Here is a 72,089-nt window from a genome sequence, read left to right as displayed (position 1 = left end):
CTTCCTCCATAAGCTGATGCTATTAAACAGCAAATTTAATTGCTTGAGGTAATTATTTGTTTTTCACAAATGCAAAAGCCAGCTAATCTAATTGCCTTATTTTGTCAGACCCGGCGAACAATAGGGCTGTATCCCACATACTAGCGGCAAGTCATATATTAAATATCAGGCAGATCAGAGTCTATTGTGAAGGTAATGCAAACAAAGGCTGGAGAACGATTATGTGTGGCATTTTGTGTATGTGTATATTTAAAGCGGTCTGATTATCTCTGCAACAACCTGACTCATGAGACAGGAGTTCCTCTTGGACAATCAATGGTCATGCCTCTGTGATTGCTGCTGGGATCGACCTGGGTTCAATAAGCACTCTGCAGAGGCTGATCTTGTCCTTTGTCCTGTCACCTCTTAAACCCTACACATGCCTGATCTCGTCTGATCTTGGAAGCTAAGCAGGGTCAGGCCTGGTTAGTACTTGGATGGGAGACCGCCTGAGAATACCGGGTGCTGTAGGCTTATACCATAGTCTTTCGAGACTGAAGGTTGCCAACCATTTTTTTCTTAATTCCAGTGGAACCTGATGCATCACTATTGTCTGGAGCTATAATAGATCCTGCGGTGAGAAAATGGAACCCTCATCGTTCAGTATTGGTTGAAGCTTTAAAATCAAAGCATTCATACCTAACTGCAGAAAGGAAATGAAAGACCATGGCACAAATAAAGAGAGATGAGACAGCAAAGCTCCCACACCCTGTCTGGCTGTGACGAGCCTCAGCTTGGCCCCTCTTCTCTTAAAATGGCCACGTGTGGAGTGACACTTCAATGGGCTTGCTCTCTTCTTCCCTCCTGTTGTAGTACGTCTAGAAAATGGTAAGCTATTTATTTACATTGATTTACCACCTGGACTGCTTGGCCAGAAACACACACACAGGCAGGCACACCACCATTATTGGGGTTTCCATACATTCTCATTACAAGTCAGCGATTTGATTACACCTGAGCTGTCTCTAGGTTATGTTTCATGATGAGCTCTGAGATTTTCTTAGGGCTCACTCTATCGCCCAGTCCTGTCCACCACTATCCCATAGACTGCAGTGCCACTGAAGGAGCACATGCTGCTTGCTGTGGTGGAGAGGAAAGGTGGAGGAGAAAAACCAAGTGGTTTGGAAGAAGTAAGCAAAAAAAACAAAACTTTTTTATTTCTCCTTAGGAGGCTATATGTCAGTGGGTCTCCTCAAAGCTACACCACCTCTTTTGCTGGTGTAAGTCCAAGGAGGATGTTTGGGACAGGTTCAGGCTGGGCAGGGGGGATAGGATCTTGGTGTGCATTTCTGTCAGCAAGATCCTGACCCTCCCACTCCCAAACTGCCACTGGTTCAGCCCGCTCGCTGCCCCGATCCCCCCGAACCGTCTCCTACACCACCTTTCCTGCTCTAGTGGGCATTTAGGAACCAGTGGTGTGCACATAGAGCCTCCAGCCATTTGCACACACAACAGAAGTGTGGCATTTGTGGCACCACAGTGGGACATAAGAACATAAGAACAGCCCCACTGGATCAGGCCATAGGCCCATCTAGTCCAGCTTCCTGTATCTCACAGCGGCCCACCAAATGCCCCAGGGAGCACACCAGATAACAAGAGACCTCATCCTGGTGCCCTCCCTTGCATCTGACACAGCCCATTTCTAAAATCAGAGGTTGCACATACACATCATGGCTTGTAACCCGTAAGGGGTTTTTCCTCCAGAAACTTGTCCAATCCCCTTTTAAAGGCGTCCAGGCCAGTCACCATCACCACATCCTGTGGCAAAGAGTTCCACAGACCAACCACACGCTGAGTACAGAACTTCTGCCATGAGGTCACTAGATTCATCAGTAAGAGCTCAGCAGGGTTGGGCTGCCCGTGATACAATCCAGCACTTGGTTCAGAATTCACACTCCTTCGAAAGGCCTTGCAGGCAGTCAGTTCACAAGCTGCCCTCACTTTTGCAAGCCCACCACCACATCCGCATCAAAGCAAAGCAACATGTTACAAAAACTCTTTAAAATCTCAAAAACGCTTGGGTGGTTTCCTTCTTCAGACTGACCCTCCTCCATAGGACATCGCTTTTCAGGGGGTTTCTATTCTACTTTTCCTGCAGCAAGTGTTCAAAAGGTTGACAGCTTGAGTGTAAACTCACCCCCCCCCATTTGCTTTAAAGCAAAGGAGTGATTCATGCATGTTGTGCATGAATCACGATGAGCTCATTCAACTTGCAAGGTTCTGAAAAGCCTCCCATCATTACAGCCCCACCATCTTTGAATGCAGTGCATCAGGAGTCACCTTCACCTGAGACACTTGGGCTGCGTTCCACACAAAAACCACCCAGGCGTTGGCTCGCTTCCGTTCTTGTCCTCCTCGCAGCATTGTTTTGCTTTCATCTATAAGCACCAGACTTCTGGGAAATCTGTGAGCCTTGTACATTGCAGTCTGTGTAGAGGCGCTGCTTCGGAAAAAAAGAAATCCTCCCTCTCCCTCCCAGTACAAATGTATTACCTGAGCATTTGCGCACGAAGTTACTGCCTTATAGGGAATCAGATCATCGGTCCATCTAGCTCAGTATTTTAAAGATTATGCTGATCATACTACAGTATTGCTGTTGTTTACTCATGTGTGATACTTATAACCAACTTTTGGCCCAATGTTGACTCCCAAAGCAACCTGCAGTTGAAATCTCCACAAAGGTACAATGTAATGAGGGGATACTTTGCGCTGGGGTGATGCTTGGCGCTACCAAAGCACTCCACTAACTTGGAGCTACCAAAGCAATTTATTTTGTTAACCTTCCAACATACCTCAAAGGTTAGTCACTCTGATCATGGCAGGTGGTATCCTAGCTTCAGAGCTCAAGCCTTTTGTGCTTATCCACCAGTGCAGCAGACCCTGCTCCAGTGCAAGGAATAAAAAGCATGCAATAAAGCCAGTGGCATAGCTAGAAGGTGTGCAGGGCGCAATTCTAACTCGTGCTGGAGCAGGCAGGCCAGTGGGCCTGCACTATATCCAGTGCAATTTTGGGGCCAGAATCAGCGCAAATCAGCTTTCCCCTTGCCCCGTGTTGTGCTGTGCTGGCTTCAGTGGGTCTACTTGGATCTGAGAGGTGGCGCAAATCCAAGTAGAGCAGAGCTGCTCTGTGCTGCTCAGGAATGGAGTCAGGATCTGGCATAACCGCCAGATCCTGGCCCTGCCTCCCCCAGGAACGCTGACTGCCCACCCTCCCCCCACCCCGAAACGCCTCCTCCCCGCCTTCCCCACACCCCCACCAGACCCCTGCATTGGTCAAGCTCAGCCAACACCAACTTACCCTCCTGGGCCTGGACCCAGCACAGGGAGGCCAGCACAACTGTTTGCGCTGATCTCACCACCTCTAAAATTGGTGCAAACGTGCCTTATGGCACATTTGCAACACCCCTGGGTTGCCACAAATGTCTTGTACCGAACTAACCTGGGGGTTAGGATTGTGCCGCAAGTTTTGCAGGTTGTCTCACCGTGGTCTGCAAGTGGTCCCTCCCCCTCCCCTTCTGAGCCATTCTGGGAGGGGGGGGCAAAATGGAGACCACCAGGTGACCACAAAAGTTGGGGGGAAGGCAGATAACAATTGGAAATTGGCTAGTGCGCCATATCCCTAAAGCATTGTACAGTGTTTCCATCTTCTGGAAAAATTCTAGTCATGATTGCGGGTATCTCCAAACATGAAAGATTCAACAAGCTCAAGGGTGGAATTGTAACACCTTGAGTTAAGACTGCTAATTCTTCCCAGATGAAAGACTGCTGTTTTTGCCATGCTTTATCCATTCATTCAAGTGCTCATGTACATCAGTAAAACACCAAAACTGTGTTTATAATCACACATTCACTCACATTACAGTTGCTTTTTTTGCAGTGTTTAATCAGGGTATAGATACACATCAGGGACACAGAGGGAGAGAAAAGGCACAAATGAACAGAAAGAATTGAAATCTTCCGCAAACGGCTTACACAGCTTATACTCAGTGCAAAATTCAGAAATAAAAAATGGTACAATTCTCTTAGAGATTCAGAGCAATCCTGTGCATATTTACTCAGAATCTAGTTCTACTGTATCCAATAGGACTTACTACTACATACCGGGAAACATGTTGAGGGTTGCAGCACTAATGGGTGATGGATATGTGCAACCTCCTGATGTTAGGCTACCTCAGAGTGCCAGGTGTGAGGGAGGGCATCAGGATGCAGGTCTTGTGCTCTGCCTGAGGCATCTGGTGGGCCACTGCAAGATCCAGGAAGCTGGACTAGAGGGGCCTTTGGCCTGATCCAGTGGGGCTCTTCTGATGTTCTTAATGCATGGGGTTCCATCTCTGAATAAGACTAGGTAACTTGGAATTCCAAAACCCATTTGTGCATGAACTTGGGTGTGCACAAACATTGAGACAATATGTAGTGCATAAACTGTCAACTCACACCAATTCACACACTGCAGCTGTTGAGGTATATTTTAATAATAAATGATAATAATAAACTTTATTTATATCCCGCCCTTCTCCCTAAAGGGACCCATATTTTGCATGGTTGATAACGTTTTGTAGCAACAATGTTTTTTTCTAATGTCCCTTCACCCAGATTTTGAAACGGGTGAGAGAAGATGGGCCATGGGAGAATAAATAAATACAGCACACAGAAGGCAGAGTAGAACCTACAGGAACGTGCAGTAGTTTCTGATGGAGGACAAGTAAGGAGGTGTGTGCTTGAACAGTAATTGTTCATATAAGAATGTTGGGTTACAAGCTTATCCCTGTCTTCCTCTGCAAAATGTTGGAGAATGTGGGAATGGGCAGTGGCGTAGCTAAGGGAGGGCAGGGGGGTACATTGCCCCGTGTACCAGGCCTTGAGGGCAACTCAAGGGAGCTTGACACCAGTGGCCAAAATTGTTGAAACCTTGGTATTTATGAATAATACTATCATGTTGTATATCATTTGATAGGTAATTTAATGCAGAATGCAGTGAAACAAACCACATTGAATTATCTGTATTCTATCAAATGTTATAGCCAAATAACCAGAAAAGGAAAACACAATGTAAAACAAGTGGATTTTTTGGTGTGAGGTGGATTTTTTGGTGTGAGTTTTGATCAGGTGTGAGGGAGGGCATCAGGATGCAGGTCTTGTGCTCTGCCTGAGGCATCTGGTGGGCCACTGCAAGATCCAGGAAGCTGGACTAGAGGGGCACTGCAAGATCCAGGAAGCTGGACTAGACTGGATCACAAGTGGATCAAAACTGACCAGTGAGACAGATTGTTCTGAAAATCAATGAGGTATTATTGATATAGTATTATTATATAGCATGGAACCCATAAGGTGTTAGTATGAGTCAGGTCTCATTTCCATGTATCATAGTATAAAAAATGGTGGTTGGCAACCTTCAGTCTCGAAAGACTATGGTATAAGCCTACAGCACCCGGTATTCCCAAGAGGTCTCCCATCCAAGTACTAACCAGACCTGACCCTGCTTAGCTTCCAAGATCTGACAAGATCAGGGATGTGCAGGATAACAGTGTATAGTTACCCCTGCTAACTGGTTAAAGGGGCACTTTTTCAAGTGATGTTCCTCTTATTTTTAGCAGGGGAAGAATAATTGTCTGTCTTCATCCCAGCACAGTGTATTTTCTAGTGGCTGTTTGCTGGTGACGTTTTACATTTTTTAGATTGTGAGTCCTTTTGGGACAGGGAGCCATTTAGTTATCTGATTTTCTCTGTAAACCGCTTTGCAAACTTTTTTGTTGGAATGCAGTATATAAATATTCATCATCATCATCATCATCATAGCTAATACTAGAACTCCTATTCAGTTGTGTGAGTGTCATCAAGTTTGCTATTGGTTTTTTGTTGGTTACTGACATGTGCTTCCCCCCCCCCCCGCCGCCCCCAGCTTTTCAAGGAAAAAAGAGGCAATAAAAACTGTCGTTCACTCAGCACAGAACTGCTCAGAGTTCACCATAACCCAGAAGTAATTGGCAGTGACATCATCACGTCATCACAATTGCTTCTGTATTCTGCTGTATTGGGGGGTGTAAAAAATTTTGTGTCCCGGGCTGCCAGATGTCTTAGCTACAACACTGGGAATGGGGACTTTAAAAAAATGTACTGTCTAGAGAGGCCCAAAGAACCAAAGTGAACAAATCTTTGGCCTTTTCTCTAGAGACTAAGGACTCACAATTTGATTTCATGAATCTGAGTCTCCAGGGGTGCCTGTTAATTCTGCTCAGGATTCAAGATAAAAACAGGAAAATTTCCAATCTCCTATCCAATGGCCCTTGTCTGTGACGTAGCAAGAAAGGGACAGAAGCAATTTGAATGGTTGGTTTTCTACCACTCATCTGACTGGTCCCAGGAGGTCACTGACTGCCTAGGAGGCTCCAGGATGGCCCCCTTCCTTGGTCCAGCACTGCTTTGTCTGTTAATCTCCTCTGACCCTTGTTTTCCACAGCAGATAAGCTGCTTTCCTTATTTAAATGGAGCATAAATGGGTTCTTACAGTCCTCTCAGTACAAACTGTGCATGATGAGCTTACTGTGTTTAAGCACCTGGTTTACTCACAACAGAAACATTGGGAGTTGAAAGGATGTGGTCTTCTTAGTTCAGTAATAATAATTGGAGAAAATAAAACCTAAACCATTCACTGTCAGGGCCTTGGGTTAATAAACTGGTTAATAATTGGTTAATAAACGGTTAAATCTTATTGCCTGGGATTGCACCTAACCTGGTGAACTGAACATGCTCAAATACAATAAGGAGGTGAAACATCAGCCACTCTGATCGACAGGCAGCAGAGGCATAACTGTGGCGGAGCCTGAAGGGCACTCACTCCAGGCGCTACGTCAAGGGGGGTACAAACCCGCTGAGCAGCTGCAGTGAGATCACATCCTCAATGCCATTTTTCAACGCCATTCTTCAAACACTTAGAGGTGCTCCCCCTCCCTTGGCCTGCAGATGTGAAGGGAATGTTCTAGGTGGGTGAGCACTGGTGCACCATGCACAGAGACAATTGCAAGTTCAGATGCTCAAGCTGGCTGAAACAGTCATAGCCACCACCCAAAGATCTCTCTCCTGATCTGTCACAGACAGCTCAGAACCCATCAGCCTATATGTGATGGTTTGATTTTTTGCCCCAATGTGCATGACCTTAAACTTACTGACATTGAAGTGCAGCTGCCATTTTGCTGCCCATTCTGCCAGTCTGGAGAGATCCTTCTGGAGCTCCTCACAATCACAATCACGTCTGGTCTTCACCACTCGGAAAAGTTTGGCGTCGTCTGCAAACGTAGCCACCTCACTGCTCATCCCTGTCTCCAGGTCATTTATGAAGAGGTTGAAGAGCACCGGTCCCAGGACAGATCCTTGGGGCACACCGCTTTTCACCTCTCTCCATTGTGAAAACTGCCCCACTCTCTGCTTCCTGGACCTCAACCAGTTCCTAATCCAGGAGAGGACCTGCCCTCTAATTCCCTGCCTGTGGAGTTTTCTCAGCAGCCTTTGGTGAGGGACCGGGTCGAACGCCTTCTGAAAGTCCAGATAATGTCCATGGGTTCTCCCGCATCCACGTCTGCACCCTCATCCACAAGCAATGGACACTCTTATCGATGTCACAGGAGACATCTGAAATATGTTCCTGAGTTAGGGGAGGAGGACAGGATGAGCAGCTGCAGGAAGGAATGGACAAACCGACTCAGGAAAGAGTCTCCAAAGACAGGACAGAGCCAAACAATAAACGAACTGCTCTAGAGGAACCTGAACCATGGAGATCAAACAGAATATGCAGAGCACCAGAAAGACATATTGTGCTATGTTAATGTTGATGATAATATTTTATATTCTCTTGCATGTTGGCAACCTTCAGTCTCGAAAGACTCTGGTATCGCGCTCTGAAAGGTGGTTCTGGCACAGTGGTTGACCACATGCCACCTTGTAGCAGGTTCGGTCCCTAGAATGTCCAGGGGAAAGGCTGCGTAGGTAAGAACATAAGAACATAAGAACAGCCCCACTGGAGCAGGCCAGAGGCCCATCTAGTCCAGCTTCCTGTATCTCACAGCGGCCCACCAAATGCCCCAGGGAGCACACCAGATAACAAGAGACCTGCAAGGCTTCCTGGGAATTGTAGTTAAGAACATAAGAACAGCCCCTCTGGATAAGGCCATAGGCCCATCTAGTCCAGCTTCCTGTATCTCACAGCGGCCCACCAAATGCCCCAGGGAGCACACCAGATCAAGAGACCTGCATCCTGGTAGGTAGGTAGGTAGTCTTATGTATTTTATAAATAATTCTTTTTGATTTTTCATTCTGGAAAGAACTCAAGATGTAAATGTTTCTCATTAGTTCTGCATTTATTCTGCAACAATGGTGCAGGCTCGGTTTCTTGTTCTCTATTGCCCTCCCCATCCCCAGCAAATGGGTGGCTGATTGCAAGCTACGCTCTGTGGCACTATTAAAAATTAAGAGGGCAGAGAGTTGTTTTCACTGCATTAACAGCAGAAATACACTGTTTGTAAGTTCGCTTTTATTAGTCTCTCCATAATATAAACAAGAATAATATGTGGGATGCTATTAAATCTCTCTTGGTGATGATTATGTTTATTATTGCCATTTATTCAAAATCCATAACCTTCATCTTAAGCAATGAGCAAAGGACTGAGCAGCTGTGGGTAAAGTGAAAGTTTAACCAGGGTTGGTTTGGGGGCAACTGGGCTGAGGTCCACCTGCTGTAGGGTGCGCCTGAGGGTGCGCCTGCTGTAGGGTGCAGAATGGGTCGACCACAGCCGCAGTTGGCACTTTGCACTTCAGCTTGTGCCACAACAGATAATCCTCCATGCGGAGGCACTGCAGGGTTGGTGTGGTGATCAGGGCATCCTGGTTGGAGGCCTGCCTCCAACTGGCTTGAAATCATAAGAACATAAGAACAGCCCCACTGGATCAGGCCATGGCCCATCTAGTCCAGCTTCCTGTATCTCACAGCAGCCCACCAAATGCCCCAGGGAGTACACCAGACAACAAGAAGACCTGCAAGGCCTCCTGGGAATTGTAGTTAAGAACATAAGAACAGCCCCACTGGATAAGGCCATAGGCCCATCTAGTCCAGCTTCCTGTATCTCACAGCGGCCCACCAAATGCCCCAGGGAGCACACCAGATAACAAGAGACCTCATCCTAGTGCCCAACCTTGCATCTGGCATTCTGACATAGCCCATTTCTAAAATCAGGAGGTTGCGCATACAAATCATGGCTTGTACCCCGTAATGGATTTTTCCTCCAGAAACTTGTCCAATCCCCTTTTAAAGGCATCCAGGCCAGATGCCGCCACCACCACATCCTGCAGCAAGGAGTTCCACAGACCGACCACACGCTGAGTAAAGAAATATTTTCTTTTGTCTGTCCTAACGCTCCCAACACTCAATTTTAGTGGATGTCCCCTGGTTCTGGTGTTATCAGGCCACTCCGAGAGCAGTTGGTGGTGATGTGACATCACTGCTAACCTACCGTGTTTTGTACCTGTGAGTCAGGCACCATCAGTCCAGGATCCACTGCTTGTAACTGTGAGTAGGGGGCACGCAGTGGGGGGTATAATGCCTGCCCCCTGGGGCCCTGCAATAGGCTTGGGACAACTGTTTTACTTGCCTAGTGGAAAACTGACCTTCTTATCACTCTTATTCTCACTCAGCTTTGGTGACGGCCACTAACCCGAAGCCAAGTCAGAAACATTTATCACCCTTCCCAGAGATGTAAGTCTGATTTTTAATGGATTTATTCCAAATGGCAAAGCCCTCTAAAGTCCCCTTGTGCTTCCAACAAGCCAGAGTTCCCTTTTGCTGAACATGACTCTTCTCACAATCCCCTTAGACCAGGGGTGTCAAACTTGTTTCATACCGAGGGCCGAATAGCATTCATGATGCTTGCTGGGAGCCGGAAGTGATGTTATTAGGCAGGAAATGATGTCATTAAACAGGTTATAACCAAAAATAAGTACTTTTTCTCACTTAGGAACTCATTAGCTGCAAATGACAGAAGAGAAAATACACAAATCTTGATCATATTTCAAGGTATGGCAGAGCCCAATTTTCATGTGGGTTGCCCTTTCAGCAGTAACTCCTTAGCACTGCTCAGCAACTGAAAGCCTGAGGGCCAGATGAAAAGCTTCCGCGGGCCTTATGTTTGACACCCCTGCCTTAGACTATCCATTAATAGCCAGCAGCGTGAAGTGTGGCAGTCAGAGTCCCATTCACTCTAGGAGGGGCAACAGCTCCTCTTGAGCATGCCTGGTGCATTTAAGGCAAATGGGGATTGTGGTAGCTGCTGATCAACATCACCAGTTGACACTGATTATCACAATCAGTAGGACAAAATGAGAGGATGGACAAATGAGGCTGAGGGCAGTGGGGACTCAGGAAAAAGGGGGAAATGATGGGGAGAATAATGGCACCTAAACAATCTGAAGGTGTTCACAACAAGTGCTGAAAATTGCTGATAACAAGAGGTTTTGTTTGGCGCTCGTTAAATATAAGATGCCAGTAGTTGTAGTTCAAGTAGTTCTAATAAATACCTTCAACATGATTTAGCCAAATCTCAGCACTTTTAAGTGTCAATTCTTTGAGTGGCAGAGATCTAAGCATGGGCTTAATTTTCCCGTTGGAATCAATAAGACCTAAATGGTATTTATTCCCACCATGTTATCAGTGTGCATAGCGTCTAACAGAGCCACGAGAAACTTCCTATCTAAAATCACAACAAGAGAGAAAGAGTGGGGGGCAGAGAATGAAGAATGTGGACTGAATGCTCTCACACCTGCTTGCAACTGGGAATAATGAGATAAGCCAAAGGCCAGGCAGAACAAAAATGTCTTGAAAAAAGAATCATGTGAAAAGAGGGATATGGCATCAGGCACATGTTCAGGGAGGCGATGCCATGCACAGGGCAGTACAAGGGAGAAAGGAGAAAAATATAAGGAAGCAGGGAACCTTCAGGCAATGGAGGATGGTACTGCTGGAGGAGCAGTGAGATCAACTTGACTGGCTCACAACCTCAAGTTTAATATTACCTTTGATTTGCACTCTATTGATGTCATGTATGGACACTGGCATCACTAGAGGGTCCGGGATGCATGAACCGCACTGCGGGATGCAGGAGGGGGTGACACCACTGCTGGTCAAAATGGTGAAAATCTTGGTATTTTCAAATAATACCATCATGTTATGCATCATTTGATCAGTAATTTAACGCAGAATGGAATGAAACAAATTGTGTGGAAGTATCTGTATTCTATCAAAATTTATAGCTAAATAGCCAGAAAAGGAAAACACAACTGCCTTGCATGGCAAAAAGTGGATTTCCATAACTCAGAACTGACCAATGAGAGCCAAATGGTTGTTCTGAGAACCAAAAGATGTTATCGTGACACAGCAGGGAACCAAGAAGCTGTTAGTATGCGTCAACTGTCATTTCTATATATCAGAGCTAGTTCATTGGCAACCTTCAGTCTCGAAAGACTATGGTATCGCGTTCTGAATGGTGCTTCTGGAACAGCGTCTAGTGTGGCTGAAAAGGCCAATTCGGGAGTGACAATCCCTTCCACACCGGGAGCAAGTGCAGTCTGTCCCTGGTCTGTCTCCCTGGCTATGGGCCTTCCTTCTTTGTCTCTTTGCCTCAGACTGTTGGCCAAGTGTCTTCAAACTGGGAAAGGCCATGCTGCACAGCCTGCCTCCAAGCGGGCCGCTCAGAGGCCAGGGTTTCCCACCTGTTGAGGTCCACTCCTAAGGCCTTCAGATCCCTCTTGCAGATGTCCTTGTAGCGCAGCTGTGGTCTACCTGTAGGGCGCTTTCCTTGCACGAGTTCTCCATAGAGGAGATCCTTTGGGATCCGCCCATCATCCATTCTCACGACATGACCTAGATCATGATCTAGACATGATCTAGAGCTAGTACTAGAAACCTTATTCAGTTGTGTGTCAGCCATCAAGTTGGCCACTTTTTTTTGTTGGCTACTGATCTGTTAGTTCACCTGTACTGTTATATATTAAAATAAAGTGAATGGGGGTGACACCAACCCTAGTGATACCACTGTTTTTAGGTTGTGTGTATGATATTGTAATTTATTCTGTATGGTCTGTTACTGGAGGAGGTCTATCATGGCGACAAGAACAAAAGAAGAGCCCCGCTGGATTAGGCCAAGGGCCCATCTAGTCCAGCTTCCTGTATCTCACAGTGGCCCACCAAATGCATCAGGGAGCACACAAGACAACAAGACACAACCTGTGTCCTCCCCTGCATCTGGCATTCTGATATTATTTTGGCCCTTTAAAATAAAAAGTCTATTAACTTAATTGTTAAATGCCCTTAATTAGCTAAAATGGTAAGCCTGGGAATGTTGGATTTTTTAAAAAATGCTTTGCAACACAAACATTGTGCCAAAAAATGATTAACTGAGGAGTCTTGAAAATGGTTGTTTCTAGTAGAGTAAGACAACACAGTGAGAAACACAACAAATATGAGACACAATCTAGCAAGTAGTTTTCTTGTGCAGGCCAAATGGAGAGTGTGAGGAGCACTACTATGTTCTTGTACAGTGTTAATTAATTTCATTGGGGTTTGCTTGGGTTAACTTTCTGTGTATTCTCCCTATCTGAACATAAGAACATAAGAAAAGCCCTGCTGGATCAGGCCAAAGGCCCATCTAGTCCAGCTTCCTGTATCTCACAGTGGCCCACCAAATGCATCAGGGAGCACACCAGACAACAAGACACAACCTGTGTCCTCCCCTGCATCTGGCATTCTGATGTAACCTAAAATTCTAAAATCAGGAGCTTGCACATACCTACCATGACTTGTAACCCATGATGGACTTTTCCTCCGGAAATTTGTCCTATCCTCTTTTAAAGGCATCCAGGCCAGATGCCAGCACCACTTCCTGCGGCAAGGAGTTCCACAGACTAATTACAGACTGGGTAAAAAAATATTTCCTTTTGTCTGTCCTAACTCTTCTGACACTCAATTTTAGTGGATGTCCCCTGGTTCTGGTGTTATGCGAGAGGGAAAAGACCATCTCTCTATCCTTTCTATCCACCCCCTGCATATTTTGTTTGTCTCAATCATGTGGAAGTCCCCCCCAGCGCCTCTTTTCTAGACTGAAGGGTGATGCAATTAGCTCTTGCACTGGGTGGTGCAAACCTAAGTGATGCCTTTGTGTACAGACCTCTGTGTACTGATTTGGATTTTCAAGATAGCCGAGTTCAAGATCTGTTTCACGGAGAAGTCCAGGAATCTAGTTACAGTAGACAAGGGGCTCAGTGAATCTAAATTTGGAAGCATTCAGAGAATTCTGAATTGTCAGTAGTTTGCTTGGTTAAAAAAAAAAATCATTTTTTCCCCTTCTTTTCTTTCTGATTGGTCCACCACTAGCCTTTCTGAATAATGAAACCCACTTCAGATTATAAGTGAAGAGTACATCTTAATTGGCTGGGTAAGGTGGAAAAGTTTGAAACAGACACATTGTGCCAGCTAAGATTTTCTTTAAAAATGCCCATATTTTAAGCCTTGCAGGCCCTCTAATGCTCTTATCTCTAAATTTCATAAGACACAAAAGAGGCATCTTGCCCAGCATGGGAACGTACAGAAAGGATAATTCCAGTGATGAAGCAGCAGCGAGGGAGGCTGCGGTCCAGAAATGTGTGGCAAAGGAGAGCAGAAGTGACCAATCAGAATGGCGCAAGGGGATTTGGGCAGACAACGCATTATTAAACTAATTGGAATCTGTCCAAAAATGATCTGATGTCAAGCCATGTTTTGCAGAAACTGCCTTCGGGCTAACTGATGATTATGTTTCCTGAGCATCTTCATTGCTTCTTCTTGCTTCTAAACCAAACCAACCAAGCAAACTAAAATTGAAAAAAAAAACACAAATGAAAACCAACCTGGGGCGCGGCAGGATTCTGGAGCAGAAGCTTGTAGACCGATGAAGGTGACTCGGCAGAAAGAGCCCGGTGGACATCAGCAGGAGCAAATCTTTCACAGCGTCAAGCTGAAATATTTTGCTATAAATAACCCCCAAAGAGAAACACCTGCATTCTCTCCACACCTCTGCACCGGGCATCTTGCCTTCTGGTAAAGCAATATTCACATCATAAAATCATAGCTGCTTTGGGGATGGATCCTTGTTCCAGGCCTCCCATCCTAGCAAGAAGAGAAAATGCACTAAATGCTTTACAGCCCAATCCTAAAGCCGGGGGTTCCATCAGGTACAGCGGCACCAAAACAGCTACTGCTCCATTCAGTGGCACCACCAAAGCTGCTGGACAAAAGCCCCAAGTTCTGCAATGGGACTTCTTAAGCCTGCACTGGCTATTTTGCTGGGGCAGACTTGAGAGACTCCATGACGGGCCTTCTGGCCTTCCATGGAGTTCAAGATATGGTGGAGCAGCGCTCCACCAGTTGCAACCCCTCCCGCCCCTGTTAGGCATCCTCCACATCTTGTTTTTCCATGTTTTCTCCAAACTGGCTACAATGGAAACTTAAAGAATTTATTTATGCCCCAGGACAGAAAAAGGCGTCACCATTGAAGATGCTTTTAGATCTCCACTGCTGCTCTTAAATGTGTCTGTCTTCATTTTAGCCAGTAATTCTAACCACTGTACTTGGGATACAATGTAGTGAAACCAGTGCGGCTGACATTCAAATAAAGTTGGAATGTCTTTGATAACAAGCACTTGGAGAATGCCCATTACAGGTATGGGTGAAACAATAGGTATATGAGATTTTAATGGACCATGGCCTCAAAACCCAGGTAATTTTAATTTTAAAGATAACTATACTGACCATGAAAGCCTCAGGATGTACGTCAAAGTTTCATTTATTAATGATATTCTTAAGCTATTTCCCCTTAAAGCTCCAAGCAGCAAACACACACCCCAAAATGACACAACCCACTGAAAAGCAGATCGGAACCCTGACAAAAACAACTAACTGTGCAGTGCTGAAATAATATCAACAAAGGCCCAAATCCTAACCAACTTTCTTGCACTAGCATAGCTGTGCCAGTGGGCATGTGCTGCATCCTGCAGTTGGGGGGCACTCACAGAGGCCTTCTCAAAGTAAGGGAATGTTTGTTTCCTTACCTTGGAGCTGCGTTGCCCTTGTGTTGGTGCTGGAAAGTGGGTTAGGATTGCGCCCTATGTGTTACAGATCCCAGACAATCCTACTGTTGAAATTACATTGTGGGAAAAGATGAGATAGAAATTCTGATTTATTGACCACACTGAGAACCTCCCCGGTGTCGTACTGGAAAATGGACTAATAGTATAGACAGAAAGACCCAGGTTGCATAGCTGGGAGAATCTTGGGCAAGTCTAATTCAGCATGATGAGAGACCACTTAGGAAAATGAAATTGCTTGAGTGTCCCTTTCCAAATTGGCTCTCATCTCATTATGATGAACTGCCTGATCTGAGAAGAGCCAGGGGAGGATGGCTGTGATATCACGACACAATAATAAACAATTTCAATTTAATTATGGCTGATAGCAGTCTAATAATAATTGCAGAATACACCGTGATTAAGCAAGGCTTTTCAGCATCTTCTTTTTTTCCTTTATTATTTGTTTGCACAAGAGCCCTGCCCTTTCCTGAAGTTTCACAGCGGCTTATGGTGTTGCTGAGAGCAACGCATGCTGAAAAAGCATTGTAAGACAGAAACAAGTCAACAGAACCTCCCATTGTGTCCAACAGGGGTGTGCATTCATGGGAAGACAAAACAGAAGGGGCCCAATATGTTCCTTTTTTCCTTATAACAAAATGAATACACTGCACTCTGAAAGGATGCTCAGCATGGCTCCTTTTCAGAACCCTATTCCTCCCATCCGTAGTTCCTTCAGAAAGGGGGGGGGTTGATCTTTCCGGTGGCGGCATTAACAGGCCTTCTGAGGTGTAGCTGCCTTCCAGCAGAGCCGGAATCTGAATTCACAGCCTTCAGAATTCCGCACCGTCCCAGCATGTAGCATGTAGGATGTGGGTAAAATCAGGCAGCCGCCATAAAGCGTAGCCCAGTAACTGGCATTCAGAGGGAGCCCTCCCTCTGAACGTGCAACTTCCATATGGCCTTTATGACTAATAGCCACTGATCTTCATTAATTAACAGAGCACACCAAAGATGGAATCGAGAAATGAATGATCAATGTGTAATAAAGGCGGGGGTTCCGTGTGGGTGGCCATCCTCCATGTGAGTATGGGGGTGTTACACGCAGATTCTTATTTCAGTCTGTGGAATGTGGGAGGGTATGAGTTTGATACTCTGAGATAAATTCCCCTTGTGGAACTTTTTCTACCCCTTCTGTTAAGATTGTTCTTTTTGTTGTTGTTTGTTTCCAAAAATTCCCCTGTCCAGCAGGGCCAAGGGAGAATTTTTTTTTAAATGTATTGTATTTTATATTGTTTTAGCTATTGGAAATTATGCTGCAAGCTGCTTTGAGCTGTGGAGAATGGCATAGACACCTTAAACCAGGGTGTGGGTTGTGACCCCATTTTTGTTGGGTCATGGTCCACTGTGACCAGAAAGCCAGTAGGCATCATGACACACAATGCAAACGTTTCTTCCAAGTCATGTCAGTGCATGATCTGTGTCTTTGGTTGCATTGCGCTGTGTTGTTCTGCGCCCCAGAGAGCCTTGCGACTTCCTGGTTGTGGTGGACCCGCAACCAACCAAAAATCAGGTTGAGACCACAGTTTGGGAATGCATTGCATTACATGGTGTGACATGGCCAATGACACAGGTCATGCACAAGAACGACCCAGAAGTAACTTCTGTGTCCTGCCTCATAATAACCTGTGGCCCGGCAGCTGGCAATGGGCTCATGACCCACCAGAGATTATGAGGTAGGTCGTGAAGCCCAAAAGTTTGGGAACGCTGTCTTAAACAAAGAAACTGGTGGGGCACAGGTGGAGCTTGGAAGAATTTGGAAGGCCAGGAGCAGAGCCAGGGGAAAAATATGTTAGAGGGCGGGTCAAAGTCATGACAGATTAAGATGAATTATGGATTGAACCTGACAATATGTGAAACATACTGGCTTTTCAGACCCTGATCATGGCTACTTGAAGGATGTAGTTTTATTAGTTGAAGCAGAAAAATATTGATCCTCTCAGTGCAGGTGTTTGCATGGAAAAACACCAAAAGCAAAAGTGGAAGGGTTGAGACAAAGAGAATGGGGTGGATCATTGGTAACCTTCAGTCTCGAAAGGCTATGGTATCACGCTCTGAATGGTCGTTCTGGAACAGCATCTAGTGTGGCTGAAAAGGCCAATCCAGGAGTGACAATCCCTTCCACACTGGGAGCAAGTGCAGTCTGTCCTTGGTCTGTCTCCCTGGCTATGGGCCTTCCTTCTTTGCCTCTTTGCCTCAGTCTGTTGGCCAAGTGTCTCTTCAAACTGGGAAAGGCCATGTTGCACAGCCTGCCTCCAAGCGGGCTGCTCAGAGGCCAGGGTTTCCCACTTGTTGAGGTCCACTCCTAAGCCCTTCAGATCCCTCTTGCAGATGTCCTTGTATCGCAGCTGTGGTCTACCTGTAGGGCGCTTTCCCTGCACAAGTTCTCCACAGAGGAGATCCTTTGGGATCCGACCATTGCCCATTCTCACGACATGACCAAGCCAATGCAGGTATCTCTTATTTATGTATTCATTCATTTATTTCACATATCCATCTTATAATTTTTACAACATTTTCAACACTAAGGTTAAAAACAGCAATGAGAAAGTTAATAGCATTTAAATAATTTCTCAAATACACAATGAAACAGCAGTAAACAAGTGGTGTATTGTTGTTTGTTTGTTTGTTTGTTTGTTTGTTTGTTTGTTTGTTTGTTTGTTTGTTTGCAGCATAAATTCATTAGATGTTGGAAGATTGGATTTTAGCTTGGCATTTTCAACTCAGTAAACCAGCAGGCTGGAGAAGAGTAGTTCAGAATCAGGACATAGCACAGATGTTTCCCCACCTCACCTTTGAGAGATGAGCAGTTTCATGCACACACTGGAGGTCATTTAGGAATGTGTGCTCCATCAAAAATGTTGCTAGTCTTACTGAAACTGGGTTCTTCCTGCTGGCCATCACATCCATTAACTTTCTCCTGAGCAATAAGAAAAAGATGCACAACTTTCTCCACTACCCCCCTCAAAAATGTCAATCGTTTTCTCAAAACTCTTTGACTTCCTTTCCATTTTCTCTCAGGTTGCATCAGAGCTAGAACACCCCACAGTGAAGTCTCACTGTAGTGAATGCATGATTATGCTAATGTGGGAATGAATTCCCAAGAAGGTTTCCAATTTGGCTTTGGAGAATCACAATATTTTATCCCAAATAACGCATAACAACTTAGTTTATTCTGAACTCAATTCTGACTCAGTTCATGTCACCCCCTCAATACTGTGATGAGAAGCACCACAGGGTCCAGTTGTCCAATCATTCAATGAACCTTCAAACAGAAGCATCACTAGGGTTTACATCACCCAGTGCGAGAGCTCATTGTGTCACCCCTTGATGGACCTCCTCCCATAACAGACCATAAAAAATAAATTACAATATCATCTGTAGGCAACCTTCAGTCTCGAAAGATTATAGTATCGCGCTCTGAAAGGTGGTTCTGGAACAGCATCTAGTGTGGCTGAAAAGGCTGATTCGGGAGTGACAATCCCTTCCACACTGGGAGCAAGTGCAGTCTGTCCCTGGTCTGTCTCCCTGGCTATGGGCCTTCCTTCTTTGCCTCTTAGCCTCAGTCTGTTGGCCAAGTGTCTCTTCAGACTGGGAGAGGCCATGCTGCACAGCCTGCCTCCAAGCAGGCCGCTCAGAGGCCAGGGTTTCCCACCTGTTGAGGTCCATTCCTAAGGCCTTCAGATCCCTCTTGCAGATGTCCTTGTATCACAGCTGTGGTCTACCTGTAGGGCACTTTCCTTGCACAAGTTCTCCATAGAGGAGATCCTTTGGGATCCGGCCATCATCCATTCTCACGACATGACCGAGCCAACGCAGGCATCTCTGTTTCAGCAGTGCATACATGCTAGGGATTCCAGCACATTCCAGGACTGTGTTGTTTGGAACTTTGTCCTGCCAGGTGATGCAGAGAATGCGTTGGAGGCACCGCATGTGGAAAGCGTTCAGTTTCCTCTCCTGTTGTGAGCGAAGAGTCCATGACTCGCTGCAGTACAGAAGTGTACTCAGGACGCAAGCTCTGTAGACCTGGATCTTTGTATGTTCCGTCAGCTTCTTGTTGGACTAGACTCTCTTTGTGAGTCTGGAAAACATGGTAGCTGCTTTACCAATGCGTTTGTTTAGCTCAGTATTGAGAGAAAGAGTGTTGGAGATCGTTGAGCCAAGGTACACAAAGTCATGGACAACCTCCAGTTCATGTGCAGAGATTGTAATGCAGGGAGGTGAGTCCACATCCTGAACCATGACCTGTGTTTTCTTCAGGCTGATCATCAGTCCAAAATCTTGGCAGGCCTTGCTAAAACAATCCATGAGCTGCTGGAGATCTTTGGCAGAGTGGGTAGTGATAGCTGCATCATAAGCATGACCTAAATGCAGCAGCATCACAAGGGTTGGTGGAACCTCCATTAACTTTATTTGTATACCAGTACAGATTGCCCAGTAACTAACAAAAAACCAGTGGCTGACTTGATGACACTCCTACTACTGAATAAGAGTTCTAGTATTAGCACGGATGCATGGAAATGAGAGCTGACTCATACTGACTGGTTCCCTGCTATGTTATAACAACACCTCACTGGCTCACAGAACAATCCGTTTCATTGGTCAGTTTTGCGTTAAAGAAATCCACTTTTGTTACATAAGGTAGTTGTGTTTTCCTCTTCTGGTTTTTTAGCTATAGCATTTGATAGAATACAGCATATTTCAAAGCGATTTGTTACATTGCATTCTACATTAAAATACACATTGAATGATATATAATATGATGGTATTATTTGAAAATACCATGATTTTCCCAATTTTGACCAGTAGTGGTGTCATCCCCCCCTAATGTGTCAGCAGGTGCAATCCGCACCCCCTAGTGATACCACTGCCTTTAAACCCTCTTCCTCCTACCCACCTCCTTATCCAACTCTTCCTCTCCCTTCCTCCAACGCCTTCCCACTCACCTACTTACCAGACTTGCTACTCAGGTAGTAGAAATGAGAACATTCTCTCCTGCCCCTGGCAGTTGGCCTATGGCTCTGGTGGTTGCATTTGAGCAAATCATCAGGATCTGCTGAGATTCATATTTCCCAAGCTAGGAAATCTCAAAGTAGTTTTTCCAGAGCTACTGACATATGTTGGAAGAAGGAATTTTCCAGCTCAGTCTAAAATCCAAACTAAAGAAGCTTTTTGGAACTGTGACACCTGCCATGCATTTGAGGTGCACATTACAAGCTTCCAAGAAGCATCTCTCAGAGTTTGGTCATACAAAATACTTCACTGTGTAATGCAAGGCTGGGAATAGTGTCAGAACACTGAGTACCAGAGGAATGAACTCTGTCATTTCTTTGCCTTCTTAAGCACTACTGAGTTTTCAAGTAGGCCTTAACTAGCTGGGGGGGGGGGTGCATGCAAAGGGGGCATGATGGACATGGAAGGCGTTCCTCCTGTCATGCTCTCTAAAAGCAGTCAACTTCTTTTCATTTGACCAGGCAACACTCCACCCCCAACACACACACATGCACACAAAGGGACACACACGGTGTGTTGCTGAGGTACATCTGCTACTTAAAAGAGAAGGACCAAAAACTCAGCAACAACACTGCAGAGTTGGGGAAAGGAGGGATAGAGAAACCTCTGTTGAAAAGGACATGAAACCCCGCTATTCAGGTTCTGCCCGTGTGCGACAAGAATCTAAACTGTTTGCCTACTGTTTAAACACACACACACACACACACACACACACACGAAATATTTCAGCCAGTATCTCTGCTTCAAATCCCCACCCATTACACCTCTCCCCCCCCTCAATGTCATCAGCCCTCTTTGGGGGGCTCCCAGGCTCTCTAACGAGGGCTGTGGATCACTTGGTAGAGTTGGCATGTCGGGGTGTGCTCTTGGAAACAGAAGCCTCAATGCTTCTGTGAACAGCAGGCCGTGTAATCGTCACCCTAATTAAGGATGGGGTGAGGGAAGGGGGGACTTGAAAGAAAGAGAAAGCAGAAGCTGAGAAGGCCAGGAGTGAGGTCTTGAGCCAAGGGAGGGGGAGAGGTTGATATGGAGACAGGGTATGAAATTTTCTTTTTTCTTGCAAAATCATTCCCAAAGCACAACTAAGGGCGCAATCCTAACCTACTTTCCAGCACCGACATAAGGGAAATGCAACTTTGAGGTAAGGGAACAAACATTGCCATACCTTGAAGAGGCCTCCATGACTGCCCCTCCAACCGTAGGATGCAGTACATGCCCCACTGGCACAGCTATGCAAGTGCTGGAAAGTTGGTTAGGATTGCGCCCTAAATAATGTTATTATCACCACTGAAAGTGTGCGCGCTGTCCTGACTACCAGGGGGAGCTGTGAGCTGGCAAATCCCTGGTTCGAGCCTCAGCTCATTCATGAACTCACTCGGTGGCCTGAGAGGGGAATAATCATTATTTTCCCATCTCAGTGGCACAACTAGAGGGGGGCAAAGCACTAGGTTTTGCAGGGAGCCTCACCCTGGTGTGCAAGCGGCCCCTCCCCCCTTCTGAGCCATTCCAAGTGGTGGGAGCAAAATGGAGGTGAATGCCTGGCTCCAAAGTGGAGGTGGAGGCAGCTTGGATGCTGCTGTGAGGCTCCTTGCAAAACTTAGTGCTTTGCACACCCCCTAGCTGTACCACTGACCCATGTTAATTCATACAGCATGCTTTTAACCCTTGGAGAGCACTGTTAAAATGCCATCGTGTTTCAGGGTGAACTCGTCAGTCAATCCTATCATCAAATTCTTGAAACTGGTCCTTCAGGCTTTAGTTGATGTCACTGGTAGTTTAATTGGCAAAGGGCATCATTGCCAAGGTTGCTGTCCTGTGCCAAGTCCCACTGAAATTCAAGGGAACCACACAGGGGCATCAATGGTTTGCTTGCTTGCTTCGTTGTACGCCTGTCATTGTCTAAAATGTACTCTCACAGTGGCATGATAATGCTAATATTAAACAATTAAGCATTAATCAGAACAACAGCAATAACTGCAGGTGACATGAAAACAGTTAAAGCAGTAGAAAAGTTAGCCAAATGCCTGTAGGATCCAAAGGTTTTCAGAGTTTCTAAAAGAGGAAGAGAAGGTAGACCTCCACTAAAGTCACTAAAGGTGACTCCAGGAAGTCACTCCTTCCTTCCTTCAGGTACCTTCCTTCCTATAGGTCGGAAGAGAAGGTAGACCTCCACTGTGTCACTAAAAAGGCTCAACTCTTACTGTCCACCCACCAGATTTCCACCAGCTGAGCTTGGTCAGAAAGCAGATAGTTCAGGATAGTTCATAGCCCTTGGGATAGTTCGGTCATATTCATGAGGCTAAAAGCAACCCTAAGATCACCTGGTCCCCCAAGTCATAAAGAGCTTTGCAAGTGAATATCAGCACTTTACATGGACTTCAGAAACATTGGTGAACCAATGAAACTGATATAGGATTTTTGTGACCTCCTCTGATCACAGCACACAAGCCAACGTTTCAGAGTCCCGTTTTGTGATGAATGCAGTTTCCAAACTGTCTTAAGGGCAGATCCATGTTGAAAGTATTTCGATAACCTGAATGTAACCTGAGCTGAGACCTCCAAGTGCTTGAGACAAGCATGCCAAATAATTCACCAGTATTCCAGTTGCCACCACTGCACCTCCTGGTACCTGTGTTCAAAAAGGAGAGGGGGGCAGAGGAAGGAATATGGAGGAAAAGAGAGTGGTGGGCTAGAGTGGCAAGGCCTCACTCCTCCTCCACATTCATCTTCCACTTTGTGCCCCTCTTGTCTTTTCAATACCAGGAGGAGAAGGAGGAGAAAGAGAGGGGATAGCATGGGATGAATGGGGAGCTTTGTCAACTCACTTCTGGAGATCACTTCAGGAGATCACATTGACAGACTGGCCTTGGACCTAACTAGACCAACATTTCTCAATTTCTCAGGGATCTAGTTCAGCGATTTCAACCTTTTTCATCTCATGGCACGCTGACAAGGTATTAAAATTGTCAAGGCACACCATCAGTCTTTTGACAATCGACAAGGCACACCATGCTGCCAGTGGAGACTCAAATCCCCCATTGGCCCTACTAATAAATGACCTTCCCCCAAATTCCTGTGGCACACCTGTGGACTGCTCGCGGCACACCTGTGTGCCACAGCACAGTGGTTGAAAATAACTAATTCTAGTTGGAATGATTAGACCAGCAATTTTCAACCTTCTTCATGGCATACTGACAAGGGGCTAAAATTGTCAAGGCACACCATCAGTTTTTGGACAATTGACAAGGCACACCGCACTGCCAGTGGGGGGCTTACATTACACAATAGTCCTACTAATAAATGATCCTCCCCCAAACTCCCACGGCACACCTGTGGCCACACTGGTTGAAAAATCACTGGATTAGACAGATTGCCTTAGGGCATAATTCATGAACAGACTTGGGTGGGCACAAGTCCTTTGCACCGACCCAACGGTGTTGCAAAGGTGCCATGAAGCACTTTCACGCCACCATCTGAGGAGGGAGGCTGACCCAAGTCCGGTTGGGGTTGCTTTGCTGTGGCTTTAGCAGAGGTAAGGGTAAGGAATTCCTCTTGCCCCTGGCTGAGCTGCAAATGGTCCCAATCTTGCTCTGAATATGGGGCAGGCCAGCCATCGTCCCCATTCCAGTGCAGGTTAGGACTGGGTTGTTCATGAGCAGCTGAGAAGTGTATTAGATAGAACATTGGCATTAACCTGCTTTTGATTTTCTGGTATCTTGTACTTTGTATTATGATTTAATATTTCTATTCTGTGAGGTATTCTTTGCATTTTGTTTATGTATAGGCAGATAGGGTAGGAGGTCTATATATGTAATCCCAGATAGGAATACAGCCAATGTCTTCCTGAACCCACGAGGCTTCATGTTGGCAACCTTCAGTCTCAGAAGACTATGGTATCGCGCTCTGGATGGTGGTTCTGGAACAGCGTCTAGTGTGGCTGAAAAGGCCGATTTGGGAGTGACAATCCCTTCCACACTGGGAGCAAGTGTAGTGTGTCCCTGGTCTGTCTCCCTGGCTATGGGCCTTCCTTCTTTGCCTCATTGCCTCAGACTGTTGGCCAAGTGTCTCTTCAAACTGGGAAAGGCCATGCTGCACAGCCTGCCTCCAAGCGGGCCACTCAGAGGCCAGGGTTTCCCACCTGTTGAGGTCCACTCCTAAGGCCTTCAGATCCCTCTTGCAGATGTCCTTGTATCGCAGCTGTGGTCTACCTGTAGGGCGCTTTCCTTGCACGAGTTCTCCATAGAGGAGATCCTTTGGGATCCGCCCATCATGCATTCTCACAACATGACCGAGCCAATGCAGGCGTCTCTGTTTCAGCAGTGCATACATGCTAGGGATTCCAGCTCGTTCCAGGACTGTGTTGTTTGGAACTTTGTCCTGCCAGGTGATGCCGAGGATGCATCGGAGGCAGCGCATGTGGAAAGCGTTCAGTTTCCTCTCCTGTTGTGAGCGGAGAGTCCATGACTCGCTGCAGTACAGAAGTGTACTCAGGATGCAAGCTCTGTAGACCTGGATCTTAGTATGTTCCGTCAGCTTCTTGTTGGACCAGACTCTCTTTGTGAGTCTGGAAAACGTGGTAGCTGCTTTACCGATGCGTTTGTTTAGCTCGGTATCAAGAGAAAGAGTGTCGGAGATCGTTGAGCCAAGGTACACAAAGTCATGGACAACCTCCAGTTCATGCGCAGAGATTGTAATGCAGGGAGGTGAGTCCACATCCTGAACCATGACCTGTGTTTTCTTCAGGTTGATCGTCACTCCAAAATCTTGGCAGGCCTTGCTAAAACGATCTATGAGCTGCTGGAGATCTTTGGCAGAGTTGGTAGTGACAGCTGCATCGTCGGCAAAGAGGAAGTCATGCAGACATTTCAGCTGAACTTTGGACTTTGCTCTCAGTCTGGAGAGGTTGAAGAGCTTTCTGTCTGATCTGGTCCGGAGACAGATGCCTTCTGTTGCAGTTCCAAAGGCATGCTTCAGCAGGACAGCGAAGAAAATCCCAAACAAGGTTGGTGCAAGAACACAGCCCTGCTTCACTCCGCTTCAGATGTCAAAGGGGTCTGATGTGGAGCCATCAAAGACAACAGTGCCTTTCATGTCCTTGTGGAAAGATCTGATGATGCTGAGGAGCCTGGGTGGACATCCAATCTTGGGGAGAATCTTGAAGAGGCTGTCTCTGCTGACCAGGTCGAAAGCCTTTGTGAGACCTATGAAGGCTATAAAGAGTGGCTGTCGTTGTTCCCTGCATTTCTCCTGCAGTTGTCTAAGGGAGAATACCATATCAGTGGTGGACCTGTTGGCTCGGAATCCGCACTGCAATTCTGGATAGACGCTCTCTGCAAGTACCTGGAGCCTCTTCAGTGCAACTCGGGCAAACAGCTTTCCTACTACGCTAAGGAGAGAGATGCCGCGGTAGTTGTTGCAGTCACCCCTGTTGCCTTTGTTCTGCAATTGTCCATTAGCCCCATCCACGGGGCTTACTTCTGAGTAAAATAAATAACACCATTTTCAAGCACCTCTAGCCATCAGCATACTGACACCTCCTCAGTCCAATGGTCAGAATGACTCCTTTTCAGCCATTTCATGCAGGGGTTAAAAAGCATGGCACACTTTGAGCACCACTTGCTGGGAATGCCCTTCCAAGAAGGATCAAAGGTGCTTCCCATCACCATCCTGGCAGCCCGAAGGGTACCATGGCTGATGGTGCTGAACACTGATGAGAGGTCCAGGAGAAGGTCATGCTCCCCACACATCTCCTGACAGAGTCCTCCAACAGGGCCACTGAGATCTGTTTAGTTCCCAACGCAGGCTGGAACCCCGACAGAAATTGATCAAAGTTGTTTCACCCATTAGGAGACCCGGAGTTGAGAAGCTAACACACCTTACCCAAGAATGGTAAATTTGATACAGGGCACTAAATATTTACGACCCTCTTTGTGTCAGTGGGAACCACACTCTCTTTCATGGAGGTATTGACCACCTCCAGTGCCCAAACATATGGACACACCCTGGCAGCAAATGGGTTTTGACTGCAAATTCCTACACAGGTGCTGACTTTCACTTCTCCGGGTTACAAAAGGACATTGTGACAGTCTCTCCCATCCAGTGCAACCCTCCTGCCAATAAGACAGGGGCTATCCTGACATGGTCCCAACCTGCAGGAGGCAAGGCAGGAAGGACAGGTGATTGCTGCTTTGGGCCAGCCTGGGACAGGACTAAAGCCACAATACTACCAGCATTCGGTTTTGCATCCACATATTCTTAGGGTTGTCTGAGATTAACTAGCTCTCTTTGGTGGCCAGGTGTGGTCTTCTGACTAATTGGTGATTGGTGTGTCCATCAGTCCCTCACCCTTGAGTGTCACTTGGGGTGCTGCCAGGATCCTGGTCTTAGCCAGGATGACCACTACTGGCAGGTATCATGCAGGACACGGAGTAGGATGAGAGATCCAGTATGCATTCTCAACTAAACAAGGGTCAGAAGAGAAAGGAGAATTGTCTTGAATTGCAGAGTCCATCTCAAAGGCTGTCAGGCTCAGGACGAGAAGACCAACCCAACTATTTTGACCCAAGTTTCAGTGGGAAACCCTAGAGTTGGAGACAGAGTGGTAATGCCCAAGGAGGAAGTGACACAGTTGTGCAATCAATACAAGTGCCCCCATTTGATACCAATGCTGAGCTTGTGTTATTTGTTGGCGGTACCAAGGCAATAATTATCCCCACATATGTGGTAGGGAACACTGTGTGCTTGAAGTGCACCACTTTTTAAAAAAAGCATTTATTTACATTGAAGCCCATTTGAAATTCTCCCACTGCCACCAAAATATCTGGTGCCTCTAGAGAGGGGCGTGGACAGTGACATCGCTGGGGCTGCAGGGGATGCGAACTGCATCAGGTGACACACTCGGGGGGGGGGTTATACCACTACCAAAACTGTGAAAATCTTGGTATATTTGAATAATACCATCATGTTATGTATCATTCAATGAGTAATTTTTTCTGTAGATTGGAATGAAACAAATTGTGTTGAAATATCTATATTCTGTCAAAAGTTAGAGCCAAATAACCAGAAAAGGAAAACACAACTGCCTTATGTAACCAAAAGTGAATTTTCCTCAAAACTGACCAATGAGACTGATTGTTCCAAGAGCCAATGAGGTGTTTTTATAACACAACAGGGAACCAATGAGGTGTGAACATGACTCAGCTTGCATTTCCATGTCTCTGAGCTAATTTTAGAACTCTTATTCAGTTATGTATCATCAAGTTTGCCACTGGTTTTTTGTTGGGTGACCTGGACTGTTATATATTAAAATAAATAAAGGTAACAAGGGAGACACCAACCCTAGAGATGCCACTGCATTTAGGCTGTGAGCATGATATTGTAACTTCTTCTGTATAGTCTGGTATGGGAGGGGGTCCTTCATGGGGGTGACTCAATGAGCTCTCACATTGGGTGGTGCAAACCCTCTGGGCACGTGGTATAATGAAAGGGCCACTTTTCCCCTTCATCAGCAACCAAGTCCACCATGATCTCAGATAGGCTGAGCATGCCCTCTTAAATAGTATTCCCATACCAATATTATGGGTATTTTGTAACACCAGCACCTCTTCCACAATTCTGCTACATGTCAGAACTGATGAAAAGGGTCACATAAATCTCTCTTTGCTCCAAGACCTACTTCAGATTAAAACCACCCCCACCAGAAACATGTAATAACCACAAGCAGGGCACTGGGTCACTTGAAACTCCATGCGCTACCCAACTGCATTCCGGATCCAGGACTTTGCATTCAGTGGATGCTTTTCTATAGCCTCCTCAACCCATTTTTGCCCAGACCTAAGGTGAACACATTTGGTCCCTGTTGCGTATATACAACATTGGGCAGGAATGGTTTAAAGGGACTGACTTCTGAAGGTCTTAGCTCCATGGAAGCAGGCTTACTTGGTCCAGGGACATTCGGTGGGTGGGGATGCAGGGGAGGCAAAGCCTCAACACAGTGGCTTTTGAAGGACTCCAGTAGGAAGGCTCTCCCACCCCATGTCCCTAACTTGGTCAGTACATACTGTGCAAGGCTGGCAGATGAGGTGTCCACCATTAGCAGGCATTAGCAGCAGATGAGGTGTCCATCATTCTTTTGCATCCTCCCCCACAAAAGGGGAGGATTCCCCTCCTGAATTGTTCAGTGTGTGACCAGGGATGGCCTTGTGATTTTAATCTGTTTTATTGATTAGGCAAACAGGGGCCAGAGAATGATGGTGATTAATCTGGATTGTAAAAGCCTCCCTTTAAATGGTGTGGCTTTGTGTAAATACCTCTTTTTGTTCTTTAATGCTCCAATGGAGCCTTCTTTACTCACAGCCCTGGTCCCCCCCCCCCCATTTAATGGTTAGTGATGCTATATTTCTCTTCCATGCTGCTTCCCTCTCTAGTTAAGGTCCTCCAGGACTTAGAACTCACGCCTATGCATGTCTATTGAGAAGTCTCATTATAGTCAATGGGGTTTACACCCAGGTAAGTGTGGCTAGGACTGCAGCCCTAATCCAAAACAGGTCCCCCCCATCTCTCCCCACCAGTACTTTCCAATCCCTGGAACTCCATGATTACCCCCTACTCTCCCCAAAATGAGTGGGAAACATTTTATCTTCTTGGGAGGGACCCCTCTCACCCTAGTCCTCCACCTTTCAAGCCCCCCTCCCCCCCACACACACCATGGAGTCCGATTCACCACACCGACCTTTGCTTGGCCTGATCGATTGGATGAAAAGTGATTTTCCATGCAGGCATTCCCGTGTACTCCGGTTGCCTGTGTAGGCTGACGCATTCACACGTTGCGCTTTGGAACGTGGGAAAGGCGAAGTGCTTGGACGGAATTCATGGAAGTCAGTGGGAGTTACTTCCGAGTAAACCCGAAAAGCCTCCAGTCGCAACACGAATTACACCCTCTCACTCACACCCCAACTCACAACCTCCTTCAGCTTCCACTGAACCAGAGAGCAGCCCTAACAGGAGGTCGCAATCCCCGGAGTAAGCCTATCCACGCTTTCCCGAGAGTAAGTCCCATTGACTATCATGGGACTTACTTCTGAGTAGATCTGCTTAGGAGTGGGCTCTGAGCTCCTCTGAACAGTGGGACGGCTTCTGGGATCGGGAATGTGCTGGAAGGCGGCCATCCTCTCCACGCTTACCTGGGAGTAAACACCACTGGACGGAGCGGGACTTACCTCCGAGGAAACTCGCGCGGAGGAAAAAATCCGGTCTGCAAGAGCAAGCCACAAGGAAGCATGGCTGGCTCAGAGCCCAATCCTATGCTTGTCTACTCAGAAGTCAGTCCCATGATAATCAATGGGACTTACTTCCAGGAAAATGTGAATAGGATTGGGCTGTCAGCCGGCCCTCTCCCCTGCCGCGTACACCCGGCTGGGCTTGGAGCAGTGGCGTAGCTAGAGGGGGGCGAAGCACTAAGTTTTGCAGGGAGCCTCCCCGCGGCCTGCAAGCGGTCTCCCCCCTCCCCTTCGGAGCCATTCCGGGCGGGGGGGAGCAAAACGGAGGCGGACGCCTGGCTCCAGAGGGGAGGGGACCCTGCAAAACAATGTGCTTTGCCCCCTCTAGCTACGCCACCGGGTGCGCCCCCTCTCTTGGTGGGGGAGGGGGATAAGAGGACCCCCCCTTGAAGGAAAAAGTCCCCCCGCATCCAAAGGCGACCCTGAGCCACCCGCTTCCTCCTATGGTTTTCCCACGCACTGGGCCGGGAGCGCCCCCACTGCCCGCCTGCCTGCGTCCTCCGCCCGCGATCGGCCCCCGATCCCGCTTCCCCTCCTTCCCATTCCCGTCCCCGGCTGCGGAGAGACCATCTCCCCCTCCCTCCAGCCCCCTCCCCGGGCTGCACACCGTCGTTACCCGCGGACGGGGCTGATGGATGGGCAATAAACAGCCCGGACAGGCCCCCCTCGGCGCGCTCCTGGCGCTCTCCTTCCCCGCCTGGCACCGCGGGTGGACCCGGTGGCGTAGCTAGAGGGGGGCAAAGCTCTAAGTCTTGCAGGGAGCCTCACCGCGGCCCCTCTGGGAGCCATTCCGGGCCGAGGCAGGGGGCAAATGCCTCCATTTTGTTCCCCCCGCCCGGAATGACTCCGAGGGGGAGGGGCCCCTTGCGGTGAGGCTCCCTGCAAGACTTAGAGCTTTGCCCCCCCTCTAGCTACGCCACCGGGTGCACCCGCGGTTCTACGCCACTTGCACGCGCCCCCCCACCCTTGCAGGCCGCGGTGAGACTCCCTGCAGGCTCCAATCCCATCCACACTTACCCGGGAGTAAGCCCCATTGACTACAAGGGGATTTACTTCGGAGTAGGCACGGATCGGATTGTGCCCCCCCAGGTACGCCACTGGGTAGACTCAGAGTTCTCCCCCGGGTGGGAAGGGGGAACCCCTCGATGTGGGGCCAGCTGGCGCCTTGCCAAAGAGCTGGGCAGGAGGAAGGGAGCAGTTTTTATTCGATTATTCGTGGCTGGGCTCCTCGGATCTGGCTGGTTTTAACAAAGCTGGATGTGTGTCTGAGCGAGCGAGAGGCTTTTATCCATCTCTCTCTCTCTCTCTCTCCCTCCCTCCCTCCCCCTCTCCCCCCCCCGCTCTCCTCTCACTCTCTCTAATGTGCGAGCTGGGGAGCTTATAAAAGCCTGATGTAATCCTTAATGCAGCCTCTGGCTACATAGACCGAGTCTAGTTACAACCGAGAGAGCGGGGAGGACGACGGCAGCCAGCCAGCCAGCCCGATCCAGCAGCAGCAGCAGCCGGGGAAAGGACCAGGACAGGCTCCGGGAGGACTAGAGGAGAGTCCCCAGCCCTGGATGGTACTCAACGGTCCGATCTCCCCGGGAAAGAAGGGGCCTTATTCAGCCTTGGGGGGCAGGCAAAGAAGGGGGGGCTGGCTGGCTTCTGCCAAGAAGACTCTCTTCTCCTGGTGGATCTAAGCCCTGCTGGGCTGCCTCGGGAGCTGTTCTCCAGCGGGGGCTTCCAGCCCTGGGGAAGGATTCCTGCGCTCCGACCCCGACGCGTGTTGGTTCCCAGACTTCTGGGCTGGGGGGGGCGCGCAAAAAGACCCCCAGGCTTGTTTGGGGTCCTGTCTGCTTTCTGTTTGACCGCTTGGAGCCCAGTTTGGTTGGGGTGAAGAAAGGAGATCTGGGGGTCTCCCGTCAGAAGAAGCCAGAGAGACCCCCCTCTGCCCCCCCTCCCCGAAACCCTTTCGGACTGGCCGGCCAATGGCCATGTTCTCCCTTCTGGATTTGTGGATGGTTTGCGTTGGGATTTGGACCTAGCTGGGGGTCGAGGATCGCGCTGCGCCGGGAGCCCGCCAGGTAGGACTCCCTTTGGGTTGGGACTCTGCATCTGGGGGGGGGGGGGGAATGGACCCGATCCTGCCGGTCCTCGCGGAGCGGAGGGAGTTGGGCGCCCTCTCGGACGAGACGTTCTCCACCAGCACCGCCGTCCTCGCCCGTGTCCGTCCCAGTCTCTTCCTGCCAGGGAGCCTGGGAGGGAACTGCTAGGACCAGAGAGCGCAAGCCGGGGCTTGCCTACTCAGAAGTAAGTCCAGGCGATTGATTCAGGGGGGTTTACTCCCAGGAAAGTAGGCAGGATCGCACAGGATTACTTTGGGGAAGGGCAGGTGAAACGGACCCCTTCCCGAGCCGGGCCAGCAGCGGGAGGCGTCCACTGTCCTGCCCGGCCTGGCTCGGGTGCAACTGCAGAGGGGAGGTCGGCGGACGGGGGCCAAAGTGGCAGGCGGAGGATCGGGCCGGGGGGGGTCAAGACCGAGAAGCTGGAAGACCCCCACCGCTCTGGGGGGCTCCGTTTGGGTTGACTGAAGACCTCGGCTGCGATCCCGCACTCACTGAGCAGGGAGCCTTTTCTCCAGGCTGGAGAGCCGAGGCTGGGGGGTTTCCACGTTCCCCCCCCCCGGCTCGCTTGTGTCCATGGGGCACTCCGGAGAGGGAGGACAAAGGGGGAGGCTTGAACAGCCCCCTTGAAAGCCGTCGCTGGGAAGATCTTCCACGCGCGCTCGCCAGCCACAGGATGCCTACTCCCAAGTAGTCACAATGGTCGCCCAGAGGGTGCACGGGAGGCTGTAGTTGGCCGCCCCTCCCCCCCAACGAGGATTCCCGGTTTGCATTTTTATTTTTCCCACGGGGGAGATGCCATCAGGCAGGGAGGGCAGCGCAGTGGCGTAGCTAGAGGGGGGGCCAAGCGCAAAGTTTTGCAGGGAGCCGCACCGCGTTGTGCAGGCGCCCCCCGCTTCGGAGCCATTCTAGGAGAGAGGGGGTGCAAAACGGAGGCGTTCGAAGGGGAGGGGCCGCTTGCACGGAGTGGGGAGGCTCTCTGCAAAACTTAGTGCTTTGCCCCCCCTAGCTACGCCACTGAGCCCTGGGACTCCTGACACTGGATGCCGAATGCGATCCCCCCGCTGGCACGGAGAGACACCCCCCCTTCCCGGATATCACAGCAAGGTCAACACTCCTGGGGAAGCCGGGGGTGGCTGGTCGCAGCCAAACTCGTCCAAGCCACTGTTGCTGCTGGGAAGGTCCGTGGCTTGCCTTGGGGAGAGGCTGCTGGACAGCTCCGTGGATCCCCGCCTGAGGAGGCAGGCGGGGCTGCAGCCGGCCAGGTGGGCAGGTGGTCCCCTCACAACCAGGCAGGAGATCAGCGGGGCAGGTTCCGTGATGCCTGGCTCCTTCTGACCTGTTGATGGGCTGTTGTGTCTCAGGCTGGAGGTGGGAGTCTCGGAGATCAGAGTGGGGTCTCTAGCCAGCCAAGCCAGCCACCTTCCAACAGGGCAAACATGGTCCTAGTCCACATGGAGAAGGCAGAGAGACGACTGGGGCTCCCTGGTCCTGTTGCTGCACCTGCAAAGGAACCAGAGGCAGAAGAGGTGGCGGGGGAGGGGGGACTCTTAGCAGTGATTCAGGGAAGCCAAAGTTTCAGCGGCTTGGCAGGCTGGCAAGGGGATTTGAAACCAGTGGTTGCCTTCAGCTTAACTGCTTTGTGGATCAGGCCTCCAAGGCCCTCCAGTGCTGAAAGGAAAGGGGCTCCTGTCCTTCCTGCCACCCCTCCTGGACAGAACTGCATTCATGCTTCTGGGAGGAAACCCACCGGGGAGGGGGGTTTCCCTTGTGCTTGAAATGTCTGCAGCTGACAGCCCCCCTGGTCCTCCTGTTTGCCTCTAACACCCCACCAAGACTACTGCCTGCTTCCTCCCTTCCCTCTTCCTGCTGCAGTAAAAAACCTTTGGCCAAGACCAGCTGGTTTTCTGTAGCAACAGTGCCAGGAATGAAACTGTGTCTTGCCCTCAAAGGTGGCTGGAAAGATCCTTCAACCTTGCCCTGGTCCAGCTGCAATCTTGGGGTCCAAGGGAGGGAGCAGGATAAGTCCTAGCTAGTGGATTTCCAGGGCACATGCTTTGTGGAAGGGGCAGAGTATCTATGTTTGGGGGGGTGTCAAGTGACAGGGGGGCTGTGCCTGGAGATGGGCATGTGAGCCATTCCCTTTGCAGCTCCCCATTTTCCTGTGAGGTATCTTGGGATAAGAACTAAGCATTGGGTTCACCCCCCACACACATACAGAGTGGCATGGCTTTTTCCAAGGCAGTCAGCCACAGAGGCTGGGGAAAGGCAGAATGATCAGACTGAGGTAGAAAAAAACAAAAACTGCCTTCAGAAATCTGCTTAAATATTTCTTTTCAAGCTACGGATTGATTCAGAGGCTTCCCTAAAAGGAACTTTGCAGAAACGGGGGGATCAGATTTAGGGGGCATGACTATGAAGTGCCTGGCACTTGACCAATGAAAAATGAAAATATTTCACAGTATAACATTGCCGTCCACCCAGGACTGATTCAGGGGAAAGGAAAGGGAGAATTTGGCTGCATCTCAGTAACCAAAGTACAAGAGGAACAGTGATTTTCCTCCGCCCCCCCCCCCATATACTCAAACAGATTTCTTGCCCTGGGTGAAGTCAATTTTGTAGTAACAGCCTTCCCTTCCTGAAAGCATGTGAGATCTCGGAGAAACACGTTACACCAGAATGTGAACTCGTGTGCAGGAGAGAGTAGACTCCTGCCCGGCTCATGGATTTCTCCTGAGAAATCCACGTGAGTTTGCAATCCGACATAAGGGAATGTTTGTTCCATGGCAGGAACAAATGTGACTTTGGGAATGGGCTGGAAGGGGTGCGTGTGAGTGAAGGAGCCAACGTGGAGACACAAGAAGTCCTTGGTCTGCGGCCCTCGAGAGCAAATGTCTGAGACCAGAATGTAGAGGCTGTGCTGTGCAGAAGCAGACTCTTTTTATAGCCATTCTCCTTCTTGTTCCAGCACATTCCCATGCATGTTCACTCAGGTTCCCTTGAATTCAATGGGACTTCCAGGTAAGGCTACAATCCTATGCACACTTGCCTGGGAGTGAGCCCCACTGAACAGAATGGGACTTACCTCTGAGCAGACACACATAGGATTGTATTGTAAGAGTGTGTAGGACTGCAACTCTATGGTTATTATCCAAAATTATTCTCTGTAGTTCTTTTTGCTCTCATTTTTGCTGCTAGATTTAGGAGCCTGCGGTTTGATTCACCAAAGAGACTGAAACAGCTTGTTCCTCTCTCCGTAGTTCTTGGACCAAAGCCTGATCCACAGTGCATTTAGGCCAGATACAATGGATTGACTATACAGTCCAAAGATCATCAATAAAATCACTCTGGCTTAGCTGGCTGATGGATCGAGCTATAAATGTGGAAGACAGGTGGGGGGGGAAGGGACTCGGCACTGAGTAAGAAGTAGCTCTCGGTGTATCCAAAGATCCCTGGTGCAGTGTGACACTCATGACACTCCTGGTCAGCTGGAGTCATAAACTATGGACTATTGTGGTTTTGTTTTTGGTGATTGGATTCAAAAGAAAGCAGACTTACTCCTGTCAGTCAATAGAAGAGCAAGATCCTGGTTCCCTCACCACTGGCTCCAAAGTCCATTATCATTCTGCCTCTCAAATCTGAAAGGAACAGTTTGATGTGTGATAGGGTGGAAGAGACTGTACATACTCGTAATGCTCAGACAGAGCCTTATATTCTTGCAAGGACTGTCACTGTCTTTCATAAATTCATTCTCAGGTCCATCCATGATTTTTCCAGGGAAATGATATTGAATATTGTTAGGCCTGTCTCCCATCTGGTCACTCATTCAGTTTTGACCCAGTGAATCCTAAAGTGGGTATGCCTGCATCCATCCATCCATCCATCCATCCATCCATCCATCCATCCATCCATCCATCCATCCATCCATCCATCCGCCAATTCCCTTAGCCTGCAACGCACTCTGTCGTACAGCTCAATCCTAGGCATGCTTACTCAGAAGTAGGTCCTACAGAGTCTAGTTGCTTTCTGGCAACTGCATCTAGGATTGCACTCTTAAATCAGGCATGCCCATAAGAAGCCTTTGCACCTTCCCATCTTTCCATCCATCCACTTGCCATGCACATGAATCCTTCCCCTGCATCCCCCTCCTATGCATTCGTTTGCTGTAATGCCTTGTTTTGGTATCTGCTCAACATCCTTTACATATAAGGCATCTCCCCTGCCCCACTATATCTGCTTTGCCTCTGAAAAATGAAGGGGTGGTCTTGCTCTCGGAATAAAAGACCCAGGAACTGAACCGGACCCCCATTTTTGTGGTGGATGATGAAAGCAAATTGACAGAGAGGTGGATAGCTCGGTTGCATTGCAACAAATGCTCAAAAACCCTGTTGAGTTTCTATTTTGTTTGCTTGAGGAATTTCTGGGTCCATGTCAGTGTCTGTGATATGGTGGCAGGTGTGGCTGCGGGGTAGCCAGGATCCCATCCAAGTCACAATTTTGGAGTTCTCCAAGTCACAGAGAGATGGCAGTCTTTCTCCAGACATCTCCAGTCTTGGTTCACTTCGGCATCTTTTAAAGTTGACTGTATAACAGTCGTGGTTTGGTTCCTTTCTGTGTTGTTGAAAATGGATTTGGAAAAGCAGAAGGAAGAATTTGGATGTGGGGAAGGACTGAAATCTGATGTTGAAAACTTCCTGTCAACTGTGATTTATATGTTGCCCTCTTGGTCACCCCAGTCCACAACTGCTCAGACCTGGAGTACTTGTATATGAGCTTCATCTTTCTCCATCTGTGTACCCGATGAAATAATTTCTCAGAAGCATAAAAAACTAGTCTTCCTACACCGTCCCCGAGTCCCCACACTCTACTGTAGCTAAATCAAAGAACGCATAACCTAACTAAATGAACATTCTTCCCATTAACTCCATCCTCCAAGCCCTTCCCACCTTGCTAATTTCAATTTTAGTTTGTAGTCTCCTTGGGGCAGAGAACTCAAATGCCATGCACATTGCGGATGCTATTTAAGTAATAATGGTAGAGGATTTTTATGTAGCTCTCTGAGTGTTCATGCTGTCTCTGTCAACCTTAGCACCACAATTCACAGAAGATCCGTCAGTGCTGTTATTGCCTAGCTGCAGACTGCAGAGGGAGTGAACTGAGGCAAGTGGAATGCACTTTGTGTATGCTCAAGGGCACTTGCATTATACAGAGCTAAGGTCTGAAATTAGGATTTGCCGTGGAACCAATTAAAGCCTTCTTCTCCTGAATTGATTGAAGAATCACCCCCCTATAGAACAGTTGCCTGTTGGTGTTTTTTGGTTTGTTTGTTTTAAGTCTCTTGTGTTTTCAGTTTTCATGTACTTCCTCTTGCTTGGTTTTCTCCATTGTGCAAATGTCTCTCCCTGTCTTATTCTTCTGTTGTTATTTTAAAAAAATCATAGGACATGAGGTTGAAGAGGCTGAAATTATCCAGTCAGAAGAGGACAGATTTCTGCTTATTGCAACACCCACCCTGGAACTGATTATGGCTGGGGGGGGAGCACGGGATTACGCTAATTTAGCCTCCCTGAAGGGAGATCAAATGTGTAATTTTTTGCAGGGAAATAGCTAAGGAAGTGGATTCTGGTTGAAGCTGGTCACTGCTGGGGACAGAGATTCATTATTGAACAGAGAAGTGCCGTACGAGGTAGTCTTAGACCAGCAAATCTCTAGCCTGCTAGCCTTCACTTTCCCTTCCAGTCTGCAATATGGAGATAATGTGACTGACCCACCCTGAGTGGGTGTTGCAAGAATGACTAAGTCTATGTTGGCACTCAACGTGAAACCCTTTAAAAGTATGAGTTTTGTAGCGTCATCCATTCATATGCTGCCTTACAATGTGTACGATGACTGGTCAATACAAATATATATTGAACTAAAACTTAAAAGATACCTTTTTACCCAGTTAGCAAAGGAACCTGCCTTATAGTGTTTGGTGAAGATCTAGAGAAGCGGTTCTCAACCTTTAGGAGACCACAGACCACTGGAGTAAACATTGGAATTGTCCTGGATCGCATCCAACTAGGCAGGCAGCCCCAGAAGTGGTTGGTATGCAGGTGAGGTCCAGAGGGGGTGGATCTGGTTCATGGGATGACACTATGCCATGAGGGTAATGGCTGCATCAGATGTCATGACCCTTTGGAATGCCTCTGATCAGAAGACCATTGTTGGGAGGGGGGGTGTAATCTCGTGGAACAGTTTTCAGGTTCTCATGGACCACCTGTGGTCCATGGACCCCAAGTTGGAAACCACTGATCTAGACCTTTAAAGAAGACTTTGGTGGAAGCTGAGCCAATATTCTGTGCTGACTCTATTAAAACATGTGATATTTTTTGATATTGTCTTGATACCTCTCTAGTATTTGTCACCTTGAGTTCCCTAGTGAAAGAAAAGTGGGATAGAGATGTTTAAAATACATCCAAATACTACATAATAATAATAATAATAATAATAATAATAATACTGGTATTTATATACCGCCTTTCTTGGTCTTTGTTCAAGACTTTATTCAAGGCGGTTTACATAGGCAGGCTTATTTAAATCCCCATAGGGATTTTTACAATTGAAAGAAGGTTCTATCTTACAAGAACCACAACATTCAGGTGTTACTTTCTTGATCTGGTTTCACATTCTGGCCTCCATCCTCCCACGCTCAGAGCAGATGGAATAACTCAGCTCAGCTTGTCAGCTGCTTCAAGGTCACACGGTGCCGGTGGCCTCGAACTGGCGACCTTGTGGATGTTATCTTCAGGCAAATGAAGCTCTACCCTCTAAACCAGACCTCCTGCCCAGAGGTTCATCCAGAGGTGAACCTCTGATATTGATAATGCTGTGAGAGCCCTTGAGTGGCAATTTTTTTTTTTTTTTGGACATGAAAACAGGGGTGTTACCAGCATATCCTTGCTTTCATCTGCAGAATGTTGGCAGTCATGCAGTGATGCTATAGCCTACCCCTACCTTGACACGAGGAAGAAGGAAATAGTGACCTGGTTGGCTTTGCTACTCAGATGGTCATGAAAGCCCACCTGTGGCTCAGCTGCTGCATGGGTAGAGAGTAACAAGGCAGGCACATCAGAAGCCAGTCTGGGGCTGGAGGTACCTGGAGCAAAAAGGTCTTTGCTACAAGAACATAAGAACAGCCCTACTGGATCAGGCCATAGGCCCATCTAGTCCAGCTTCCTGTATCTCACAGCAGCCCACCAAATGCCCCAGGGAGCACACCAGGTAACAAGAGACCTGCATCCTGGTGCCCTCCCTTGCACTGGCATTCTGACCTAGCCCATTTCTAAAATCAGGAGGTTGCACATACACACCATGGCTTGTAACCAGTAATGGATTTTTTCCTCCAGAAACCTGTCCAATCCCCTAGCCAAGGCTAGATTAGACATGCGAGAGCCAATGGGTAATGAGATAGGAACTGCCTCTGGCCCTAGCCGAATGCTTACCTGTTGGTGGATTTGTTCTAATGACTAATTAATTACAACACTCAAAAGCCACTGTGCAAGATGGATGTGGCAGGGAGCTGATTGGGCAATGCAAAACAGTGTTTATTGAGCAGTGAAATTTTCTCCTTCTTCCTCTTTGTTTCTAGAGATGTGGGAGGAATTTAATTAGGTTCCCCCCACCTGTTCCCCCCCTCCCCTGAGTAATTTAAAGTAGAAAACATGTATGGATACAGCGTGACTGGCAGTCCTACCAACACCTGAAAACTCACAGGGAGAGTTTTCTCCCCCTGCTAGAAATCCCTGCCTTTTCAACCCAGAAATCTTTGTCTTCATACAAGCCCTTAACCTCTTATCTGTTGGCCCTGGGCCCAGACTAAAGGCAATAAAATTAGCACAGATGTTGCAGAACTTGGATTCTCCCCAGTTCTATGTTTAAGGAAAAATGTGGCCTCCAACCTGAAGCATGCTTACTGAGAAGTAAGCCACCCTGCTCAGTAGGGATCTCAAAAATGCATAGGTCTGCATGGAGGCCAAAATAGGGTTACCAACTTTTTTCTTCTTCCAACCGGCCCCAACAGCAACTTGAGTTGCAAACATTCATCTCTGCCAGGAAGCCCCTGTTAAAAGCAAATAAGACAGTTTTTACAGGTGAGGCTGGTTTAAGTCATCGTGCTTGCAAGCTCCACTCTTTGCAGCAAAATCCTTTAAAATCATACCTTGCTCATCTTAATCACAACAGTTCACAGATCTGATCTCCAGAAACTCTGTCTCAGAAAGGTCACAACCTTTATATCTATCCCTGCTCCCTTTGCTTTGAGCACAACATACACAGGGTGACCAGATCCAATGGAGGATGGAATGCCTGTGCCTTTAACCATGGTATAGAAGCAGGAATGTTTGCAGGTGTGGCTTTTTAAACCCTTCCATGTTGAGCTGCTCATGCCAAAATGTCCTCTTCTATACCATGGTTAAAGGCATAGGCACTTTGTCCTCCATTGGGTCTGGTCACCCTGGGCATACTGACACCTGGTAGGTGAAGTTTTTTGTATCACTGATCCCCATGCCATGAAAGGCCCCACCTGTTGAATTCCTGGGTCAGACTGCTGCTCAAAGCATAGGAGCAGAGCCAGCAAATCAGATGGCAACAGTACAGGAAAGACACGGAGTCCATGTTTCCTCTGCTCTGTTCTTATTATCCGGTGAGTCACAGAGTGATGAAGAGTTGGTATCTATGTATGTGTGAATCAGTCTGGAATCCACTTCCTTGGCTCCCCTTCAGCCTAGTCTCTCCAAGTGTTCATCTACTGTCAGCTTCCTCTTCCTATGTGTCCTTCTCCCACTCAGGTCTGCCTGAATATGTTGCCTCTTGCTGGAAAAGCAAGAACCTCCTTGATCAGATGCCTTCTCAAGACTGAGTCAATGATACTGCATTCCTGTGCAACCTTAGTCTCACTGAACTTGCATCTTTGTGAGCCATTGGATCTGCTTCCTCCTTCTTATGACTCCTTCATGCCCCCCTCAATGATTCAAGAGAAGGCTTGCAGGGGGTGGGGTGGGCGGGAGGCTCTGGATAGTGAAGATCCAAAGGCTGTCATGATTTTTGTATCTGCCTAAGTGGAGCTTGTGCTGGTTTGAACCAATGGCCTATCTGGGCTGAATCCTAACACCTTCCTATGAGTAAGCCCCACTGAAGACAATGGGATTTACTTCTAAGTAGATATGTGTAGGATTGCACTGCTTGCCCAGCATCCTGCTTCTCCTCTAGGAAGCCTATATTCATGACTCAAAGGCAATCTCCCACTGGGGTTGGCCAGCGGCTAGTGTTTAGAGCAGGGAGTCTTAATTGGAGGTATCCATACCACGTGGGAACCCAAATGATGGAAGCATAGGACTCCATCTCTGAACAATTAAAAGTAGTTTATTAACAATCATTATCAATACAGATTGAGGTGTTCTGTTCCTAGCTATCCATATGAAATGAAAAACCAAACTACTGACATCTTTTGAAGTCAGACTTGTACTTAATAGGACTGGTGGCTGTGGTGGTGATGATGATTTTGACAGTCTCCTGGAAGGGGTATGGGGACATATTGGGTAATCCATTGGGGGGTCTGTAATCATCAAAAGATTACGAACCCCTGGTTTAGAGATACAAGTCCTGCTTCAGACCTGGGTGGTCCTTATTGTTTTCTGGAGTACCAGCCCTTGGCAGACTGAGCCTTCAGGAATGTGCCTAATCCCTCTTTAAAGACATCCTGCTGGTGGACGTTCCAGCATTTTCTGGAAGTGCCTTCCATACAGTAGTTAATGCATCATGTGCAGCTTTATTTTGTCTGTCCCGAAGCCCCTGCAGTGTCAGCCAGTTTCATTGCATGGCCACGGGTTCAAATATGATGGGGGAAGGAGTAAAAATTTTATCTACCTTCTCTGCATCATGGACAATCTTTTAAACTTGAGTCACACCCCACTCTACAGATATTCTGGAAATGGTGAAAAGAGTTTATGTTGAGATAGCAGAACCTACCCCCTGTAGAGCAAGTCCACATTCTCCACTGACATCTGGAATGTTCCTGTGCCTACCTTGGCTATTGCCAGTGGCGTAGCTAGAGGGGGTGCAAAGCCCTAAGTTTTGCAGGGGGCCTCACTGCGGCATGCAAGCTGCTCCTCCCCCTCCTCTCTGGAGACATTCCAGGCAGAGCCATTCCTCCTTTGAAGAGGAGGGGCCCCTTGCATGCCAAGGTGAGGCTCCCTGCAAAACTTAGTGCTTTGCACCCCCTCTAGTTACACCACTGGCTATTGCAGTGCTACAGATCCATGAACATGCAGGGATACCCAGGGAGTATTCGGTCTGCTTGTTTGTAGAGTGGGGCTGCTTCCTGGCCAAGTCTCTACCAAGGGCTCTGGGTGCTGTGGGGAGAGACTGGTGGCACTAGAAAAAAAATGTGGTAACATAAATGAGGACTTTTGAGGGGATAACTTTGTCCTACATGTTACAGTTCTGGAAAAGAAACAGCCTATTTCATAGCAATGATGCCACCCTGAACATATTTTCTCTGAAGTTAAGTCCTGTTGATTTGAATGAACTCAATTATCAAGCATGCTTCAGTTTATGATTCAGCAGTGAGGGGGTGGAGGGGTGAGTGACTTGTCTTGGAGGCACTTGTTCATCTCTGGCATTGCCTGCGGGCAGAAGATGTCATTGGGCTGCCCACACGGGCATCACAAAGCATCCTCAGAAATTGCCCTGCAAACTCAAGATAGTGATCCAGCTCCCAGGAGGACCAGATATTTTGCAAGTGTACAAAAGACTACTTGAATAGGTTTCTTAATTATTTTCTACCACCTTCGAGTTAAATGAAGATTAAGTTTTGTGGATATGGTGTTTGTCTAGTGAGAAGGACTGCCTGCACCCAAGCTCAGAGAAGAGATTGACCCCCATCGTGGAAGTGTAGGCAGTGTGGAAGGATATACTCAGAGTTCAGAATATGTTTTTGCAGGATTAACTCAAACGTGGCTTTTTGGCAGCTCTCTAGGAGGTCTTCTTCGGAGGCTTCTGTCCTCTGATTTCAAGACAAGGTTGCCACTGAAGCTCCTTGACACTGTCCTCACAAAACATGGCTCCAACCTGAGATATTTCTATAGAAGCAGGGAGGGTAGGACTATTCCTGCTCGCTGATTGGACAAAGCCCACATGCACCTGACTAGCTCTTGATGCTGTAAGTGGGACAGTGCAACACTGTGCAGGTACTTACCACAGTTCAGAGGAGCTAGCCTACTCCAACCCCTTTTGCTTGCTGACTAACAGAGCTCAAAAGGATCTATTGGAAGTCAGATCTGCCTGTGAGGAAGTCTTTCTTTATCCAGTGTGTAATTAAGAAACAGAGACGCCTGTGTTGGCTTGGTCATGTCGTGAGAATGGATGATGGCCGGATCCCAAAGGATCTCCTCTATGGAGAACTCGTGCAAGGAAAGCGCCCTACAGGTAGACCACAGCTGCGATTCAAGGACATCTGCAAGAGGGATCTGAAGGCCTTAGGGATGGACCTCAACAAGTGGGAAACCCTGGCCTCTGAGCGGCCCGCTTGGAGGCAGGCTGTGCAGCATGGCCTTTCCCAGTTTGAAGAGACACTTGGCCAACAGTCTGAGGCTAAGAGGCAAAGAAGGAAGGCCCATAGCCAGGGAGACAGACCAGGGACAGACTGCACTTGCTCCCGGTGTGGAAGGGATTGTCACTCCCGAATCGGCCTTTTCAGCCACACTAGACGCTGTGCCAGAACCACCTTTCAGAGCGCGATACCATAGTCTTTCGAGACTGAAGGTTGCCAATACTAATTAAGATGTGGAACTCCTTGCCACAGGATGTGGCACTGGCACATGGCCTAATTTCAAAAGGGGATTGGACAGATTTATGGAAGAAAAGTCCATCACAGTTTACAAGCCATGATGAACGGTCTAAGATTAGCTGGTCATTCCTCATGAAGTCTGGGTAGGATTTTTTTTTCTGTCATCCAAGGGCCCTATCCTATCCATTTTTCCAGGGCAGGTGCAGCTATACCAGTGGGGCATGAACTGCATCCTGCGGTGTGGGGAGAGTCACATAGGCCTCCTCAAGGTATGGGAACATTTGTTCCCTTACCTCTGGGCTGCATGGTGATTGCAGCGGAGCTGGAAATTTGGATAGGATTGGGCCCCAAATTGGCCATGGATGGCTGTTCCCGCCCCCCCCCCCCGCCTACCCCAGATTGTCAGGAGAGTCAGAGCAAATAAAAGGAAATATTTCTTTACTCAGCATTTAATTGATCTATGGAACTCCTTGCCACAGGATGTGATGATGGCATCTGCCCTAGTTATCTTTAAAAGGGGATTGGACTCATTGATGGAGGAAAGTCCATCACGGGTTACACCTCTTGGTTTTAGAAGTAGGCTAACTCAGAATGCAAAAGAATGCAGGTGTCGTGTTTTCTTCTATGGCACCTGGTGGGCCTCAGATCCTGTGAGATCCTGTAAGCTGAACTACAAGTAGATGAGCCTTTGGCCTGATTCAGTAGGACTCTTCTGATGCTCTTATGAAATCATGTCTGCCTGTAGTGGGGGCAGCAAGGCCCCTCCTGCTTGTCAGGAGGGGTGCCAGGAAACCCCACTCCTCAAAGATGAGAGGCATGTAGGAAGAAGCGAAGAAGGAAAGGGAGATTGCCAGTAAGAAAGCTGACAACACATAAGCTTTCCCTCCTTGCTCTCTTCACCTGCATATCCAAGGCTGGGAAATTGCTTACCGTCAGCCCAAAAGCGAGGATTTGGTGGTATTTTGATTATACTGAGATAATGTTTCCTGATTCTTAAGGAACGGGCTTCCATGGGGGGGAAAATGATAGTAGTTTAACTCGGAGGGCCGCTTGATTGGGCACTTCATCTCACAAAGACACACATCAGCGGCTCCTTTATGAAAATTTAAATTGGCTACCTCGGTGGGAGAAAATGAAAGATCCTTTTATTCTTTCTGGAGTGTATGTTTTCCCTTTTCTTCTCCTTCCCTCTGTGTTATCAGAATTATACCAGAGGGAGACTTTTTCCTCTCTTCCCTCCCTGCTGCTTCCTTTTGAAATCTCTTCCCCCCCCTCCACCTCCTTCAGCTTTGATCAGCAAATGACCAGATGAATGAAAATAAATTATGTTCCATGGGGGCAACACAGCAAGCAAAGAAGGGCCATACTTTTGCGGGACATTAAATCCAAGAGCACTCAAAAGCCAATACTATACCTTCAGTGAAGCCTTTGCTTTGGACCTGCGGTTCTTGACAAAAGTTGCTGGGATCCATGCTTAGGCTCTCATTTAACCCCTATCCTGAGCTCAACTCTCGGAGACTAGATGGGAGGTGAGAGGTTACTGTAGCTCAAAGATGGTGCCAGCCTGTTTCATTCCTAAACCCATTCAGCTGGCATTTGGCCAAAGGCTTAGTTAGCTCTCTCCAAAGATTGTCCAAGCACAGAGATTCTAATTCAGTTAGGATCAGGTGAAATTACCTATATATAGGTTCTATTTCAGTCAGTGGGGTAGCTAGAGGGGGTGCAAAACACTGAGTATTGCAGGGAGCCTCACTATGGTGTGCAAACATCCCCTCCCCCTTCCCTTTGGAGCCATTCCCAGTGGTGGGAGTAAAATGGAGGCGAATGCCTCCAAAGGGGAGGGGTTGCTTGCATGGCGCAGTGAGGCTCCCTGCAAAACTTAGTGCTTTGTACCCCCTCTAGCTACGCTACTGGTTTCAGTGAATTCTATTTTATTTATTACCAGCTGCATACCGCAAGCATTAATCACTCAGTGCCTATGGTCATTTTTTGAACCCTCCATGACAAAATTATTTTCAGTAATAATAATAATAATGACCAGAGAAAAAGTGCAGACAGTGAACATTTTCTTCGATTGAACTTCATGTCTATCTAGATTGATCGATAGACATGAAGTTCAATAGAAGAAAATAGATCTATCTCTCTATCCCTTCCTTCCTTCCTTCCTTCCTTCCTTCCTTCCTATCTATGTATCTATGCTATGTATCTGTATCTGTATATAACTTTGTAACTTTGTATATATAATCATACCAATAAACAGTTGAAAAGTAAGTTAGTTTTCTTCTTGAAAAAGATGTTTAAGCATCTTAGGGTGGCCTTTCAGACACTCTCCTGCAAACTGGCACCCAGGGACGCCTCCCCTTGCCACCCTCTTTGTATGCCACTGTTTATTCCACTTAATAAATATTATGTTAATTCCATCCTCCCCTATGAAGGAAAAATGAGAAAGGAAAAGTAGAATACCAGGAATATTATTATTATTATTATTATTATTATTATTATTATTATTATTATTATCATCCGGATCCCAAAGGATCTCCTCTATGGAGAACTCGTGCAAGGAAAGCGCCCTACAGGTAGACCACAGCTGCGATACAAGGACATCTGCAAGAGGGATCTGAAGGCCTTAGGGATGAACCTCAACAGGTGGGAAACCCTGGCCTCTGAGCGGCCCTCTTGGAGGCAGGCTGTGCAGCATGGCCTTTCCCAGTTTGAAGAGACACTTGACCAACAGTCTGAGGCAAAGAAGGAAGGCCCATAGCCAGGGAGACAGACCAGGGACAGACTGCACTTGCTCCCAGTGTGGAAGGGATTGTCACTCCCGAATCGGCCTTTTCAGCCACACTAGACGCTGTTCCAGAACCACCACTCAGAGCGCAATACCAGAGTCTTCCGAGACTGAAGGTTGCCAACAGAGATTAACAGTATTTATATACCGCTTTTCAACTAAGAGTTCACAAAGCGGTTTACAGAGAAAATCAAATATCTAATGGCTCCCTGTCCCAAAAGGGCTCACAATCTAAAAAGATGCAACACCAGCAGACAGCCACTAGAAAAGACACTGCTGGGGTGAGGTGAGCCAGTTACTCTCCCCCTGCTAAAAAGAGGAGCACCCACTTGAAAAAGTGCCAAAAAATATGTTGTAAACTATGTTAGCTCTGCCTCTAACCACAGCTTCCTTAACATTGACCAGGGATGTGCTGTGCCAGAATCCTTTGAAAAGTACTGCCATCGCCATGTGAGGTGCTCAAGCACACTCAATCCATGCGGCAAAACATGTGGGTTGAATGTGCTTGAGTGTTTCACATGCACTTTTCAAAGGACTCTGGGGGGGACGCTTTGCCTCCCCCCTTGCTGCACATCCCTGCCCAATATTAAGGAAACTGTGGTTAGAGGCAGACCTAACGTATTTGATGACATGTTGCTGGTATTCTACTTTTCCTTTTTAATTCTTCTTTCATAGGGAAACTTTTGTGACAGCTTATTGATTATATTTGTATCTCATCTTTATTCTGTCTTGGAACGTAGGTATCTTCAGGGTTTCCAGTCAGTCTTCCATTCAGGCACTGATCCAGATATAGACCTACTGAACTGCACAGTTATCCCCAAACTTACTTGTGGTCATGGCACCCTGTCATAAGGTGGTCATCGCCTGGCTCTCCCAGGTGCCGCCATCTTGAATCGTCAAGATGGCAGTGCCCAGGAGAGGCCCCCCAGGACATCCTGTGGTGCCCCTGTGAATTCACCAGGGTACTCTTAGGCACCATGGTGCACAATTGCTATAGCATGTGAGATCAGACCATGCCTTAGGGCCTGGCAGGTTTGGTAACCCTCACCAAAACTATTCCTGTAGATTTTGTTTTTCTCGAACATAGTGTAATATCGAAAATTCCTGGAGACCATATTAAAATATTGTGGACTGCTTTCGGTAGTCATCTGACAATTGATGTGGATTCCTGGAGTGTCCAGGTCAATTCTGAAGGGTTGGCAAGACTGGGTCCAGCTCATGTTTCAGAAATTGGATGAAGTGTTTTAAATACTCAAAGGGCACAATCCTAACCAGGTCTACTCAGAAGTAAGTCCTATTTTGTTCATAAGAACATAACATAAGAACAGCCCCACTGGATCAGGCCATAGGCCCATCTAGTCCAGCTTCCTGTATCTCACAGCGGCCCACCAAATGCCCCAGGGAGCACACCAGATAACAAGAGACCTCATCCTGGTGCCCTCCCTTGCATCTGGCCTTCTGACATAGCCCATTTCTAAAATCAGGAGGTTGCACATACACATCATGGCTTGTACCCCGTAATGGATTTTTCCTCCAGAAACTTGTCCAATCCCCTTTTACAGGCATCCAGGCCAGATGCCGTCACCACATCCTGTGGCAAGGAGTTCCACAGACCAACCACACGCTGAGTAAAGAAATATTTTCTCTTGCCTGTTCTAACTCTCCCAACACTCAATTTTAGTGGATGTCCCCTGGTTCTGGTGTTATGTGAAAGTGTAAAGAGCATCTCCCTATCTACTCTGTCCATCCCCTGCATTATTTTGTATGTCTCAATGGGGCTTACTCTCAGGAAAGTGTGGTTAGGATTGCAGCCTAAATCAGTGATTCCCAAACTTTTTAGTACAGGGACCCACTTTTTAAAAGGACAGTCTATTGCAGTAATTTTCAAGCATTGCACCATGGCACACTGGTATGTCGTGAATGGTCAGCAGGTGTGCTGCAGGATTTGGGCGGGAGGGTCATTTCTTGATAGGTCAGTTGGAGAATGTGAGCCCTCTGCCAGCCATGCGGTGTGCCTTGTCAATTGTCAAAAAACTGAGGGTGTGCCTTGACAATTTTAGCACCTTGTCAGTGTGCTGTGAGTTGAAAAAGATGGGCTGCTAGTGCGCCTGTATGGCGCGCTAGCAATGATTGCCATGCCAGAACCCCCTATCAGCCGGCAGCAGGGCTTTGCTGCCAGCTGATTGGCTGGCTGGCCTGAGGGGGCGGGACAACTGGGCTAGTCTAGCTCGCAGGCGCTAGACTGAGCTCAGTTCCAGGACCTACCTAGACTTTAAAAAAGGAGATTTAGAAAGAAATATTTTGTTGTATTTATTTATTAGTAATAATAATAATAAACAGAAAAAGGCCATCAAAGTTTATCTCCTTATATTTACACATGCTTGCAGACTGCAGGAGCTGAGCTCTTTGCAGGGTAATTAGCAGCTACAGTATCTGATTTTTGAATAGCCTTGAGGCAATTAGTTGTCTAATCTTACCATCACTCTTTGGCAACCCTGCCCCCCCAAAATCAGTCCCAATCCACCAGTGGGTCCCCACCCACAATCTGGGAACCACTCCTCTAAATTACTATATTAATGCTAATGTGCTCATGATCCCCCATTGTGAGTGATCAACACGTGGTCCTTTCACAGGCTTTATTGCTGGGGAAACTGTGGAGTGAGGACCATGTTGGGATGATTGCTGTGCCAAACCCCTTTCTCACGACCATTTCCCCTCTTTGGGATGTTTAGCACTGTGTTTTCATAGTTTCCATTGTAGCTTTGTTGTTGGGTGAGGACTTCAAGGACGATTATCGCAGCCTCTCTGCACAGGATCTCTATCTCTGCACGGGAGACAGTTGAATGCAGCACAGGGTAGTGAAGCCAACATGGGGTGATTTCAATCCCCCCCCCCCGCCCCGAATAGTGTCTATGTGAACACTTCTCCTCACAGATGAGGATCAAGGTTGCAGTTCACCAGCCCCCAGTTCTAATTCCAGAAGCTTGAAACCTTTTGCCACCTCTTTATGATGTGTGGGAAACACATGACTTCCAAGTCAAGTTCACATGACTTCCTGTCACACCAAATCATCATCTCTGGATTCCTCCTTCTCACAGCACAGTCTGGTTTCCCATGACCTTGCTCAAGGTCAACAAAGCAAATAGTATGACTGATTGTGCATGTCTGGACCTGAGACACTTAAATCACACCCTTCATCTGCTCTCTATATACAACGTCATATTCAGGTAGTACCTTTGATTTTTTGCAGTCTCTCCTCAGTTGGATTTCCTCTGCTTTCCAGACAGACAGCCCCAATCCTAACAACATCTCTGTCTGGTGATCCAGTGGCACTGGTGTGGACTGCACTTCACATGTGTGGGAATTTTGGTTCAGGGCAAGCCGCAGCAGCCACAATGAGTCAACCCAGACCTGCGCCCGCTATATCACTGGCGCAAGTCCACATTGATCTGTGCAGGCGGATCAGACCTGGGAAATGGGCCAGGATTCTGTGTTTGCTGCCAAATCTTCCCTCCTTTCAGGCCTGATCTCCCCATCCCACCTCAGCCTCCTCCCCACCCTCCCCTACCCCATTCCACCTCCTACACTGGGCAGGCCTCTGTCACTATTCCGGTGCACGTGGGAAATCTCCAGCCTTCCTACCAGTGCACCAGCTCCCTGCACTGCCACAAAACACTTTATGGCACTTTTGTGGCAGTCTGCACTCCACTGGCACTGGACAGGGGTAGGATTAGGACAAAAGTCTGTCCGTGGCTACTAGCCCTGAGAGCCAAATGGAACCTCATTGCCTGTGGATATACTTTGCTGGGGAGCAAGTGGCAGAGATGACCCTTTGCCTTCCCTGTTTGTGGAATTCATGGCCGATCAGACTGGCCAAAGTTGAAAACAAGATGTTGAATTAGATGGAGCAGCTTTGGTCTGGTCTACCAGAAAAGGAGGGGGGTTCTTGCAGTCTACTGCCATTATACAACCAGCCTATTTATACACTGATTTTTTATACACGGATTTGACTCAGCACGAATGGCCCCTGCAAATGAGAAGGAATGTGCTGATCCCTGGAGAAGGGGAAAAATGCATCCCTTTAAAATCAGTTTTAAAAACTGGACAGTCTGTTAACAACAGTCTCCTTAATGAGAGAGAGAGAGAGAGAGGGCAGCAGGCTAACAATCCATCAATCCTTCTCTCTCCTAAGGACCCCTCCCTTCCCCCAGCACATGACAGAAATGTGATTATTTTGCATTGGTGAAGGGAGGGGCTGAGTGAAGTGCTGATGGATTGTCTTCTTAATGACTCTTATCTTAGAGTCATTAGGCCTCTGAGCAGCCCGCTTGGAGGCAGGCTGTGCAGCATGGCCTTTCCCAGTTTGAAGAGACACTTGGCCAACAGTCTGAGTCTAAGAGGCAAAGAAGGAAGGCCCATAGCCAAGGAGACAGACCAGGGACAGACTGCACTTGCTCCCGGTGTGGAAGGGATTGTCACTCCCGAATCGGCCTTTTCAGCCACACTAGACGCTGTTCCAGAACCACCATTCAGAGCGCAATACCAGAGTCTTCCGAGACTGAAGGTTGCGGATGACTTATGTTAGAGTCAAAAGGTCAGCAAGGCTGTTTTTCAATCAATGGAGCAAAGAAACTTTGTTTTTTAAATTGATTTGCTATAGCGCGGTTTTTTTAATCCACATGAGTACTTGGAATGGAACCAAGGCGAATAATTAATCTCAACCTGTAGTTTGTTTGGGTTCTCACCACACTGAAATTAAAGGCAATGGATTAGTTCACCAGTCAGGGTGGCAATCCAGGGATCTCTTTTTATGTCTCTCTTTTTATGTCCCACCTCTAAACCCAAGCTGATAATACAGTGGCACCATGGGAAAACCAGAACTGTAATGCACACTTTGAGAGGCCAGGAGGGACCCTCTGTTCAGAATGGAAGGAAGAGTCTGGAGGAGCCTCCACGGGGAGGCTCAGTGGTTGACCACATGCCACCTTGTAGCAGGTTCGGTCCCTAGAATGTCCAGGGGAAAGGCTGCGTAGGTAATAGATGGTAAAAAAACACTATGGAGAGCAGCTTCCTATCCAGGCAAATGATCCTGGACTGGATGGGGACCAATGGCCTCACTCTGTATGTGGCAGTTTGATATGCTGAAGGACAGACTGCTTGCCACCTCCCTCCAATTTTGAGGCTGCATAGAACAAGAGGCATTGTGAGAACCAGAGAATGAGACAACTGCTGGTTCGTTCTAACTCCATCCCAGCTCTGCTATAGCAAGCATACTGGTTAATCTTATCTTAGTTGCTCCGCCCCCCCCCCATTTTTTTAAAAAACTGTTGATAGTTTACACTTTTGCATACAGTTCAGTCCTTAGAGGGATGGCCTGTTCTATGTTACAACAGGTATGGTTGATGGGCTCGGCAGATGGACTTTCCTAGGGGAAAGCATCTAGAACTAAGAACTAGGTAGAGGTACCTAGAACTGCTGCTACAGGATTACCCCATCATAGGAGATTCAGCTCACTGGCCCCTCCTCAGTACCTTGAGATGCTGGCTACAAGATATTTTCTGTGCATTCCAGTAGTGGCATGCCTGGATTAGCCAAGAACTGCCTGATCTTGTCTGTTATTGATTTTTTTTTTAATGAAAGTTGTGAGCCACTTTGAGGGGTTGATCATAGAACTGTAAGATAGGGTATAAATGTCCCAATACATAAATATTTTCATTTCATAAAGTAGAACAAAAAAGAGATCCACCTAATCCATAAAACAAAATCTTGTCAAATACATCAAAAGAGGATGGTTCCCTGAGATAGACAGGTTTATAAGGTCTGAGGGGAGAGAGTGCAACTCCCTGGATACAGTTCTTGTCTTGTCTGCAGATACAGTAGTCCTTGTTTATTCCCTGGCAACAGTGCAAGGGTATGTATGTCTACTCAGAAGTAAGATCCATTGAGTTTAATGGGGTTTACTCTTACATTAGAGTGTAAAAGGTCTGCAATTCTATCTATTTATTAGCAAGCCCCACTAAACACAGTGGGACTTACTTTCTGAGTCAACACGCATAGGATCCCACAGCAAGTCTTTAAGTTGGTAACCATATTGATCAACATAGAGTCTGTCATGACTGGTATTAGCAATCCCCTAATCTCTCCTTTTCCCATATTGTTTTCTCCAAAACTAAGATATGTGAGCAAGTATACCATAGATGAAAAAAAAAAAATCTGTTTTCATTCTTGATTTGTCAAAGGGATCAGGTGAGATGCTTCAGCTTACAAGAAATGAAATACCCTCTGCATAATACCTTAAAGTCCAGCGTTCCAATATCAGTACAAAAAGAGCTGAAAGGATTTGTTGTCTGACGCTTACACATTAGTTATCATTCGTCTCACAGTCATGGTCTCTGTTCCAAGCTACTACACAGTCCAGATTTCCTCCATTTGTGAAGATACACAACCCTTATAATAAAGCATAGATATCAATTGACTATCTTCATTAAAAACAAAAAAAGAAGACCCAAAGTTTCTAGATCTCATGGTTGTTGTGGATGTTTGGAAGTGTGTGAGCAATATGTCGATTTCAGTAACCAAAGGATTTACAATGGTTGGATGTAGACGTAAGCACATAAGAAGAGCCTGGCTGGATCAGGCCTAGGCCTAGCTAGTTAGCTTCCTGAATGGCTCACTAGATGCCTCAGAGTCAAATCTTCTGCACCACAGGCAAAAACTTTCACGCAACTCTTTCAGCTTCTTGGAATTTGCTGCTTGGCTTCTCTTACATGGTGAGGATGGGAAAATGAAAGGAGTCTCCATGGCGGGGGGGGGGCTTCTTCTCCCCCACCCTTCTCTCTGCTAGACTCTGTTCTTGGCCTCTCACTACTCACCCTTTGCACATATTCCAGGGTGACCCCATTCAATCTCATGGGTTTTAGTGCCATCTATATGGAGATGATACCAGCTGTACCTTTCTACCACTGAAATTTCTACCTCTGTCCAATCCAGTTTCTCCAACTGCTTCATTGTCATATCAAACTCTGAATATCTGACTTGCTCCCCTTCCCTTCCCTTCCATTCTTTCCTTATCCATTGACAACCTCATCATCTGTGGCAGAACAGGTGCAAAGTCTTGGCTCTATGACTCCTCTCTCTCTCTCTCTCTCTCTCTCTCTCTCTCTCTCTCTCTCTCTTGCTTTCCATATGAAATATGTCACCAAATCATGTTGCTTCTCCCTTTGCAATATTGTGAGAACCTGGCCCTTCCTCCCTGCCCTTCCTCCCCCTACAAATCCTCTAGTTCACATGCTGGTCGTCTCTCACTTTGTGTATTGCAACCTACTCCTTTTTGACCTAATGTCACCATCCAAGACATCACTGCTAAGATTGTTCATCTTGGTCATTACCCAGACCATGTTACACCCCTTCTTAAATCCTTGCACTGGCTTCCTTTCTGCTCCTGAATCCAGCATAAGCTCCTCGTCCTTACCTTCAAGGTCTTCCGCAGCTTGCCTCCCACCTCTTAGTCCTCATATCCTGCAACACTCCTGCCTGTTTTCTGTTGCCACCGCCCTCAATCATTCAGAGGCATTGAAACTGGGACACTACCTGTTGAGTCAGCCCATCAGTAACATGAGTTGAGAACTTGGTGTCAGGCAGCAAATTGGAGGAAGTGGCAAGTTGGCTGGAGGTACCCCATACCCATGTGCTGCCTCCATGGAGTCCAGAGCAGTTGGGTCCTCTTCTTGTGCTGTAGCGTGCTGGAGGAGGATGGGAAGGAGGAAGGGCAATCCAGCATTTGCTATTTAGCCAATAGAGGAAGCAACAGTAGCAGTGCTGGATGCTGAGAGGCAGCTGTAAGCCCTCCCGGTCCTTCTTTCACCATATAACGCCATTCCCTTCTTGTCCTCCAATGGCTGGCAGAGGGAATGCTGGGAGTTCAGCATCCCCTCTGTCACCAGTAGAGGAAGTTGTGGCAGTACTGCTTGATGCCAAGGGTGAGAGGGTACCTCTCCAGCCCCTCCCTGCTTCAAGTATCTCTCTCCCTCAGCATCCAGGGCTGTTCCTGCTTCCCTAATGATCTCCCAGTATTCCCTCCACTGGCCATTAAAAAAACAGGAGGTGGCAGTGCCAGCAGAAGTGGATGCCAATGGAGGGGAGTATCCTCTCCATCCTTTTCTTAGTGTCCAACAAGGTCGATGCCCAGCAGCGTAAATGGGTGGGGCACTGGATGCCAAGGGATGGGGTAAAGTGCAGAGGGCAGGGATTGAGGATTCCTCCCTCTCTTATTCCACTTCATGACAACATGAAAATGGTCCTGTAATAAATAATGATGCCCCTTTAAGAGCTTAGAAGAGGGTGTGGAGAGGAGAAAGAAAAACACAGCAAGCATGACCAACTATGACAAAAAAAAACTCAGTATCCCATGGCCTAAAGGACATACATGGAGGAATATAGAAAGCAGCTATACAGGCAGGGCTATAGCAGTAAAGGAATTAAGTGTGGGGAGTTTTTGCATCTACTTCCTCAAAGAGCTAAGGACTTAAATGCAGGGAATTGTGTAGTGGGAAGATTCATAACGGGGACCCCCAGAAAAACCACCAGAAATTAATATCACTTCAAACAAGTGAAGAATTCCATTTAGTCTGGGTTCAGAAGATCATCTGAATCATTCATGCTCCCTCCTCCTCCTCCTCTTCCTCCCTCCCGCCCTCCCTCTTTCTATTCCCCTTTCCTCCAGCAGAGATGTAGCCTGCTGCTTGGAGATTTTTTTTTTAAGTCACAGAGAATTCCTTGTAACATTTAGCTTAGCCCTGAGCAATCCAGAAGCTTGTCAGTAGAATGTCCACCCTGAGAGAGAAATGGCTGTGGTGAAAGGCAAAGTCTTCCCTGTAATAATCTTACTGAGGAAGAGCAACAGGAGTGATGGAGACCTGGGAAGGAGATGAGTGCATCTTGACTTGGGGGAAGGCTGTAGCTCAGCAGCAGAGCACCGGCTTTGCATGCAGAAGGTCCCAGGTTCATTCCCTGTCATCTGCAGGGAAGTCTCTATGAACATCCTGGAGGGTCTCTGGGAGTCCATGTTGCCACTATTGACCTAGGTTGACCAATGGGTTGGGGTGGTATACGGCAGCTTCTGATGTTTATGGGCAGGTGATTAGCCCCAGCCAGTGAACTTGGCCGTGGACATGCTTTGGTAGCAATTCTGAAAAGCTCTCCAATGGTTCTTGTGAACATTTTTCTCCTGTTAGGATTTATTGCACACACCAAAATTGCTTTTGCCATTCACTCCACAGTGCCCTCTGAATCCCAGGAGGCAAAATCTTTGAGGCGTGGGTGGGAAGGATTGATGGCCTTTGGGACGTGAAGCAGAGGTCTCCCATTAGACCTGCTCTCTTATCCAGGCAGCCCTGCTGTGATACAGCAACAGTGATGTGTTTCCTACTCCATCCGTGCTTGGCACCGATCTTCTTTCCTAGAATGCAGAGCATGTTGTAGATAAACAGCATGGTGGAAGACATTCTAGCTTCCGTGATCCGCTGCCTGTTCCACACTTGGAGACTAAAAGCCTTGGAATGAGACATCCCAGGGGTGCAATCCCAGAGCCCCTTATCATGGCTTTATGCTTATACTCTGGACTGAACAAGTCAGAACATACAAGCTCCCTAACTAGAACTCCTAATATACTTTACATTTTTTGATACAAACCATTCACTATGTGATAGAAAGGTAGGGAAAAAAATGTATTACATAAAATGTGATTGGGGTACTATTTGAATTGGGACTGGGGTGAGGGGGGGTGTCACCTAGGCCCAGCCCAGGTGGCTTGGAATCAACCTGGAGCAGGGTCCTCCTCAGGGGTAAGGGCCTCCTCCGGAGTAAAACAGGACTACTATCAGGACTGGGACCCCAGCCAAGTCCCTTCCCAGGGAGCAGGCTCTGGTGCCTCCTGGGAGCAGGCAGCAGGCACGTGGGTGGAAAGGGCGGGGCTGGAGCAGAACAAGGGGAGCCTCATAAGGAGGCTGGGAGGCGAAGGGAGAGGTCGCTCCTCTCCAGTCGGGAGAGGGATCCCAGAGGAGGTGAAAGGGGGCATCCACCCCGGCCTCATCCAGACAACTGAGGCTCCTCAGGGAAGTTGGCAGACCTCAGCCCTGGAGAGAAGGGCCAGGGGCTGGGAGCCTCCAGACCCTAGTCATGCCTGGGGTCCTGGGGTAGAAATCCGAGAGGCGAGTCTGCAACAGCCAGGACCCCCTCTCAACAAACCCCATTGGAGGCCAGGGATTCGAGGGGCAAGACCGGAGATACAAGGGGCCCTCCTGAGGACAGCTGAGCAGACCCCCAGCCAAGGTACTGCAGTTCTCGGGAACCCATACCCCTGGCCGACAGACAGCAGCGGGAGAGCCAGGCCTGAAGCCTCAAGGGGTCAGGCCGTCGTGGGGAACGGGCCGGGTATGCGCCGACGCCACCAGTCTATGTAAAACAAAGGGGCCTGTGACGTAACAGGCCCCATGAGTGTGAAGAACTTAACACGAGTAAACCGGCTGTATAAATCCACTATATCTGCCTCACGGTCTTCTTTTCGCCGACGACCGACACGCATCGTCTGGGTAAGCCCCCCGTGCTTGGGCACACCCAAAGGGGCGGGGTCTCCGCCAGCCATGGACGTCACAGGGGGTTACCTCCAATTCTCCCAACTTAACTTGCCACCCCAACACTGCTAGTAGCCCTGGACAAAAGATGAGCAAAAAGGCTGCTAGCAGCTTGGTGGGGAAAGTTTGAATCAGGACTGTGGTATGGTGGGAAAGGATTAGACCCCCCCCACACACACACACATCATGACCCTGATTCAAATTGCACCTCTTCCCACAGTTGCTTCTTGAAAAAAATGTTGTTGCAAGATGACAGCCCCAGTATCATTCTGCATCAGTGGTTCCCTAACTGGGGGTCCAGGACCCACAGTTTTGGTGGGTTGCAAAGCAGACAAGGCAGATTAGGCTATGTGCAGCAAGGGTTAACCAAGCTGCTACTGGGGGGGGGGGCGGAGGTAGTAGTTGGCAACCTTCAGTCTCGAAAGACTATGGTATCGCGCTCTGAAAGGTGGTTCTGGCACAGCGTCTAGTGTGGCTGAAAAGGCCGATTCGGGAGTGACAATCCCTTCCACACTGGGAGCAAGTGCAGTCTGTCCCTGGTCTGTCTCCCTGGCTGTGGGCCTTCCTTCTTTGCCTCTTTGCCTCGGTCTGTTGGCCAAGTGTCTCTTCAAACTGGGAAAGGCCATGCTGCACAGCCTGCCTCCAAGCAGGCCGCTCAGAGGCCAGGGTTTCCCACTTGTTGAGGTCCATTCCTAAGGCCTTCAGATCCCTCTTGCAGATGTCCTTGTATCGCAGCTGTGGTCTACCTGAAGGGCGCTTTCCTTGCACGAGTTCTCCTTAGAGGAGATCCTTTGGGATCCGGCCATCATCCATTCTCACGACATGACCGAGCCAACGCAGGCGTCTCTGTTTCAGCAGTGCATACATGCTGGGGATTCCAGCTCGTTCCAGGACTGTGTTGTTTGGAACTTTGTCCTGCCAGGTGATGCCGAGAATACGGCGGAGGACTCTTACCCAATTACCATTATAGCCATGGAGGCTTGAGCAGCTGGTAAAGTGAAACTTTTTTTTGTTTTAGGTGGGTCCTGATGCTAAAACTTTTGGGAACCACAGTTTGTCTGTCCTACTTGATAGCCAGAAGCTCCTTGTTCCGGGGTCTGTGTATTCTTTAATCTCATTGACCCCTTTGGACTGACTGGGAGGTTTGCTGCCCATGCAAGTGTCACCCTTCTCCATAGACAGGCTCAACTAGGATCCTGTACCCGGTGAAGCCACCTCCTGTTCTCCACTGGATTTGCCCACCACCACCACCACCAAGGTAGTACAGAGCTGCACCAATTAAGCGATTAAAGCCCCCGACAACTGCAGCCCAAACACCCTGTTTGTTCCGTGGCTTTTCTGAAGGGTCCCGACTGGATATATTTCAGCCGTAAGCCTTTTTGAAGTTGCTGTTGATTGGAGGGCAGGCAGCGTAATCTCCTTTGGTGGTGATTTGCAGCCTTTAAAAAAAAAAATCAATTGCGGTGCAACTGCTAACAGTGTGGGATAGCAGATGAATGTGATTGTTGAACAACTTATTCTATTTCTTGACTATATTGTCTTAAATGGCACCTTGGATTCTTGGAGATAGAGCTCTGTGCTCTCATTCAAATAGCTCTCTCAGAAAAAAAGAGGGTGTCTGTAGACGTTAAACAAAAATCTATCCTGTTTTTTCATTTTGACGAAAAAGCCAGAGCAGCTGACAGAACAGTATTAATTAATGAAAGCAATCACAAGAATAATGACAGAGCAGCAAGCAGGGGAATGTCAGTACAATACAAAAGCCAGGAAAAGCTCCATCCAATCAGTCAACTAAAACTTCCAGCAGAGCAACAAAGAGACCTACCAAACCAGATCTGTCCTCCTCGTAAGCTAATTAAAATCCAAGCCTTAGGGCCATATCCTATCCAACTTTCCAGCTCTGATGTAGCTATGCAGCAACTGTTACCCTGCAGATGCCTGATCTTGTCTGATTTCGGAAGCTAAGCAGGGTCAGGCCTGGTTAGTACTTGGATGGGAGACCGCTTGGGAATACCGGGTGCTGTAGGCTTCTACCATGATCTCGGAAGCTAAGCAGGGTCAGGCCTGGTTAGTACTTGGATGGGAGACCGCCTGGGAATGCTGGGTGCTGTAGGCTTATACCATGATCTCGGAAGCTAAGCAGGGTCAGGCCTGGTTAGTACTTGGATGGGAGACCGCTTGGGAATACCGGGTGCTGTAGGCTTATACCATAGTCTTTCAAGACTGAAGGTTGCCAACCACTGCAGCTATGCTGCATTCTGCCGTGGGGGTACAGTCATGGAGACCTCCTCAAGGTATGGGAACTTTTGTTCGCTTACCTCAGGGCTGCCTTGAGGCTGCATCAGCCCTGGAAAGTTGGATAGGACTGGGCCCCCAGTCAGGCAGCATAAGGAGCTTATGGTTGGAGCCAGGCAGGCTTTTCTCTGGGCTGGATATTCTGCATAGGAGGCCCCACCACTGAAAAGGCCCCACTCCTTGGACTCTCCTGCTGCACTTCCAAACATAGGGCAACTGATGCAAGGTCTCGAGCATTGCCATCCCTCCCTTGGGACAGAAAAAGAAAGCTTTCTGTCCATCCCTTAGTGCAATCACCCCTGCAGAGTTCTTCTAAGTGTTTTTTGTTTTTTTTTCATGGGGGGGGGGCTGAAGGCAGTCTGACATGAGGAGTGTTGCCAGTGCCAGACCAAGTGCCCCCATGCCTACAGCACTACACTCCCTTTGCCCTCCTCCCTTATTTTTTGAACATGCGCCAACCCCCTTTTTCCCTCCACCTGCAATGACTCCTCCTCTTTTCCTCACCCTCTTCCCCCCCCTCCTGCTACCCTCACCTGCCTTCCCTTCCTTCTCTTTCCTGCCCACTTCTCAATGCAAAAAACCTGGAGAGTGAGCAAAAAGGAGGTACATGGAGGAAACCACGAGGCTGGCCTGGAAGAGCATCTCCAGACACTTCTGGGATTCAGCAGGAATGGAGACAGCTGCCAGGTCCATTTTGTCCTCGCAGCCCGAAATGGCTCTGAAGAGGAGGAGAAGGGGCTACTTGCATGCCGCGGTGAGGCTCCATGCAAAACCTAGTGCTTTGCCCCCCCTAGCTATGCCACTGCAACACTGTAAGTTCAGCATTGTTCTTGCAGATGGGGATGGGAAGAGGTAAGGACAAGAACAATATGACCACCTAATGTGTTCGAGGCAGAAGGGATATTGAGACCAGGGGCTTTTGAAGAGACTGAGCTAGATCGGCCATTAAACAGCACCAACTCTCAGCCGTGATTGATGGCCTTCTAGAGCATTAAGAATGATTTATTCTTTAGTAAATCATGTATCCAAATGATGCCTTGGACAGACCAGATGCAACCATAGTTTTCATGTAAAGCAAACACTCAAATAGGGAAAAGAGGTAACCTATTGCCGGCCCAGCCATGCAGTCACATGATGCAGGTGGCATCAGTGGCAGATCATGAGGGGTCTAAGGGGATGGCAGCTTTGGGTGCCTTTCACCTTGAGTCTGCCACCATTGCTTCCCTCCCACCTGCCACTATTGCAATGATCTGCTTCCCACTTGCCTGAGCGAGAAGCAGATCATCTCCCTCCTTGCCTTGCTCCATGGTCACTGCTGTGAAACCTGAAAAATCTGAAAGTGAATGCGCTGCCCCTGTAAATGAAACCAGAAGTCCCACACGTCCAGGTTTCACAGCAGTGTGGGAGGAACATGGCAAGGGTTTGTTTGTTTTGGTAGTGCAGGGTGGGCAGGACTGAGACAGCATCAGGTAGTGTTCTGGATTGTAGCACCCTTAACCTAACCAGGACAAATGAAATATAGTATTCAAGGTGATACCTGAATGGATTGTCGTTTGAGTCGCAACTGTAATCGCTGGAAAGAGGGGTGAACGCAGATGACCCTTGGCCACGTGGCTTGGTACCACAGCAGGCATTTAACCGCCACTCAGTGAGCTGCTTGTTTGTGTGTCTCGTTGAGAGGGGAGGAAAATCCCAGGATGCTTCTGCACCTGATCATCAGTCTAGAGCAGACTGTGCAGCCTACCAGACTGCCAGGTGGCAGGGCCCAAGCGTGAATCACAGAGCTGAGAAGGATCTAGAAGTTCATCTAGTCCAACCCCCCCTCTGTAGCAGGAAATCCTCCTAAAGCATCTCCGGTAGGTGCCTATTGAGAATCCTCCACCTCCCTTAAGCATCTGTTCTGCTGCCGAACCACCCTTACTATTAATAACTTTCTTCCTGATGTCCACCTGGAAGCTCCTTTCTTGCAGTTTGACCCCATTGAATCCAGTTCTACTCTTAAAGGCAGTTCCATATGACAGCCCTTCAAGTGTTTGAGGAGCGCTATCCTATCCCCTTTCAGCCTTCTCTTCTCCAGGATAAGCATTCTAAGTTCAGATGCCATCACCACATCCTGTGGCAAGGAGTTCCACAGACCAACCACATGCTGAGTAAAGAAATATTTTCTCTTGTCTGTTCTAACTCTCCCAACACTCAATTTTAGTGGATGTCCCCTGGTTCTGGATGTCCCCTGGTTCTGGACATCCTGGTTCTGGACATTCTGGACATTCTCTTATCTGAATCTTGCTCCAGTTTGGCTGCATCTTTTTAAAGTGTGGTACCCAGAATGGGACGCAGTATTTCAGGGTGAGGTCTGACTACTACGGAGGGAATTGGAACTGTGCTGATTCTGTATAAATCCTGACACCATAAATTCTTAACCTGTAAGTTCTTCCCTCCACGGCCAATGGCAGATTTGGGGAGGGAATTTGGATCCAGGCTGCAACACAGGGGCAAAGAGTGGGCTCCCTCTCTTTTGCTCCTGACCAAGTCTTTCTGTTCACCCCACTCAGCAGCATCAGTTTTTTGAAAAAGAAAAAACAGACAAGAGCACCCAACGATGTTTGGCCCTAAGCCCCAACACTTGCTCTGAACTATGTTTACCTCCTCTGAATGGTCTTCCTGGGCCCCTCTGAGTACTAAAATGCAGAGGTGCTAACAACCCAACTCTTTAAGCACTCATAAATCACCCCATGGAAAAATGCAGCAAATTCCCCAATAAAGTCACAGCGCTTTAGTTTAAAGAGACAGAACAAGGTTGCATTTACAGAGACTCATTACATTTATAGCCCATCACCCAGTTCCAGCTCATTCCAGTCACTGGTTGCTCTCAGCATTGCTCTTTCAGAGGTGCAAAAGTCTAGTGCAGAAGGTGGGGTGAGCACAAGATCCCTTTCCAAGATTTGGGCCAGGGGATCTTCTTTTTGCAACCAAACCTTTTTGCAAAATGCAGAGGCTGGCTTGTCAATGGGAGCTGTGTGGAGACAGCATGAGACAGTCACCCAGTGAGAGTAATACTGGCTTCCCATTGGTTGCTGGGTTTAGTTCAAGGTGCTGGTCTTATATTGAAGGCCTTACAGGAGTGAGGGGCCTTTAATACCTTAAGAACCATCTGCTGCCCCATGAATCTGTCTTCCCATTCAGATCTGAGAAGGCCTTGTGCTGTGTACCTAGTGAGGTAGGACCAATGTACATGCAGGAAATGGCCTCCTCTGTAGTGCCTCCCCCCTGAGCATGGAATGCATTACCATGAGGGGTGCAGGAAGCTTCCACTCTCCTTACCTTTAGAAGATGTGAAAATCGGCAGCTAGAGAGAGTACAAAGCACTGAGTTTTGCAGGGAGCCTCTGTATTACTCCTGCCACTGGGAATGGCTCCAGATGGGCAGGGGAGTGGCTGCTTGCATGCCACGGTGAGGCTCCCTGCAAAACTTAGTGCTTTGCACCCCCTCTAGCTATGCCACTGGTCAAAACCCAGTTGTTCCACCAGGCTTTTGGATTATAACTATTCCTAATGACAGCTGCTCTTTGTTACTCTCCAAACTGACAGTGGCATGATATGGAATTTTGAAAGTTAAGTAACTGACTTTTTAAATTGTCATATCTTTAGTTATTTGATTTTTCTCTGTAAATCGCTTTGTGAACTTTTAGTTGAAAAGCGGTATATAAATACTGTTAATAATAATAATTAATAATATCTGTCTTATGATGATGTGAGCAGGCCTGGGAACACATGATGGAGTGATATACATGTAAAGAATAATAAAATGTGTAGCTAGTAATTATTGTGGCATGCTATTATGGATGTCACAGCGGCCTCTGAGCGGGCTGCTTGGAGGCGGGCTGTGCAGCATGGCCTTTCCCAGTTTGAAGAGACACTTGGCCAACAGTCTGAGGCAAAGAGGCAAAGAAGGAAGGCCCATAGCCAGGGAGACAGACCAGGGACAGACTGCACTTGCTCCTGGTGTGGAAGGGATTGTCACTCCCGGATTGGCCTTTTCAGCCACACTAGACGCTGTTCCAGAACAACCTTTCAGAGCACGATACCATAGTCTTTCGAGACTGAAGGTTGCCAATATATATATATATTATGGACCATCCAAGGACCATCCAAGGGGAAGGCATGTGTTGTATACAGAGTGACCAGATCCAATGGAGGACAGAGTGCCTATACCTTTAACCATGGTATAGAAGAGGGAATTTTGGCAGGTGCAGTTTTTTTAAACCCTTCCATGTTGAGCTGCACCTGCCAAAATGTCCTCTTCTATTCCAAGGTTAAAGGTGTAGGCACTCTGTCCTCCATTGGATCTGGTCACCCTGGTTGTGTGCTGGTTCAAAAGAAAGTCGCATGAGGCTGGGCCCATTATAAAACAAGATTTATAAACAGAGCTTTAGGAAAATCTCTTGGAGTGCACCTGCTACATCAGAGTGCATTCTGGCCTCGGGAGGGGTGCTGCTGTCATGTTTATGACCATCATGGAGATACAGCTGGAGCCCAGCTGCCTCTTAGTGAAATTTCATCCTCTGTGGACACAAGGAATTTACCCTGGAGTAAATACACCGTGCGACTCAGTTTCACTTTCCATAGGGCTCCATGTGTTTTTCTTGGTAGCTTCTGAGCATGCTGAGAAGACTCTGTAGCTGGTTAGGAGAAAGCCGCAGAGCTGAGTGTGGAGTTAGGGGCTTACAAGTACAGTCAGAAGCTCTCAAAATGGTTCACGGACACTCCACAGCCACTTTAATAGGTAATTTTGGTGTTATTTAGTTAATTGAACAGGATATCACGTTTTATCATTATATAAGTCCAATTTATGTGTTATTTTACTGTATTTCATTTTTACCATTTTAGACTGCCCCTACTGATAAACAGCCATTGGGGACATATATAAGGTCACTAGGACAACTTTGAAATGACTTACAGTGATGACTGTTAATCTTTGCAAATAATTTGTGGCACCACAAACACCAATTTTGCTGCCTATTAATTACAGTTCAGTTGGTGACAGCAGGAAACTGAAACCAAAAGACCCATGATCAAGTGATGGCACCACAGAGTTTGCAGTATACTTTTAATTATATAAAAACATCCCATATGAGGGCAGGGGCAGGTAGACAAAATTCAGAAAATTTTTGCAGTTTTATAGCTCACACAAGAAGAAAATTGCCCAAGAGAAACCAGGCCCAGCACAATTTGTTTGCTTCCTCAGAGTGACACCAGGGATTGGCCAGGGGCCACATCCAAGAAAGGCTAACACCTGATTCCATTGCCCTGGGTGGAAGTGGTGGCACCCAATGCATATCAGGGGCCGGGCAGACAACATGATGTGTGCCCAGTGTCAGACTTTGCCTTAGGGGGCTCCAGCTGCCTGCTACTAGCCAGATTCTGAAGGGATTCTTTCTTGGGGCCCAGCAATGAGCTAAGATAAATAGGAGGGACTTGGCAGGGGTGGGGGCTTGGATACTTGTAACTTGCAGAAGCCTGCTTTGTGGAACCTAGCCTAGCCACCTTAAGAGCATAAGAAGAGCCCCACTGGATCAGGCCAAAGGCCCATCTAGTCCAGATTCGTGTATCTCACAGTGGCCCACTAAATGCTTCAGGGATCACACAAGACAACAAGAGACCTGCATCCTGGTGCCCTCCCTTGGATCTGGCAAACTCAGGTAGCCTATCTTTAAAATCATGACTTGTAACCCGTGATGGACTTTTCCTCCAGATTTCCTCCAGAAATCTAGGCAAGATGCCGTCACAACTTCCTGTAGCAAGGAGTTCCACAGACTAATTACACGCTGAGTAAAGAAATATTATTTTTTTGTCTGCTCTAACTCCCCCAACACTCAATTTTAGTGGATGTCCCCCAGTTCTGAAGTTTGGGTCTGGTCTATTCCTCGATCTTGTGTTGAGATGACATAGGGTATGAGTGGGGTATTGCGTAGGAGGAGAAAATGCAGTGGAGAATTAGGAAAAACATCACAGACATAAACACATGTACCCTGACAGTGGAACAGGCTGTGAGAGGACTAAAAATGCAAGCTTGGTAACCCAGCCAGGAAATGGTAGTTCAGCTGAGGATACAGAGATAAGCTGCTTGCCCCTTGCCTTTTGCACTTCCAAGATCCACAGAGCAGCAAGGAAAGAATTGCCCTCCGCTCAGAATTCCTTGCAAAGGAGGCAAAGGCCCACTCTTGTCCCAGCCCTTTCCAGACAAGAAATGAAGAGGTGTTTTGGTTGGTTCCCTAGCTGGCACGTAAAACGGCTGGTACTGCCAGTGGAAAAGACTCACTCCAAAGAGGTTAACTCGAAGGACACAAGAGCCTGCTTGTTCCTGTTTTGTTCGGAGAGTATTTGAAATTCAGCAGCAACTGGTGCTGGAGAACAGCTCATAACAGCATCTCTCTTCCATTCCGTCCTGGGAATAGGGAACGGAGAATAAAATTACAGGCAGGATCATCACAACAGAGATCTCATTCTTCTGACAGTCCAACCTACTGGAGAGATAAGGACAACTTGTGCATGCTCAGAGGCATTTCTTCTTCTTCATTATTTTCCAGTCCTGGTGGTGAAAAAAGGTTTTGGATTCAAATTAAACCCTGGCTGTGTGGCAGGAGAGATTTGCACAGCTCCGCCAAGGCTGGTGCTTTACCTTAGAAGAGAAGCAGACGCCTGCCCTGAGGGTTTCATGAACTGAAACAGACACATGGGAGACCACTGAGAAAGGGGTGGGGAAGGGAGAGAAGGGGAGTGTGGCAGGGGAAATGGAGAAGCATGTGCTGTTATTTCAGGTACGAGTACTGTGCTGGTGCAGCCAGACCGCATGACCTGCACTGCAACCCATGTGGCTCAAGAGGAGGCTGGAAGTCTCAGGGTAAGGGGATATATTTTCCCTTACTCCAGTTAAAGCCCCAGCCATCCCTATAGGGCTCCTTGGATCTATGTCAGCTATATCGCTGGCCCAAATCCAAGAAGCCCCATATAGGGTTGCCCAGCACGGGAACAGGGTGTGGATGTGGCATGAATCACCACTAGCCGACCCTACCCCCCCTCCTGGCCCTGACATTCCCCTTGTTCCATCTTCCTCCCACCTCAAAATGCCCCTTGCCTCCAACATGCCCTCCTGCAACCCCTTCCCAGCCCTCGCACTACCTGATGTGACCTTACCTATGCCAACCAGAGCTGGGGTTGGATGCAGTGCTGCCTCCAAGCTGGCGTGAGTCTTTGCGCCAGCCCAGCTGGCTCTTAAATTAGCCACAAACATGCTTGACTCTGAGCTGGAGTGGAATGGCTGCGCTGGCGGAAGCATGAGTTGGATTGTGCTGTTGGGTGCCATAAGATACAGAGACTAGGAGGCAGCAGTGAAGAAGGCCAATTCTATGCTTGGGATCAATAGGAAAGGTATTGAGAACAAAACAACTAATTTTATAATGCCGTTGTACAAATCAATGGTAAGGCCACACCTGGAGTATTGTGTCCAGTTCTGGTCGCCGCATCTCAAAAAAGACATAGTGGAAATGGAAAAGGTGCAAAAGAGAGCGACTAAGATGATTACGGGGCTGGGGCACCTTCCTTATGAGGAAAGGCTATGGCGTTTGGGCCTCTTCAGCCTAGAAAAGAGACTCCTGAGGGGGGATATGATTGAGACATACAAAATTATGCAGGGGATGGACAGAGTGGATAGGGAGATGCTCTTTACACTCTCACATAACATCAGAACAAGGGAAGATCCACTAAAATTGAGTGTTGGGAGAGTTAGAACAGAGAAAAGAAAATATTTCTTTACTCAGCGTGTGGTCAGTCTGTGGAACGCTTTGCCACAGGATGTGGCAAAGACGCGACTGGCCTGGACGCCTTTAAAAGGGGATTGGACAAGTTTCTGGAGGAAAAATCCATTATGGGTTACAAGCCATGATGTGTATGCGCAACCTCCTGATTTTAGAAATGGGCTATGTCAGAATGCCAGATGCAAGGGAGGACACCAGGATGAGGTCTCTTGTTATCTGGTGTGCTCCCTGGGGCATTTGGTGGGCTGCTGTGAGGTACAGGAAGCTGGGCTAGATGGGCCTATGGCCTGATCCAGTGGGGCTGTTCTTATGTTCTTATGAGGCAAGGGCCAAAGGCACCATGGAAAAGTTGGGTTTAGAAGGAAATAAGAGGAGTAGGGTGATCAGACTGACAGCAGCTCACCAACACCAGAGCAGAAAAGAGTCTTTCCTGGCAATCTTTCAACTGAAGATATTTGGAGCTGAATGTGCTCCTTGCTACACCCCAATGTTTCCTTCATGGGGACTTTCAGATATATACACCAGTGTGTACAGCCTGATAGGCTTGCAGCTTGGACACATATAAGAGGCTGTAGTTTCCAGGCAGCCTTAAGTCCCTGTACTTATCTTTTGGGGGCATGAACTCATTTCCACTTCTCAGAGAAGAGGGATGTGAAAGAGCAGCTTCTCGCTTGTGAGCAAAAATGACCTGGTGTTCCACTTCGAAGCAAAAGTTCCCATGAAACTAGCTTGCCAGGGAGAGCAAGAGCTAGCAGGAGTCCCTGCTTGGGGAGAAAACTGACCTCTGTCATTCAGTTTTGGTCTCCTGTTTGGCGGTACTAATTGTAATACTTTGCAAAGCATTGCTTCATTAAAACTCCTCAGATAGCCTTTTGTTATCCCTGGGTCAGAAGTAGAACCTCAGCTTGTGTTTGTTCGCATAGCAGCAACTGCATGAAAAGGACACATGAGGCCAGTGGCATAGCTAGAGGGGGTGCAAAACACTAAGTTCTGCAGGGAGAAGCATTCACCTCTGTTTTGCTCCCACCCCCCAGAATGGATCCAGAGGGGAGGGGGAGGGGCTGCTTGTGTGCGGTGGTGAGGCACCCTGCAAAACTTAGTGCTTTGCATCCTCTCTATCTGCACCACTGCATGGGGCATCTCCTGTTATAGATTTGCCTCCAAATGGCTGGATATCAAATATAGTATATGGATCTTAATTGGGTTATAATTTAATGGACAGGATCACAGATCTGAACTTTGGAACAGTTGAATCATTATCTTTAAATGGTCCCAATACTCAGGAAGCCTTGAAGGGTTGGGGAATCCATTCAAGCAGCACTCAAATTGTGCAGCATCCACAATTACTGGATGTGAGCATCCCTCCTTACTGTCTTTTCACCACTGCCTTTAGGAACTTTTTTTTTTAAGACAACTTGGTTAGCTGATTGTTATTTGTGGGTTGTTGATTTTCCATATTTGTGCTCTCCAGTTGCTTGGTCTGTACTTTCATGTTGTTAATGCTTGCTTTGAGTGTATTTTTAATTGAATAAATGCTGTTAGCATGGAAAGGTGGGATGCACGTGACCTTATAAAGAAATGAAACGAAGATGTTTTTATCTGTGGTATGGATATGTCTTGTGTGGTGCACTTATTCATGCAGAGTCCAGTGTAGATGTGTTCAGTAGTCCATGATCTTGACCTAGTGTCTGATGACATTGGATAAGGATTGTGATGTTCTCAGGACTGGAGTATGCAGTTGTGTCCACCGTGCATAAATAAGATGAGCCCAGGGTAAGTCCCACTGCCCTGCATAGGATTCTGCCTTACCCTGAGTCCAGCTGTTGGTTCGTCTAGCTCAGTACTGTCTACAGTGACTGCAGGCATCTCTTCAGGATCTCAAGCAAGGGTCTTTCCCAGCCCTATTTTAATATGCTGCCAGGGATTGAACCTAGGACCTTCTGTCTGCGCAACACAGCCCAGGAGCTATGGCCCCATTGCTTGAATATACACACAAGTTAAGCAGTAGATGATCTTTCAGGTATGTCTGTGAATGGCACCCAAGTCAACAAAAATGACCTTGCTATGCCTGATACAGATCAAAGCAGGGCAGTGAAAAAATGACCCCAGTCTCTTAAACGGTATGTTTTTGCTTTGCTGACATGCACATCAAATGGTGTGATGCCCATCATTGATTTATTGGGCCTGCTGGTAGGTTGGAGGCTGTAAATGGGCTATCTAGCAGTTAAAAGGGTTTGAATGATGACCATTAAGAAGGTCCTCTGATTGGAGTCAGAGCAGTCCTGGAAAGAGGCACAGGGAGGGTGAGCTGTGAACATAGGAACAGCCCCACTGGATCAGTCCATAGGCCCATCTAGTCCAGCTTCCCGTATCTCACAGCGGCCCACCAAATGCCCCAGGGAGCACACCAGATAACAGGAGACCTGCAAGGCCTCCTGGGAATTGTAGTTAAGAACATAAGAACAGCCCCACTGGCTCAGGCCATAGGCCCGTCTAGTCCAGCTTCCTGTATCTCACAGCGGCCCACCAAATGCCCCAGGGAGCACACCAGATAACGAGAGACCTGCAAGGCTTCCTGGGAATTGTAGTTAAGAACATAAGAACAGCCCCACTGGCTCAGGCCATAGGCCCGTCTAGTCCAGCTTCCTGTATCTCACAGCAGCCCACCAAATGCCCCAGGGAGCACCAGATAACAAGAGACCTGCAAGGCTTCCTGGGAATTGTAGTTAAGAACGTAAGAACAGCCCCACTGGATCAGGCCAGAGGCCCATCTAGTCCAGCTTCCTGTATCTCACAGCGGCCCACCAAATGCCCCAGGGAGCACACCTGATAACAAGAAACCTGCATCCTGGTGCTCTCCCTTGCATCTGACATAGCTCATAGCCTGTGTCAGTGGCTCCCTCCTCACCTAGAAAAGTAAATAACAGAAACAACATCAAAAAACTCAGAACAAACAGAACCAAGCTGCTAGATCAAAATTCCAGTGCAAACCAGGGATGCAAACATACCTGGGCTGTCAGTTCAACAGAGATGTAAGTGTTCTGAAGAAAGGGCTCTGGGTCTTGTTCAGCAAAGTGTTCAATTCTTTGCAAAACAAGCTCTAGAACCTTTTAGCCCTTCATAAAAAGAGTTGGGCCGTTGCCGTGTGTAGTGTAGAGGATGACTTGAAAGAAGGAGTAAATGCAAGACTGAAAGCACTGACAGCAACTGAAGGGGGGGGGGGAACACGAGTGTAAGATAAGCCACAGTCACTGAAGGAACCTCACTCAAGAGCTGTAGGAACCCAGCCAGCCAGGCTGGTTGTCCTTAGGAGCTGCAGGACTCAAAGCAAACACCCAATGCTGGTTGTGATGAGGAAGCTTGCAGCTGTGTCACTGTCAAATGCTTGGGGGGAGGGAAGGGATGATTTCAAGCAAATCCGACCCAGGAAAGGGCACAAAGGAGGGCCGCCCAGCAGCAATGCTCCACTTGTCATGCTCTCCTCATGATGCCTCAGCATGGAAGATTCCATGCCGGAGCACCAGCTACAGAGCGAGGTGCTGGTTGGCTGTACCAGAGGGCACACTGCTTGCCACCCCAGCATGAGATCCCTCAAGGCGCAGGGTCCAGTTTAGCTAGTGGTCAAATTGCCCTAAGGCTGGCCCTGCAGTTAGGTTCAGCTGGGAAACTTAGACTGAAGAGCTTGTGACCCACCTGTGCCTGTCTGTGTCTTTGAAGACACAGTGGACATAGTGGAAATGGAAAAGGTGCAAAAGAGAGCGACTAAGATGATTACTGGGCTGGGACACCTTCCTTATGAGGAAAGGCTACGGCGTTTGGGACTCTTCAGTCTAGAAAAGAGATGCCTGAAGGGGGACATGATTGAGACATACAAAATTATGCACGGGAAGGATGGAGTGGATAGAGAGATGCTCTTTTCCCTCTCACACAACACCAGAACCAGGGGGCATCCACTAAAATTGAGTGTTGGGAGAGTTAGGACAGACAAAAGAAAATATTTCTTTATTCAGTGTGTGGTTGGTCTGTGGAACTCCTTGCCACAGGATGTGGTGACAGCATCTGGCCTGGACGCCTTTAAAAGGGGATTGGACAAGTTTCTGGAGGAAAAAATCCATTATGGGTTACAAGCCATGATGTGTATGTGCAACCTCCTGATTTTAGAAATGGACTATGTCAGAATGCCAGATGCAAGGGAGGGCACCAGGATGAGGTCTCTTGTTATCTGGTGTGCTCCCTGGGGCATTTGGTGGGTCACTGTGAGATACAGGAAGCTGGACTAGATGGGCCTATGGCCTGATCCAGTGGGGCTGTTCTTATGTTCTTATGGTGCCTGCCAGTGTTGCCTCTGCCTTGTTGCATGTGCCAAAATGTGCACAATCCCCTCCAGCAAAAAAGCCCCTTACAACCTCACCATGCTCCTTCTTGCATAGCTCTTTTCTGAAAACAGAATGTGTAGGCTATTTCTCCTGGATCCTTCTGGCCAGGACACAGTCCCAGCAGTTCTAACAAGAGCTCTGTGATGAGGCCTCCCTGTTGAGTACATAAAAAATGAAGGGCATATGAGTCTCTTGGGGGGACTGGAGGCTCCGTCAGCAAGAGTGCAATGGAATCTCAGCTCAGGATGGGGCCATGGATTAAGAGAGCTGACCAAGGATTGGAGTTGAATTGATCCCAAATTACACATCTGAGGCCAGCCTGAGCTCAGAGGAGCTCACCCATCACAACGGAAAACCTCTGTAGTGTATCTTTACTTTGGAAGCAGGGTTGTGAGCTAAGAGTTAAATCCTTTTTCTTGCAGATCCTCTTGTGCTCTAGGCTGAAGAATTAGAGCCCATTATCCTTTATGCTTCATGTCACACAGATACTATTATATATGCATATAAACAGTAACGCTGAATCTTCGTGGCGGAACAAACCTCAGTCTTCTTCTCCAGTCACATTCCACGAGAGCAGCCTGTGCCACAGAAATGTGCTTTGCACAGTGCTGGATCTCCTTTGATCTGAAAGAAGGGACAGTTGGGAATTTAACCATCTTTACCCCCCCCCCAGCAACAATAAAGAAAGTGATTGACCAGGGACACATACCAGGAAATGGAGACCAT

This window comes from Tiliqua scincoides, chromosome 4 (assembly GCF_035046505.1).
Source record: "Tiliqua scincoides isolate rTilSci1 chromosome 4, rTilSci1.hap2, whole genome shotgun sequence".
Lineage (NCBI taxonomy): Eukaryota > Metazoa > Chordata > Lepidosauria > Squamata > Scincidae > Tiliqua > Tiliqua scincoides.
This window is presented reverse-complemented; position numbering follows the sequence as displayed.